This window comes from Oxyura jamaicensis, chromosome 4 (genome assembly GCF_011077185.1).
Source record: "Oxyura jamaicensis isolate SHBP4307 breed ruddy duck chromosome 4, BPBGC_Ojam_1.0, whole genome shotgun sequence".
Taxonomy (NCBI): domain Eukaryota; kingdom Metazoa; phylum Chordata; class Aves; order Anseriformes; family Anatidae; genus Oxyura; species Oxyura jamaicensis.
This window is the reverse complement of record NC_048896.1, coordinates 7,848,820-7,920,720: the sequence shown is the minus strand read 5'-3', so window position 1 is coordinate 7,920,720 and position 71,901 is coordinate 7,848,820. Positions and strand designations below refer to the sequence as shown.

At 40.8% G+C, this 71,901-nt stretch overlaps 1 protein-coding gene and 2 long non-coding RNA genes across 6 annotated transcripts; 2 read left to right on the top strand and 1 right to left on the bottom strand.

Annotated features, from left to right (window-relative positions):
- Nucleotides 1-7,157: 7,157 nt before the first annotated feature.
- On the bottom strand, nt 7,158-10,437 carry LOC118167114. Its single transcript, XR_004750949.1, has 2 exons — nt 10,319-10,437; nt 7,158-8,370 (listed from the first exon to the last, which is right to left on the bottom strand). It is a non-coding gene; the product is annotated as an uncharacterized LOC118167114 (long non-coding RNA).
- Nucleotides 10,438-11,025: 588 nt separating this feature from the next.
- On the top strand, nt 11,026-12,411 carry LOC118167115. Its single transcript, XR_004750950.1, has 2 exons — nt 11,026-11,221; nt 11,675-12,411. It is a non-coding gene; the product is annotated as an uncharacterized LOC118167115 (long non-coding RNA).
- Nucleotides 12,412-41,811: 29,400 nt separating this feature from the next.
- PHF6 (PHD finger protein 6) lies at nt 41,812-68,305 on the top strand. Of its 4 annotated transcripts, none has more exons than XM_035326474.1 (11): nt 41,812-42,082; nt 46,955-47,134; nt 47,336-47,437; nt 50,980-51,113; nt 51,412-51,455; nt 60,822-60,988; nt 61,167-61,310; nt 62,528-62,632; nt 63,422-63,555; nt 64,168-64,297; nt 65,902-68,302. In XM_035326474.1, exons 2-10 carry the CDS (start codon nt 46,997-46,999, stop codon nt 64,295-64,297), a joined length of 1,098 nt encoding a protein of 365 aa, XP_035182365.1. In that variant the 5' UTR covers nt 41,812-42,082; nt 46,955-46,996; the 3' UTR covers nt 65,902-68,302. The 4 variants fall into 4 exon arrangements, with proteins under 4 accessions (XP_035182365.1, XP_035182366.1, XP_035182364.1 ...); XM_035326475.1 differs by having other exon boundaries at nt 41,813-42,082; nt 67,552-68,305; XM_035326473.1 differs by having other exon boundaries at nt 41,819-42,082; nt 64,590-68,298.
- Nucleotides 68,306-71,901: the final 3,596 nt, after the last annotated feature.

The window sequence follows — 71,901 nt, the reverse complement described above, 5'->3', positions numbered from 1 at the left end:
TCTGTGCTGGAGGCAGCAACGAGCTGTTTGCAAAGGCACAAATATTTCACCTTCACACCCCTATCAAGTGAAGTTTTGAAAAACCTGCAAAAGGCAGAAGATTTATTTGTACCCTTGGCAAGCAGGATACATCCCTCTGAGGGAGTTTCACATCGTATCTCCTGGCTGAACTATTCCCAAGATAACTGATAGGGACGTGTTTTATTGCAGTCACTATGACATTTCTGGCACTTTGAAATTAATAACAACTGGTAGTCTTTTCCCCACCAGCAATCACATCACTCTGCCGCTGGGCTTGGGCTTTATCCTTATTTCTTGTTATTCTGCCACTTCTAATAATATGTTAACAGCTATTTGCTGCTCTAACACTGAATCATGAACAGGAAGATTTCCTCAGCCCCATAAATCGTTGTCTGTGAGAGTGAAGCACGTTGTTCATGCAAGTGAGGAAGGGTTTGGAGAGGACCCACGCAAAGGAGTTTCCTCACAGCCCCTCATGCTTTGTCTGCCCATGGCACTCACCACAAAGCCTCCAGCATCTCCCTTCAGCACCCCAAGCATCCTTCACAGCTTTAAGGCCGTGAATCTTAAAACTGTATGATTTGCTACACTGACAAACTTCCTCGAGCAGGGGTGATTGCAATGCTTGGATTGATTTTGCACACCCAGGCACCTTCTTCCCCGCCTGCTGCAGCAGCCTGGAGCTGAGAGAGCTGAAACCCAGATGGGGTGGAGGTGCCCGGCCCTCTCCAGGCAAGAGCGAAATGGGCTGGAGACGATCAGCTTTGCGAGCTGGAGAGGATTTCTCGCTGTATTTTATTTAGAAACAGCCTGCCCTCATGTGGCGAATGGAAAATGAGGAAACTGAAGATTTTGGAATAAAACTGCACAGCAAGCTGGACAGGGGACCCCAAGCACCAACCAGCCACGGGCAGCTGCCCTTTGGAGAAAGTCACAGTCCCATCACCTTCAGCACAAAGCTTTCCCTCGCTCATTTCTGTGCCTGTTTCCCCTCCCACCTGTGCAGCACCCTTCTCTCTAGCATCCCAGAAGAGCCCATGGGTGCCCAGCACAGCACTGGGGCCGTAGCACCCATCCCATCCCCACTGCAGGGCCGCAGCCCCAAAGCACCAGCCTGGGAAAGGCTGCACAGAGTCAAGGCAAGCCCCCAGAGGTGGCAGAGCACTGCGGCTCCGGCAGCTAAAAAGGGGGAAAGCCCCATTCACATTCAGTGTAAGGGCAGAACTTTAGGTATTTTTTTACCAGACACTTTTAATAACACTGTCCACGAGAGCGCAGGCTTGGCTCAGGAAAGCAGCCACACTCCTGTCACAGACAGAGGTTTCTGGGCAGACTCATGGAACAGACTTCACTTATCATGACAGGCGATAAAAGCTTTACCCAGAATCAACATGATCCAGGAGTAGCCAATGCAAGAAGCCTCCCACGGCAGCATAGTCCCCACCCAACCAAGTCCTTTTTCTGTCAGTGATTTGGACAAGTCTTTCAGAGCAGCGCGCAGAACAGCAGCAGCTGATGCAGCAGGACGGGGCCAGACAGGAGCAAGCACTGCAAAGCCAGGCTGCAGTATCGAGGAGCAGAGTGCACCAGCTGCATTTCAATACCTGGGACAGTAACTTGAAGATGCTGCAGGGCCAGGAGTGATACAGCCTGTAGCCAGCCCCAACATGAGCGCCAAGATGCTCAAACTCAATCCCTTGACACGTGAGCAGGGCACATCGCAGCAGCTCCCAGCCCTAGGAGCCCCTCGAGGTAACATGCCCACACATGGTACTGACAGCCTGTGCATCTGCACGGTGGGACCCCAGGCGTTGGGTGGAACATAAGCAAAGCAGGTCTGGTTCTGGTAGTGAAGAGCATCTTGGCCCTGTGGAAAAAACAGGACATGGCCCTGCAGCTAGAAAAAGAGGCGAGAAACCCAGGTGCAGAGCACCTAACCCCAGGACCAGCTGGCACAGGAGGGTCCCCACGCTGTCACACCAAGAGGAGCACTGACACAGAGCCGCAGAGGTGGCATCTTCCCACCCCTCCCAGATCCCCTCACTTTACCCTCCCGCTTGCGAAGCTCCTTGGTGGCAGTCGGCACAACCGAGCACCAACCACCCGTCCCATCTCCATCACGCTCTCACAGCTTTGGAGCATCCACTGAAACACCGAGTAATGACAGCCCACTAGAAAATGAGGGGGGAAATGCAATAGTGTGGGGGAATGCAATAGCATTAGTCCAGATGGCGCTCATGTATTTTTATTTTTATTTTTTTTTTACAGCCTGAAAATGCAGCAGCAGTGGAGTTTCACCCTAACACCCACCTTCCATCCTGGCAGCAGCAGGTCTGATGGGCAATGCTTCCTGGGGATGCCTCGGGAAGGCTGCCCAAGCAGCTGTCTGCAGGATGCTCACACAGGCCTAAATGCACACCAGAGAAGCTCAGGGGCCAGATAATCCCCGTCTCTGGCCAACAACCTTCCAGCAGCTGGAACAGCATCGCAACACAGAATGCCCAGGAAAAAAACTATTAAAGGCAGCACTGCAACCCTGCCTGCTCCCAAGCGGAGGCTCTAATTCCATTTTATCTGCCTGTCATCACCTCCTAAAACAAGCCAGGCCCGTGTTTTAGTTGGAGAGAGCGGCGCAACTGGGTAAAAGAGGGTTTTGGTGCATAAAAATAATTCCGAGCGGGGCTGTTTACCGCACTGCTGCCCTGGGAATGGCCCATCGGCTGAGCTGCGGCAGTGCGGTAGCAGGAGCTAGCGCGATGCTATTTTGAGGCATTTACTGCGTTAATAAAGTTGCACGGGCAGGTGGCAATGGCAAGCATTTAGTCCTTACCTTCCCCACTGCTTCCACACAGGCCTGTTGGTGGAAAAAACGCACTCTCCCGATACAGCCCCGACTCAACCAGCTTTATGTTTTATTTCTTCAGAGATAGGCAAGGCTCTTACTGCAGGTAACACACAGAACAAGACTTGTACTTTGGAGATAAACGTTTAACAATTTTTTTTTTCTAGGGGACTGAAATTAAATAATTGTGGAAGTACAAGCACATTTCCAGAAGCAGCAGTAAAACTACCTTTTTATTTTCAGATGAAATCTCCCCAAAACAGAGGGGGAGTATCCATCTCACACTCCTTTCAGCTATGTTCCATACGGAACATGATAAAGAGATTTTATATTTTTTTAATCAGTAAATTAAGCTCTTTCATATGTTACTCTTGATTGAATGCTAGTGTTCAGATGCAGCATCCTTCACCTGCAGGGCTGATTTACAAGGCTTTCACAGTCATAAACATCATGGTAAAAACTGCTCCTTTTTTGAGCAAAACAAGGACTGAGGGTTTTGCATAAGCCCAAATAAAGGGCAAAGACTAAATTATTTTCCTATTATTCTGTATCCTTTTTACTCCATATCAACACAAATCCAGATTTTTCATCAGTCAAACCAGAAAACTTCAATCAATACAAAAGACCCTTTTAATTAGAAGGAGAGAGGGAGGAAATAAAATTAAAAACGGAAAAGGAAAGGCTATTTTGTCCAGTCCCGCAGGCAGCTTCCCAAGCAGCAGACCGCAGTCAGCAAACCAAGGGGCGACCTTCCACCCTCACCAGCTGGCACCCCAAGGACCACTGCCACCCGTGTCCAGCCTCAGCACGGACACAGACTGCAACGTTCAGGCCACTTGCAGGGATTTAAGCGCCTGCTAAAAATGAAAACGAGTGGACGTTCTGTGAGCTGGTGCTATGTAGGAAACATGCTTTTGTTAACAAAGCACTGATGAGCATCAGCACCACTGCTGGGTGCTGGAAAGAGCAGGCACTGTGAGCGCTGCTAACAAACAAGGAGTTGTCCAGCTCCGGAGGGGGGAAGGGGGCTGGGTTTTTAGGGCAGGAAGATCCCAATTTCATCTTCATTGCTGCAATGAGGCTCCGAGCAGACAGGCGAGCCAACAAAGCGTGCCCTTTGAAGTCCCAAGAGATTTGTTACTTCTTTCAACTTTTCAATCCGCCCTGCCAGCCATTTGCTATTGCTCCAGGGGACGTGCTTGGGAGCCAGACTTGGTGCCTCCGCCAGCGGAGAACAGTGCAAGAATGGCACTTTGCACCAAAAAGCCTATTTCCATTAAAAATAAATAAATCACTTTACTCCAGCTCTGTATCACCAGAGTAACTAAATGGTGATTTCTTCTTCTGTATGACTTCTTTTTTTTACTATTACATGTAAAAGGAGCACTGGTGATTTCCTTTTTTTTCCTTTGGCTCTGTGCTGCCAGTCCCCAGATTTTATAAAATCCTTCAGTGAATGAAACATACCTTCACAATCAATGCTTCCAACGGGAAAGAGAATTAGCCAAATAACTGTCAACCAGCCGGAATACTGACCACAGAAGAACGGTAACTCAGATCAATAGGTGGATGCAAGAAGTCAGCAGGCGAAGCGTGTCGTTGCGGGGCACCACCGACTCGATACCGGAGAGAAGCGCAGCCGGGGAGGGGACCGAGGACGGAGGCAACGCAACCACTTTCTCAGCCAGATCCCCAGCTGCAGAAGATACTTTAAAAACAAATGATATTTCAGAGGTATTAAGAATGATTTCAATACGCTTCCTTTAAGAGAAACGACAAGTACCCACGGGATGCTCTGCTAGATAAACACTGATTAGAGCTGGGAATAACAGCTCACACATTAAATAACAGAAAATGTTGAGCGGCAGGAAGGAGACCGAAATAATATGAAATATTCCTACTTTGCAAAATAGAGCCAGCACTCGGATGTTAGGAGCCCTCTGAACTTTCCAGATCAAGAGTTGTCTCTTTCCACGAGAAGCCCTCCCTCACGCCTGCGCGTGCCCATGCCTATTTATAAACTTCCAGTAAAAAGCGACCGGTGCCAGCTCCTGTCTGACGTCCCGCTCCCAGAAATAGCCGCGGCAACAGCTCCTGGGCAGCCTTGGCCCTTCAGCACCGAAGCCCACGTGGCTGCAACATTTCTCATGGAGAAAAATAAGCAAACAAACTCATTCAAAAAGCAGCGCGGCAACCCTGCAGCAGCTCTGGGACAGCACCAGCACAAGCGTGGCCAGGGGAGGTTTCACCACTGTCCTCCTTTGCTGCAGCAAAGCATTTGGGTGATGCCCAAACGCGCACACCTGCAGCCCATTGCTGTGGCCACACTTGTCATATAAACCCTCTGCAGCCCTTGCTCACAGCATATTCTTCCCCACTGGCCTTAAAGATGCGCTGAGGTGATACCAGCAGCATGCATTTGGCTTCCAAACCTGCAATGCGGATGCCCTGCGGGTCAGCCCTCCTTGCCATCTCCCAAGCCAGCTTGCTGCCTTCGGGTGCCGGTGTGCAGGGGCTGCTCCCAGCAGAGCAGAGGATCCCACTCCCTCCCGGTGCCTGAGCCAGTGTACAGCTGTGGAAACATTCTGCTTGCTCCTTCTAAATTTCAGCGATTTGAGCAGTAAACTTCATACGAACCATGCAAATCACAATCTGCAGGCTTGTCATTCAGAACAGATTGTGTAGATGCTTGTCGAAAAAGCAAACACCTACGCTGTTAATAAATAGCTGTCACGAGCAGCATCAGGCAGCAACAACGAGCACCCCACCCCTCTTACCCAGGTAACTCACCGGCTGCTGCCGAAGCCATCAAAGACCCTGAGTTTTTTTTCAGTGCACATCTGGAGCTCTGGCACTGACACAGCACAAGACACCGTGCATGTCCCCCGCTGTCCTGCAGTCCCACACCAGCTCTGTTACCAAGCGCAGGCTGTACTGAGCGCACCGCATCCCCGCCAGTGTGAGCCCAGCTCACCCAAAAAGCACCCGAGTGTGCCCACGCAGGAGCTGGATCAGCACGCTGCAGCGCCGGGCACTGATCGGGCACAATACAAAGGCAGCGGCAGCGTGCCCTGGAGCACCTCCCAAGAGCGCATTAATGCACTAACAAACTTCAGTTTTGTTCCTTGCATGAGCACAGCCCGATGCTTTTCGCTGGGGCACGATGCGCTGGAGTGAATCACAGCACACGCTCCAAGCCACTTTCCCTTGCTGTCAACAAGTGGAGCAACCAGAACGGCTCTACACTCAGGGAACATCTTTTCCTTCTGTCTGCATGGGGATTTGAGGTCCAGATTACAGCTCTCTGAAAGCACAAGGAAGATTACAACTCGGCCTCAGATTAGATTCCGGCATATAAAATCACCCAGCACCACCAGCTGCAAGGAAACCCTCGCAGCTCTACAATGGCACCTACACTAAGCAGGGGCTGCTCTGCTCCAAATCTCCCCTCCACAGCCGCTTTCTTCTCCTGGAAGTTCAAGAGCTTCTGTGCTGCCAGGGCTTCCCAAATCCTGCAGCCAGTCCCTGCCACGTGCAACCAGCCCATCCATCCCCAAACTACCAGCTGCACTGGCCATAAAGCCAAGCCAGCAAAACGATCCCTTTAGACCAAGGTATTTCAGTAGGGAAGGAAGATGTTTCCAACTCACTGGTGCTGCCAGTTCTGAGGTTCCAGATCATCTCAAAAAACAAAAACACAACTCTCACATAATACATGTGAACAGTTATAACAAGGCAGAAAACCCAGCTTGGGGGCATTAACCCTCTCCCCAGGACACTCCAAGGTACCTCGTAGCAGAGGAACCCCCAAAACCATTCCACACACGACAGCACAGCCTTGATTTCAGCAGCACAGCCCTCCCCTCCCAAACACACCACCAGAGGACATACCCACCCCCAGCACCCCTCCTTGACCTGCCCGGATCAAGACCTCGCTGCTTGTCCCAGCAACAGCCCCACAGAGCAGCAAAGTTCCGGCTGCTACATCCAACCTGCTCTCCACAAGCAGCTCACGGCTTTTTGGCAGCCTCTGAAGCAGAGACAAACCAAAGTCTCCCCCTTCCCAGGGGGAGCACTTCGAGGCAAGCTGCAGCTCCACTCCTGGCTTCAAGGCTCACCCAGGCAAAGGCGAAGAGGAAAAAAAAAAAAAAGGGGGCTGGGGGGGCTAGAGTGTGACTATTGCTTCAGGGCAATTCACTTGAAGATGTCCTGAGAAGCCAGCAAAAAGCATATCCCATATCTTTGTTACTTGTCTACTGCAACCACGCTTGACTGAGACACATTATTATACAAGTTTTATTTAAAAATCTCTTTATTAAGTACACCACAGTAATTTACATGTTCTTACAAAAACACTCCCCAAACACCCTTCCCTGGACCACTGCAACTGTCCCAGGACTTCCCCCCCCCCCCCCCCCCCTTTTCAAATGATAGACAAACCTTAGTGTCTGGAGTCTCTTCCCATCCCTGTAAGCTGCGGAGTCACCAGCAAGCTGTTATGCACATTGCTACAGACTGCTGTGAGAATTGATTTCTGACAAAGGCTATGTTGTCAGCGATGAAGGTCTTGCGGTTTACAGATGGATACCGTGCAATTTTTCTCCTACTAAACTAATCAAAATTGCATCGTGATCCACCCGACAACAGCAAAACAAAGCTTACCAAACTGGCAAACGTTAAGCAGCGCAGCCTGAAGACAAGTCCTCCTTTCCTCCACAGGCCGGGACAAGTGCAATACTCTACACATAGCTACAAGTAATGCAACAAATCCCCACCCATGGAGAAACCAGCGCAAGGCATCTTCAGATCTTGACGGAAAAAAACAGAAAGCTTCAAAACCCATTATCCACCACAGATTCACCACCACCACAGTCAGTTTTGCATGGATTTGCACAGCAATTTTAGTAAGCTGGGATGCAAACCTGCAAAACTGACTGTAATCAGGACCATCTTCTCCAGAAACTGCCACTAGCTAGGATGCACTTTATCTAGCAGTACTGTAAGTGCCCACATTACAGTAGGTCCAATTCAAAGCTACCTGCACTATGAGCACTTTGATACTGCTAGGACAAAACTTATTTCCTGAGCAATTGCCTTCAATGAACAAAATGATTTACCTAAAATTGTAATTGCTGAGCTAAGCCAGATGGATGCGTGGTTTTGGACGTGCAGGCAGCAGCTTGTGCCAGAAGGAGCATTTAGGGCAGTAGATTCTACGCTACTTCACTAACTGCACTAGATGCACCTTAACACAAGAACCATTTGTAACGCAGCAAAACAACGGTCCCGGTCACGCCTGTGCCCTGCTACTGTCACTGAATCGCCACAGTCATGCCAGAAGTGCTTATACTGCAGTAGATCCTGAACTCTACCTGCACTGTAAGCACTTTTGCACAACTCAAGGCCCATCAACAGACAGAAACTCTTCCACTTAAAAGGTCTCCTCGTTTCAGGGCAGGTGAGGCATCGCAGAAGTATCTTGACTGAAGCACAGGAGCCAACGGTACCTGCCAAGAGAGAAGACCAATATTAATGTTGCATGACACGTATGGATTTGCTACTTAATTTAGTAGAGGCTTTCTCATGGAAGCACAGATGCAGACCAGTTCGAACTTTTGGGACTGCAGTTAGACAGTGAGCGTACCAGAGGTGGGAGTTTACAGCTAATTTCCACTTAAATTCTGGTGAAAATGGCTTCCTCCACCACTTCCAGCGGCAGCTGAGCAGCACAGCGGTAGGTATCAAAACACCAAAACACCCCAATCTCCTGCTCCCTGACCATCCTCCGGGGGCTTCACCCGAGGGCGCAGGGCGAGCTCTGCAGGGCCCGCGGGGGCCGCGTTCCGCACGATGCCGCCCGCGTGGGGCAGCACAAAGCGCCGGGCGCTGCTCGCGGGAGCGGGGGGGGCTGTTTCAAATCTCCCTCCGCAGCCACGCTGTCAAGCCCCAGGCTCGGAAGGGGCCGCCCAGGGATGCTCGGAGCCACCGCGCCCCCCGCCCCCCCCCCCGCAGCCCCAAACCCGGCTTCCTGCGGGGCTCCGGGGGTTTGTTCGGGGGGGCCCCCGGGCGGGCAGTCCCCGCCGGTACCAGCCCGGCGCTGCTCGGAGGAGGGGCGGGGGGGGACCGGCCGCCGCCACGTGCACGCCGCCCCCTTCCCCCGGAGCACCCGGGGGGGGCCGAGCCCCCCGCTCGCCCCCCCCCGCGCGGTTGGTGGGGGCTCGCCCCGCCACGTGCCGCCCGCCCCGTCCGGGGGCCGCGCGCGGCGATTAAAGCGCCGCCCGGAGCACTGTGGGAAATGCAGTCCTCCATTCAAAGCCCCAAAAACGCGCCAAGCCGCCCGCCCGCCGCCCCCCCCCCCCGCCGCCCCCCGGGCAGCGCCCCCCCGCAGCCCACCCCAATCCCAGGAACACCGGGAGAAAGGCCGGGGCCGGGGCCCGCCGGGAATTCGCCCCGACGGCTGCTCCGCGCGGCCGCCCGCGGCCCCTTTGTCCCGGCCCGACGGGGGCAGCCCGGCCGCCTCCCCGCCGCGGCTCCCTCCCGGCTCCGTTCCCCTGCCGGCCCCGCCGCCCCCGGTCTTGCCTGAGCGCGGCGGGCCGCCGCCGGCCGGGCGCGGAGCGGAGCCGAGCGGAGCGGAGCCGATCGCGGCGCCCCGACGGCGGCTGCACCGAGCCCGCGCTCCGCCTCCCGCCCGACCGCGCACTACAAACCCCAGCGCTCCCCGCGCCCCGCGCATGCGCCCCGCGGCCCCCTCCTGCCGCTACTACTCCTTGCCGCCATGTGCTCGCCGCGCGCGGCCCCCTCCCCCCACGCACCGGCCACGCGGGGGCGGCGCGCGCGCGCGCACCCCCCTCGGAACCGGGGCGCGGGAGAACGGCACCGGGGGGGGGGGGGCAAAGGGGGGAGGGGACACGACCCGCGCGGGGTGTCCGCCCCGTAACGCCGCAGCCCCCCCGGGGACCCCCCGAGTTTCGCACTCCTGTCGCGGCCCCGTCCATTGTTGGAGCACCGGGCACCGGGGCGGACGGACCGGGGTGGGGGCACCCGGCGGTACCGGCGGCCACGGGGAGCCGGGGGCGGGAGGCGCGGGCCCGGGCTGGCGGTGGGGAGAGCCCCGCGTACTCCTACAGGTGGGTGGCGGCCGTCCGCGCCCCCACCGGTGCTACCGCCGGGCCGGGGTCGGGGCCGGGATGGGGGTGGCTGGGCCCCGGTGCTTGCCCCCCACTGCGGGCACCCAGAGCGGCGCTGCCCCGGGCGCGGTAGTCGCGCGAGGGGGGGAAAAAAAAGAAGAAAAATGAAAAAAAAAAAAAAAAAAGGAAGAAAAAAAAAGGACTAAAAATAATAAAAGACAAAAGTGCGAACGCGGGGGGCACCTCCTGGTCCGCGCCGGGGTCCGTGGGGGGAGAGGAAAAAGAAAGGGAAGGAAAGGGGCGGAAAGTAGAAAGATAAACACGTTACCTTTTAGCCCGAGCAGAGCCCTGGAATAAAAAGGGTTTTACGAAAGTGGCGCGAAGACAATATCATGTGATCCCAGCCCAGGGCGGCTCCCTCCCGCACCGACCAGCCAAAAAAAGAGAGAGGAATAAAGGGGGAAAAAAGTACATCCGCTCCCCACGCCATTAGCATAATTAATTGTGTCCTGCAGCTGCAGCCGCGGCTCCCCGGCCAATGGCAGCCGGGCGGCCCCGGCCTCCTCTTCCTCCCGCCCCGGGGCCAGCGGGGCCGCGGGGCTCCGCGTCCCCCCCGCGCCCGGCCGGGCGGGGGCTGAAGCTCCGCGGCTCGGGGTCGCCCGCGGGGGCCGGGCCGGCCGTGCACGTGGCGCCGCTCTTTGGGGGAGCTCCGCCTGCGGCCGAGGGGTGCCCCTCGCCCCGCGGGGCCGCTCCCCCGGGGCTGCAGCGAGGGCTGCTCCCGTCCCTTCGCCTGGGCCCCCCCCCCCCCCACCCGCCGTCCCCCCGAGGCCGGGTGTCTGCCCCCGCGGCCGCGCGTGGCTCCCCGGCACCGAGGCCCCGCTCGGCCGTTTTGGGGCGAAAAGCCCCCAAGGCTGCGGCCCCAGGCCCGGCCCGGCCTAGCATGGCCTGCTCGGCGGCGGGCCCCGGGCCGTGGTAGCCCCCCGGAGGCGCCGCCCGCCCTGCCCGGCTCCCCCGCACCTCGCCCCGCCGGGGCGACCCCGAGGGGCCCGCTCGGGGATGGGGGGACCCGGGGGGGACCCCGGCTCTGAGGAGGGGGGGGACCCGCGCCCTGGCAGGCGGCCGCCGGGCTAGGGGAGAGGGGTCGGCCTGCCTTGGCGGGCGGCCCTCGCTGGAATGCTAAAAATGTGCTAATTGTGCCCGGCCAGCGGCCGCCGTGCCTCAGGGATTAGAGGTAACCATCTCTGGGGAAATAAAGGCGCCTAGCGATCGATAGCCAACGGCCCGGGCCCGCTCCTCGCCCCACCGCCGCCACCCCGGCCCTTGGGTTCGGCGGCGGCTCCTGAGGTGCCTCGCGTCGCCCTGATCGCTGCTACATGAAGTTAGAACAAAAAGGTCCCCATGGAAACCGGGGAGTAATCTATCGGCACCGCGTTCGGTACGCGGCGAGAGAGGGGCTTTTGTCCCGCCTGTATTTACTGCTGTTTAATTTATTTTTTACAAAAATCCCGCTGCCAAGTTCTTCCACGTTTTCGGGGAGAGTTGTGCCGAGCTGCCCGACCTCTCTCCCCGTGTGCGTGAGGCCTAAAACAAAGCGACCATGTCAAAGCGCTCCTCGACAAGATGGGAGGGCTCTCCGCAAGCACGAGTATTTCGGGGGCTACTTCGTTATTTCTTCCAGAAACAGCCACTCGTTCCTTCGTTATCAGTGGCAGCGCTCCGTTCGGATCGGTCTTGGCGAACTTTCCTGGTGTGATGTCTCCGGGTATCGAATTCACCGACTTCTGGTTTGGAACTGCGGGGACATTTTGTGTAATGGAGAGCTCAGGAAGATTCAAAATGTAAATTTTCTCCTCGTTAGCCAAAGTACCTTCCTGAGGTCCTGAGTCGAAAATGACAAAACAGGAAAAAAAGCTCAAGATTAAAGTCAATAATCTAGCATGGGTGTGTAAACTTGCTATCAATGCCTCAGCAGAAATAGTGTAGAGCGTTCACACGGTAATGAAAAATACAAATGTTCCAGAAACTCATCTATACACAACAGCACGGAAAGCATTCCCAAATAAAAGAGATTCCAGGTCTAACTCTGTAAAACAAAACTTTTTAAAAACTTGTAGCAAATAAGCATGAAACACATCACAGTACTAGGAAACTTCCTTTTATAAGAAAGGAATCGTATACTTTGGTATTTTTGATTGCTTAATATGCAAAGTTGGATCGTAACTATTACTCAAATGTTACATAAAGAATGAAGTTGTGTGTAAGTGTAGCAGCTTTTACTCAACACATGGTGCAAATTGATTATCTCTTTTCTCTTGGTGCAGAAATAGTCTTTCAACAAATAGAGTCTGAAGATGGTGAAATAAGTCTTCATGAAGTGTTACACAGATAAGATTAAATGGTATTTTTACATCCTCCTGCTGACCTTTGACTTGTATTTTTGTGTATCTTGGAAGGGAGTCTTGGGGTCTGCAAATACACCAGTTGCTAAAAAAAGCAATAGTCAAAAGAAAAAAAGTGCTGGAACATTTCTTTATATTTTAAAGGATATTGTCTAACTAAAGTATTCATCTGCAGAAAGTTCTGCACTTTGTTGATGGTCTTTTCAAATGCACGTGATTTACAGCTTATAAGGTAGTGCTTGCATAACGCGTTACTTCTTGGGGTAAGATTTTGTTCCAGTTTAGGAGGAATATTACAAAGACTAAGTGAGGTATTTCTATATAGGGACAGAGAGGATAAATGTTTTCTTGAAAATCACTTTAAAAATTTATGGTGGAATGATGTTGCTCGCTCTTTTACTCTACTTATATGCAAAAATTTGAATTTTTTTTTTCTCTAATTGAATCACATACACGAATACTTGCCGAGAAGATATTTCTGTTTCCTTCATTGCACTTCTCTTCTCAGTGTTGCCGATAACTCTGTTCTATCTCATTATGGTTACTGATTCATTCATACTCCTTAACAGCTATGGCCAGGGATTGCCTTGGACTGCCTCTTCCACTTCTGTTTCCTTCAAGAATTAGAACTATTGTCTGACTTTTTTTCATGCAGAGGAAAGCTCAGTGAGTTGTGCAGAGCTATCTGGATGCATAAAAGAAAAGAAATGAAAATGAGAAACAAGAGGGATGCATCTTTGTGAAACAGAAAATTATTTTTCAGAACAAACTATTCAAAGATACATATGAGTTGATGTATGGAGAGACTTCTAACAGATTGAGAAAATCTAAGTTATTTTTCAAAACTCTAGGAATATTTGAAAGTCTTAAGAAGGAATTCCACTCAAGTTGCAAAACAACAGGATGAGATCAGTACCCAGAAATCACTTTACAGCCAAGTCTGGAGTCTCTCAGATGTAATATTTCATAATTTTGGAAGAGAATGTTCACACAGAACAGGTCATCGTAGAAAGAAAGAAAGAAACAAACAAACAAAAGGAATATTTAAGGGAAAGTACTTTAATCATTAGCCACAGAGTTATTCTCCTGATCCTACAGAGACAGCTAACTTTTTCTTAAAATGCTCACACTGTCACAAGTTTGGTAAATCTTTGCAGGAGTAGAGTTCCTTAAAGATTTGTCTTAATTTTGTGTTCTGCACACTTTGGATTGTTCATATAACTGTGGATTACATGTCATTTCCTGCTAACCTGTCTTTGTTTTAAAGCATTCAGCTGAAAAATAGGTTGAATGAAAATTATTCTTCTGGGGACAGACGAAAAAGAAATACTTTGAGGTTATGATTCAAATTTTTCCTCAGTGTCAACGAAGAATTTAACTCAAGTTTATTTTCTGAATAATCTCTATGTATTTGCACTTCTGTATGAAAAATAACTGATAATAGAAAAAAATTTATTGGAAAAGATTTCACACCTTTGCCATTGTCTTAGTGAAACAAATTTGAAATTGACATTCAGCTTTCTATTTATTGTACTTCATCTGTGAACCTTTAAAATAGAAATATAAGCTATGGCTAACCTAAGTTATCTGCGTTCTTGTTATGTGAAACATGTTTATAAAACCACTAAACCCACTCCTAAATAAGGCCAATCTACACATAAAATGACAAATTATTTGCATTGAGAAACAAATATATAGAAATGACATGGAGTTTGTCTAATTCTATTATTCTTTATTTTGCAGTATTGATTGCTGTGATAAATAATGTATTTTATGTATATCTGATATGCTTTAAAGGATTGCCGCATACTAATGTCTCAAAGCTGTCTTTTTAAGAGCTCTTTGACAACTCATTATAGACATGTTTATTAAATGAAAATGTAAATATAAAGAATAAAAGCTCTGTCTGATATTTATTTTCATAGTTCAGTAGATATGTAAATATGTTAAATTCTGCATTTAGCTTTCCAATCCAGGCTGAAATTCAATTTCTCTGCAATTCTTTTATGCAATTTCTATAGATTTTGATTCTGTGAGTTGCTCCCACTTTCATTGAGATCAGGGGAAGTTAAAGAAACACATCCTTTTACAGTACTGAGTTCTTCATGTATTATTTCTGGTTTCACATGGCTTAAAGCCTGAAATCTGGATATAAGTTGTCTACTGGAAAGGTAGTTATTGCATGAGTAAATGACCCACGTTGTGTTCACAGGATAGGGCCCAATATAATATTGAACTGCTATATTGAAAATGCTCCTCAGTGACAGGTTTTGCTCTTTTTTTTTTTTTTTACATCAAAATCAATTCTTTGAAGACAAGAGTTTTGAATTCACAGCCAAACTGGCCATGTATTTTCTCTTTCAGATTCTCAATAGATAGGCTTAGTCTTGTTAAACACATACATCCCCAGATACATATCCTTCTGCCATTTTGGTAAGATCATGGATTATACCTTCCCATATTATTTTATTAAACTCTGTGGTTTGAGACTCACCTTTCTCATCAAAAGGTTTTTGTTGTATTACTGTTTCTTTACTTTGTTTCACTCCAAATGTACACATTCTTCCCAGACAGCTTCCCAATTTTGCCAAATATCACTGATATTTTGATTATTTGCACCTATAATGACATTTTATGCCATGCGCATATCCCTGCGTATTAATTACAAAGTACAGTTTTCTATTTTGTAACAGTGCACAACTTCCCCTTTTGTAAATTGCTTAATATATTTTATTTCTCCACAGCTGGCAATCAGAATATATTGTGAGCTGTGTAGATTTTGTATAAATCTTAATTTTCCTAAGAATTAATATTGACATTAGAGAGAGAAAATGTTACCCATGATGAGCCACATTTCTCAGTAAGTGCTCAGGCCCTTAGAACTCTGTAAATAGCTTAAATGGGAGCTGTATAAATCTGCAGTCCATGAAAACACTGTCTTGATGAGCAATCATCTTTCCATCAAAATGAGTTACAAAGGCAGGTTACACTAAGAGTGATGTGACAGGCAGTTTATCCGTGCACTGGGCAGCTCACAGACATGAGCAGTCCTACTGATTATTCAGCCTAGTCCAAGGCTAGTGGGCAAGGTCAGGGAAGACTTTGGTCCCAGTCCTGCACAGAATTCTGTGTACACGCTTAACTCCTCCTTCGAGTCAGTGGAGCAGAAGAGTACATGTTTAAACTTCTTCACAGTGTGCAAACATAAAAGTATGCTCAAGTCATTTCTAGATGAGACATGTACTTCCAAAATATACTTCCTTTATGCCACGTGACATTTTAGAAATGAGTCAATAAATTACTGTTTGACTACAGGTTCCACATAGAATTTATATATATATATTTGAGCTTTGTTACTCTGTTACTGTAGGATGTGATGTGATATTGGCTATGTTTTTATTTGCTATCTACATATGTTATCAATGTTTGATGTAAGGACCCGACGAGAAGACCCAAAGCCCCAAAGCTTGTCTTCCTGCTCCCACTGTGTCATGATGTCTAAATGTTCCTCTCTATCCAGAAGTTCCTTCTTAGGTAAAGGGAACACATCTACCTTTCCCCAGTTGGTCAGCTTATATACACTCTAGGAGGTCAAGTTAATGCCAGATTCTGAGAACTGTTTCTGACAGACAGCCTCTAAAAGAAGGCAGAGGTATAGATATTTGAACATGTGAGAAAACTGGCAGCATGCACACACATTGTATAATCACGCACAGTCAAAAAACAGCTGGTACTTTTTTCCGACGTTGAATTCCTATAGTTGTGTGCAACATGCCCTGCTAAGATTCTTCTTTCTCTTTCTTCTCTCTCTCTCTCTCCCTCTGAATAAATATTAGCACATTGCAGACAGAAGCTCTCAGGTTGTCTGTTTAATGTACAAAACTTCCATTGGTGCTGGGCAGCCTTTATAAACATCTGAAACTGCCAGGTGCACCTGCTTCGCGTGGCACCATCGGCACCCAGAGCATCCCCAAGGCCCTGTTGTTCTGTGCAAGATCAGAGCCCGTCATTCTTCAAGTGCCCTGACAATCAGCATGTCTTCAGGAGCACTGACTGCACGACAGCAGACATCCTCGACAGAGATCAGTGTATGTAGCCATTACATCCCAAATCCTGTCAATTAGGCTGAGCTCCTCAGAGCAGGGTGGTGCAGAGTACTTTTTACATCCATTTGGGAGAGGCATTTCATTATGTAGCTTGTCAAAGTTTCCCTTAAGTGATTTTCCTTCCAAACGTTTGTGCAGGAGTGGAGCAGCACTCGAAGTTGTAGCTCAGAGAGCCTGTTGCCTCTTGCAATAGCACTGTGGAAATTCAGGGAAGAGCCTAGCTCACAGCGTAGCTAAGACATGTTGGTTGAGACCTCAGGCTGGCTAAATAATGCTAGGGTCTACTCCAGCCTGCAGAGCAGCTCAGGATTAGAAGGGCATAAAACCAGCTTAAACCTGCTGTATGTTCCCAGAGCTATGGCTAGAGGCATAACAACCTCACCTCTCATCCTGAGGCAAGGCTTTTTGTCAGGGAATGTGTTGTGCATGCTCGAGGTCCTTACTGAGAATGTATTGACAGTAGTGGAACACGTTTTTGGATGTGCATACTTAAAGGATGATCCTGTTACTCCATGCCCCAAGTTTTCTGCTATAAAGGAAAAACATGATAGGAGGTAAAGGAGCCCTAGCACAAGGCAGAATGTGCAGTCTAGCTGAGCACAGTGAGAAAAGGTGCTTTCTTGAGGAATGAAGTACACAGATTCAGCCAGCCTGGAAATGAGACTAAGGGATAAATACTGGAGTTCACAAACTAGCATTTGAGATGGTCTCGAATAATAATAATAATGTTAATAATAATAATAATAAACTTTCTAGGAGGGGAGCTCTTTACCAGAATGCAGTGACAAAACGTCTAGGCGAGGAGAGGAGGCTGGAATTCCCCCGCAAGAAACGGTCTCAGCTGCGAGAAACTCCAGCAAGCAGCTTTTCCCCGCTGCCAGCACCAGCCTGGCTCTGCCCCCAAGCTGCAAACAGGTCGAAGTACATCGCTGAGCAACAAGCGGAAAGGATCTCCGAACCCCGCTTTAAATAACAGAGGGGGAGAGGGGGACGTTTGGGGCGAAGGCAGAAGCTGCAGAGTCCCCAGCCGGGGGTGCGGGCTGCCACAGGAGCCCAGGTGCCGGGGAAGGGGATGGAGTTTTGCCTCCGGCTTGGCAGCGAGGGCGCGCAGCATCTTGCGGTGCGGTGGCACTCCGGGATCCGGCACCGCAGCAAAAGCTCCTCTGCATAGCTAACAAGCTTGGCTGCCAGCCACCGCGATAGGCGAGCAGAGACAGTGCCCTCTGTGCTGGCAGCGCGATCTCCCCGCTGCCCTTCCAGCATGGGGTACAAAACCAATTCCTGCTCCAGCAGATTTGCGGAACTCCTCCACGAAAAAAAAAAAAAAAAAAAAAAAAAAAAAAAAAAAAAAAAAGACAGCCCCTTCCCTATGTTTGCATGACTTTTCCCTCTGTATAAATGAAAACTATTAACTTTTTATTCTGATTCAATTTCATTAATCAGAATAGGACAGAGTACATGGAACTGATGTGGAGAAGGCAGTTTTTCATGTAAATTATGTATCTCAGGACACCAAATTCTGTTAGTGTTCGAGAACAGTTTACTGTGCGCCTAATTACATTAAATTATCGTCTGGTTAAACATGAGCCATATGCAACTAGTTGAGGCAAAATTGCAGTTTACATTTCAGAGTTGTCAGCTTTGCAAAAATAAGTGAAAACATTCAAATTCTTGTGATTGAGCCCATGAAACAGACTCATTACACCATCCCTTTAATAATGTTCCCAATGTTGTTTGCAAGGATAAAAGTTAAAATTACAGCCAATGTACAGAAATTCTTGGAGGCCATAACTCTTGAGAATTTACACTTAAACTGAGTTAATAAATAAGTCACCTAGTTCCCAAGTCCTCCTATTACATATGCCCTTTAGTTAAATCTTACAGAAAAATTATACATTATTTTCCTCAGATTGTCATGGAAACTCTAGGCAAATTCTGCAAGCACCTAAGCATGCAAGTAGCTTTATTTACGTGGGTAAAGTTACTTGTGCAAGTAAATATTGGCAGGATGAGACTTTAAAAGTATTTATCAACTAAAAATATTGGTAGTTGTAACTTTCCCTGTTCAATTAATTCTTGCCAGTACTGATTAGCAAAGACATGGCATTCAGTAACAAAAATGCCTTCATGCCATGTAAGATAGCGAGAGATTTGTTGACTTCTGCCTCCTACAGGATTGAGGTAGAAAAAGAGGAAGTTACTACTACAAGCATGGCTCAAGATCAAACCAGACATTCTTCAAACATCATCGCAGCTACATTTAATTTTCACAAAATACAACATTCTGACATTTGAATTTGTCACAAATATTCTTCTCCCATACAATCACTAGAAAAAACTGAAGAGAATTCAAGCAAAAAAAAAAAAAAAAAAGTAATTGAAGGATTAAGGGTTTGTATTAAATATATCAAAATGCATTAGCTACTGTAAAGCTTCAAAATGGATTAATTGAAAAACCTGAGGAAAAACAAAAATGCACAAAATTTAAGGGCAGACAGCAAGAAAGCAACTAGCATGATAGGGTTTCATTCAGATCAGCATGTGGTCTCACGTAAACCAAAATTCTTAAAAGATAATGGCAGCAACAATTATTAGCACTGAAATCATATTTGTCATCCAGAAGATATCTGTAGCAGTTTTAAGAACTCTGCACAGGAGTGAAACTCTGAAATATATATTATGCAAAACCAGCTCCATGCAATTTCAGCTAAGAAATGCATTTGAGGTACCTTGTGACACGGCGCTAGGTCATGACCTAGGTCTTGAGAAGCCTGAGTTAGTAGATGTTAGTTTTCGTTGGGGCTTTGTTTACCATGGACTTAGACATTTTGTATTATTAAGAATCTGTGGCTTATGAGGACATTCTATTTATCTTACCAGTCTTTTTTGATGGAAATGCCTGAATTTTCTTGGAAACAGGGATTTTATTGTGGATTCTTGGTGCCCCTTGGAGAGGCTTATTTTTCTGGACAATAGTTTTCCTCAGTGTCACTACCCTTTTGATTTCCCAATGGTCACAGGCTCTCAAGGTCGTGCAAAGTGCATCCTTTTGTTATAATGGACCCAGAATTTTGTATAAAAAGGCAGCAAAAAGATCTCTGTTTAGTGATTTAAAGTATATTTTTCTGCCATGTACTTCTCCAGTAGATTTTGGCTGTTCTGCTTAAAAACTGTTAAACTGAAAAAGTTTAAAGACAAATTATAAGAGTACACTCAGTACATATATATATGTAATTTACCATGCATTTCCATGTAAAACAGAAATGCAGATTCTACAGCAAGATTTTGCACATGAACCTCTGTATAATTTAAACATTGATTGTATCAGTGATATTGCATCTTACCCACACTGTAAAGTATAGCATTAAAAAATATGCCTTTCTGTTTTGTTTATTTGGATTTAAGTAGACATTTCCTTTCCTTTCTAAATGACTCATTTTGATGGGTCCTATTCTTTTACATTCCTCCCGAGGAGTGCTGCATTAAAAAATGTTGATCACCACTACTGGCTCACTGAATTTTTTGATGGTGCTTGGCTTGCCTAGAAGATAATTCGTTCTTCTCAGCATTAACCAGAAAGAACAAAACTTGATGAAGGCTAAACATTAATTGAGAATAAAATGAATTATAATGTGATTTTTTCCCTTGAGATTTGTTTGTCTTTAAAATCCCTTTTGGACATTTGTAACATCAAGTCTTGATTAAATGTGCAAAAATACATCAACCTTTAAGACAGTTTCGATTCTTAAACTTTTCTTTACTGTTGTTACAACATTACACAAAATCCTATATAAAATTATTTTCTACTTTTTTGGATATATTAAATCACTTCACAAATTGTTCAAAAACATGACTAGGAATAAGTACAGTTTGTCTCCAAAATGTTGTAGTCTGCATGATGTGCCTCAGGGCTCAAGAGGTCACTTGTAGGTTTGGGCTTTTTTCTAAGTTTTTGGAATGCCTATTAGACTGCAGTCCCTTATTGTGCTGCTTGTTCCAGCTTTTGCATAATCAGTTTTAGAAGCATTGTATAATGTATTCTTACTATAAAATCTACAACGAAATATGATAGTTAAAAAGATCACGTGCATCAGCAATTCAGAAATGACTGCTTTCAAGACAGTTTAATTGCCTTTTATTAAAATTATTATTTTACATATGTCTGTAAATATGACCACCATAAAATTTATCAGTCCTTTTGGCATTATACACCAGAAAGAAATTTTCACAATCGTTTTGATTACTAATTTATACAATTTGAAAAAAATATTTTTTTAAAAAAAGTTACTCCTCCATTTTCTTTATATAAATGTAGACTGTTAAAATTCCTGCCATTTGAACGGTATTTTTTTTTTTCAAAATATGCTTTTGCTTATGCTTTTTCTTCAAGTCTCTAAGAAGAAATGAGAAAAATCAGTTGATTTCACTTTTGCTTACAAATAGTATTTGACCATTTTCATTGTCTGAAGTTGCTCTGCAAGCACAGCACTTTAATTTTGCTGTGCAAACCTCTGAGTTATATTTATACACAAACAAGTGTCCTAACTGCATATTTTCCCTTTACACATTTAAATTAAAAGATTTTTTTAAGAAAAAAAAATAATTGTTTTGCATAAATTACCAGGCAATGCTCTGATACAAAGTCTAATAAAGTCAATGGATTTTTTTCTCTCCACTAATTTCAAATTGAATTAGAAAAAGTCTTTGAAAAAGACTTTTAACAACAATAGCATTTTTTTATTATTTTGTATAACAATATATGACATAATAGTTTATTTTGAGAGACTATCTTGCAAAACTCACACATAGTTTTATTTGTCTTTATTTTTTGTTTGCAAGGTATGGCTATTTTTCCACGTTTTGCAGTCCTGAAGGGAAAAAAAGGCTACTAGCTTCAATAGCAGCTTTGCTTAATTAAGAATTTAGGACCAGTCTTTTTTTTTTTTTTCCTTTTTTTTTTTTTTTTTGTGTTGTTCTTTTTGCTTGAAATATTTTCAGGTCAAAATAGATTTTACTAGATCTCTAATTAAACTCTTACATACTCCTATTTTCTAGTAAAGATAGAGTTAGAAGGCAACAAAATCTCTAAATCCTCCAGTCCTGACAAATCAGGTTATTTTCCCATCTGCTCCTATTTGCTATAATAACTTTTTAAATCTCCCACTCTGATTCCCAAAGAGCAGGCAAAAGGATTTTCTTTGCCTCAGAGTTACATATTTAATATGTGAAAAGATGAATTCTTAAAAGATTCTTTTTCACATATATTTTTTTGTGGACAATATGGATTTTTCTTAGAAACCCAGATTCCTTTTTAGTTTAGATCTTTTATTGAGCTTTTGGATGATGCAAGACATAGGCATAAACAGCTACACAAAGGAAACTGGGATTTTATTGTGCGTTCCTGGTGCCCCTTGAAGAGCTTATTTTTGTGGACAATAGTTTTCCTTCGTGTCACCACCCTTTTGATTTCCCAGTGGTCACAGGGTTCCAGGGTCGTGAAAAGTGCATCCTTTTGTTCCTCCCAGCCTAAAATTCTGTATAAAAAGGCAGTTAAAGGACCCTAAAGTTTGTTAAGGCATGGAGGGTGTTTTGTGCAGCAGAACTTAAGTTGCATGCTTTGTTAAAATATAGTTAAGATTAAAGTTGAGGAAAGAAGATATCATTAAATAAATTGTTAGAATATCCAAACATTAACAAATATCTGCTCATAAAGTCACAGAATTAATCCTGGAATAGCTCTTAGCATTGAAATAATTAAGGAGCACTAAACAACAAAAATCGAACATTATTTTAATATCTAGCTATAGTTAGATATTTTTTTAAATTAATTCACTAGTGTCTTTTTAAAAGGGCTTTACTGCTTTACTAGGCATTTGCAATTTTATTAAGAAACACTAGAAATTATTATATTTTCTTCCAGTTAAATCATAGCTCTTAGGGACCCTTTACTCTTTCAAAAAGACTAATGAAAACTGAATATCTGTTAGGAAACTTAATAGTTTCCCGAAGTCAATCTCTGGAATTTTTCAAGAAGGAAATACGCACATTTCTTATAAATGTGTATCTCATTCATAAAATAAATTATTTATACTAAGTATTGTTGGCTTTAATACTATATCTTTTTAATATTCCTTCATTGTTGTTCCATTTTTATACCTTTCTATTACAAGATGACTCTTTAAAGAGAAAATACAGTCCAGTGTCTAATTGTTGGAATTTGTAGCTTTATTTTATCATGCCCTGAATAAAATCAGTACTGTAACGGAAGAAAGCTGGAGGTTGATCTCCCCTCCTGCCTCCAAGCTGAAGTAGTCTAAAGTAGTTTAAAAGGTCCTAGTGAGAGCAATAGCATCTACTGGGTGAAAAACTGCACGAAGCTGCAGAAGTCTTGGAGTGGGGTGGTAGGAGATGGGGAAGTGATCAAACATGAGATTGTACTGGGAGTGAGATGGGCTGGAATGGAGGAGAGTCATTCAGGGGTACTGGAGGCTGAGATAAGACACCTGACTTGTTTATCGATGCTAAGCGCTGGACCCTGTGGTGCAGCATCAGTTTTCTGTGCTTTAGGAGTAAGACTGATTACATCCTATAAAGACAGAAAATTAGGTATTTCCCAATGTAAAATGTTCTATTAAAAGTGTATTATCTCTAACAAGTGTTGGAGTTCTGTTTAGTTTCCTATTGAAAAAAAAATAAATTGGTTTGTGAAACTTAAAAAAAACTGATTCAGAAAAGCTTCTATGAAGCACTTGTCAGGGGATTGCCTCATGTTCTCATTTTCCCTTTTTAGCCAAATTCTCATGAGGCAGGCAGAAGCATCTGTGATGCTTTCTCTCTCTTTCTCTTAAAGTGTGCATCAGAATAAAGACATTTTGCTTACAGAAGACAAGAGCAGGGTGTGTTTCCCAACATAAATATTGCAGTTTGCAATTGAATGTTTTTTTGTACTGAAGTGTATACCACAGCTGTCTAAATCTTCCCTGGAAAACAAGACAGAGTATTTTAAAGGTATTTTATGGTTCCCATATACTCCCTCCCCTTCAAAGAATTCAACCCTCTATTCTCCAGTTGCAATGCTGATTTTTCCAAGACCAAAAGGAAGGCACCTGGAAACAGAAAAAATAACCCTTGAGAAGTGTTCCATGTCCAAAAGACACCTTTGTTCTTATTGTTCAGATTTCTTGTTACCTTGGAAATGGAAAGTGTTTCTAATTTACCAGAACTAAATTAAACCAATTTCTCTATCAGCCGCTGGAATGCTGAAATACTGGCTGCATGTAACGCCAGGGTGGTGAGTCACCACTAGACCAGCAAAATCAAAATGAAAAATGAACTTTGGGGCTAACTATGGTTAATTTCTGTTTCATTCAGTGCTCCCATTTAACACAATAAAAGAAAGCTGAGAGGGAAGGATTATTTCAGTAAATATTTGTAGGTTTGGCCTTTGCTCAACACAGAACAATCACTCACTACTTGATGCAAGTTGGAGGTCCTTCATTCTATCAAGCTGTTAATTCCATCCTTGACTAAGTAAATGTTGAGGCTGAAACAGAAAATAATAGCATATCTGTCACACATTTCCATGACATATTATATATGCACAGGACAAAACACCATCACACACAAAAAAGGCACATATAAAATACATTTTTAAAAAATTAGATTGTAAATATTAAATTGAAATTTTAATATTTTAAATATTAATTCCATATTCTCATATTTAAATCCTTGTATTACATAAACTAACATTATTTATTGCATGTCTCAGAAATATATTTTATATTAGTTGATCTGATTAAAATCAAAATAAATTTAAGCTACTAGTACGAAGAGCTGTAATTGCTTTCCTGTGCAATTCATACACCTGTGGAAGTGCAACAGAAGACATTTCCTCTTCCATCAACCCTGTCAAAAGCTTTGGCTTGGCTTTTCTGCAGGAGCATGGAGTACAGCTATCTCCACTGCTCCTTTGGACACCCATGTCAAACAACCAGTACAACCCCTTCATAACATACAGGACCAAACCTCTCTCTGTACTGGGAAGCCTGGAAACCTGCACAACAGTCTGCAGGTTCACAACTCATTTGACAGTGTCAGGTGGAGGATGCCTTCCCATTCAAAACTACTTCTCCAGCCCATTTCCAGTTAAAAAAATGGGTGGGTTTGTGGACAAAAATATATCTGAGTTTTAATGTAACTTCTGATAGGACTGAAAAGTGTTGGGTTAAGTCCAGACAAAAAAAAAAAAAAAAAAAAAAAAAAAAAAAAAAAACTCGTAATTTATGAAACATTGATTAGCAGCAGGAATTGCCAGAGTGAACAGTTGGTTTTCAGAAAGGGTCTGAATCATGTTTTAGTAGAAGAATACAATGGGCTGTTACATGGATGCATTTAGAGGAGAATGAGAGTTTAACCAGCTGGTAGTAGAGCAGCGTGTGGTACAACACCCCAGTGCCAATCCCAAAGCCAGAGTAACCTGTCTCATAAACCCACACTGGTTTTGTTTTCAAGTATTTGAAAATCTGACAGGATGGCACAGTACAATGGAAAGCTCAAGCTGATTTCCTAGGTGTCGGGGAAAGGTGCGCAAGAAAACTCATCCACCTTGTAAAAAGTTTTTAGGGCCACCATAACTCTAGGAAAGGTGCTTGTCCCGTGGTTGCATTTGTTTTTCATGTGATATGCAAAACATAATTCTCCAAGCAGCTCCCTCAGGGAAGCTGCAGTAGGTACAACCACACAGTGAGCTTAGGCTCTTGTGGACTGGAAGACCTAGAGATGAATGGTGTTCATCCATAAGCGTAGCTCCCTGACCTTCAGAGCATTTGTCCAAACATCTGCAGTAATCAAATTAAGAACAGCAACAGTGTGCAGTAAAATAATATATTTATTTTCTGTATCTTATCTTCCTATCCAACATTCTGCTTTCCTAAATACTTTTTCAGATGTAATTAAGATATCCTAGCTCAGGTAAGCGCGGCTTTGAATCTCAAGGGTAGTCATGGTAAGGTGATGTAAACATATGCATTATAATGCAAGTTATTTGAGATGTTTTTGAATTCCATTTAATTATTTTACAATATTACCCCAAACAGGCTTTTTGTTTTGTTTGTTTCTGCTGGTGTCTAATATCCACACTGAAATTCACCATTATGCACTGTTTAGTATTCATATATGTTTGGTCTCAAATGGAATTTCAATAAAAGCAGTTATGTTATAATGTTTCAAAAAGCTTCCTAACTATGTCTCAAAAAAGGTAACTTGATAATTCAGAATCTCTTGCATTTTATCCAGCATAGACTTGTGCCATGTGCTACCTAAAGCTTCAGGAGAAATTGGTTGTGATTCAAGCAATTTTTATTAGTTATACTAAAAGCTTTAATTTTCCCTTCTTTTCTTGGCAGTAACTCTCAATGCATCATTTTATAGCCACAAACCTGAGAAGATTCTTGCTGAATGTTCAGTTCAGAACTTGGAAAAGCTAACAAGTCACTCAGTAGACTTAGTGAGTGGGCCTAATTTCTGAGGAAATTTAGCAGCAGACAATCTTCATGCCATCTATATCACTTGTAATGTCTGAGCACCTTCCACTGAGTACATTAAGCAAAATGACTAGCATATCTCATATGCCGTTCATGGTGCAGATAGACTGTGAATTAAGGAAGAGTTAATAAAAGGAAAATTAAAGCAATTGGAAACTTTCTCTGTCTTCATGCAGTCCTAAACTGTTCCTCCTCCTCCTGCTATATGATTTTGGTCTGTGGATTTGGAGGTTTATGGAGTTTTTTGTTGTTGTTGTTGTTTGGTTTTTTTTGTTTGTTTGTTTTTTGTTTTTCTGGATATAAATGCCTAAGACAATGTCACACTTAAATTAAAGACATAATTCCTCTAATGCTTTAGAATTAAATTGCCAATTTCTTGCAAATGCCATTTACCTGACAGGTTTCTTTGTCCCTGAAAAGTACTACCACCTCTGTGGCTGCTAAGGCTGCTAAGAACTGGTTTCAGAAGGACTTTGTGTGCAAAAGAGAAGGGAATGCCACCTTGCTTAGTGAGGATTCATTTTTTTTTAACCCCTGTGAATGTCCCAGTGGCTGTGTGTGACAGGAATGCAATACTGTTCGCGTGCTCTGCATCCTTCAGAACACTCCAGCTCATGCTCCAGCTGCACCTGCGAGTTGAGAAGCCACCAGGACACTAGTGTTTTTAAGATACTGGGACCAAGGTTGGTCTGGATTGCAAGGCTGATTACAGAGGTAGTTTGCAGTATTCTGAAAAGTTGTTTAATACACATTTTTTTCCAGAAGAACAAGCTGATGATTTGCTTTGAAGTTTTTAAGACCACACGACTTCAGTCCAGGTGCTAACTGACTTGAGGAATGACAGCCAAGCTCCTCCTGGGGCATCTGATGGCTTGAGTCTTGAGGCCCCTTGTGCCTGCTAACCCCATTGCCTTCTTCTAGTCACTTGGAAACAGAGCTATTGTACTCCTCAAATTGTAACATGAGATATTTATTTTTACTGTGTGTTTAGACATCTCCTGCTGTTTACAAATACTCTCTTCCAGAGCCAGCAAGGGCAGTTGAAGGTATTGCTGCCTCCAGTTTATTATCTTAGCCCTTTGCCAAAGACTACTGACCCCATTGATCTAAAGATAGAGTAACTCATACTGTCCTCATTAAGAAAAGTCATTTAATTAATTACTGTGCATATATGTGCTCAGCTGATCTGATCCAGATGAAAGCAGGGGAGATAAGGGGTTTATCTGAAATTGGTGTACAAGAAGAAATGGTGCCTGTGCCTGGTGGAAGAGGCACGCTGGGGCATGCCATCAGCCAGCATCGACACTTGCATGGTGGTGCAGTCCAAGGGTAATAGCAAAGACAGACACAGCAGGGAAAACAGTACCAGAGTGATGGGCAGTGCCAGCAGTGGGTCGAGGGAACACCTGTTTTTTCAGCAGTTTAGATGCTGATCCATCAGTATAGTGGATTTATTTTTATTTTAGTTCTTGTCTCAAATATTTCTGGCTCACCCATGTTTCCAAAGAGCATTTCCACTAGAGAATGATGAATGTCCCAGCCAAGCAACACAAAAATATCTTTCTTTCTCTTCAGTCTTGCATTGTTAGAGCTTTGAAGCAGTGCAACCAATTACAAAAACAGGTGATTAAACACAACGTATTAAAATGTCCATATTCACGGTTTGCCATCCATTCTATTTTGCAGCTTGTTTACTTGTTCAAAGTGTTTGTGTTCCTCTTGGTAAAGTTTTGCTCTGTTCAGTGCTGTCAGACTGGAGTAACTTTGATGACAGCAGCATTCCCTTAAAGGCGCTGTAGCTAACACTGATTCAGCTAAAGCACTTTTGCTGTGTTACAAAGCACTCTGCAAAGAGCTTCTACAGTGTGCTGTGTGCTCTCCTGCACATGGCAAACTGTGGCCTCATTTCAATTTCCAATGATCGCTTACCAGTCTCCAAGTGTAATTTGTTATAGTTGGAATTTTTAATCCGTTGCTGGAAAAGTTGCCTAACCAAAGAAAGCGTGTAGTTTGGAATGATCTTAATGCCAAAATATAACAGCCACTTCAGAAAGTGATCTCCTTGCTCCATGCCTGGAGACATTTGGAAAGGACACTTTTAGGAAAAGAGGAAATATTGAGGTAAAGAAAGTATGGGAGGAGAATGAAAAAAAAAATAAAAATACAGTAAGAAAAAGACAAATACACCTACCTGAGTGCTTCTCTCCTCTTTTGTTATGCCTAGGTTAAACTTATCTAGGTCACAGTCACCTCTTATCAGAGAGGTCTAGACCTCCTCTGTTCCCTTCTGCAACGTGTTTGTCATTAGATGAGGAGACTCCACAAACACAGGGCTGGACTGTGGATACACCATGTTCTTGCAAGGTGGTGATGGGATTATCTGGCATGAGAGTAGACACACAAATACCGCTACATAGCACTGGCAGATCTGGCAGCTCCTGATGCAGTGGTAGGACTGGTAGTGTTCTTTACAGCCATGTTCAGTAATGCTCTTTGCTCAGTCATACCCAGCTTTTGGCTTATCTAAATAGATCGCTGTCTTGAAGCAGTTATGCAGCTGCTTTGTACTGTTCCCCTACCCAAGCTGCAGGAAACAATGACTTCCTCTGAGACCAGGCTGAAGCAGGAAACCATGAATTTCTCCTTCCCTCCTCTCCTGCCCCTCTACTTACCAGTTTAGCTCAGAGGTATTGTATATATAAGGTAAGAAAGTCAATTTTTAGTGCAAGCCCGGGAGGATAGGCTGCCAGTCCCAGAGATGAAGACTGTGACCAATGCAGTTGCAGTAACAGAGTTAGGGACATTGACATCTTGCTGGAGAGCTGTTGGAAAATTGGTGGAGCAATGGCCAGGTGGGTCCTGCATCAACCATACAGGACTTGCACCACCTCGGGAGCCAATTTAACTTAACTGGCAGAAACTTTAGGTTTTGATGGTAGGACTCAAAACTGTAGATCATGCTGCATATTCAGTCTCACACTGAGCATGAGAGTGATTTATTTTACAGTTATCCAGGATTTGGAGATCAACAGTTAATTTCCTGTTGAGGTCCCTCTGGCATATCAGGTTGGCAGAATCAGGTTGGTGCTTAGGGCAGTTCCCCTTCTGCCCAGTTCAGTGCTGAAGCAGGATGGCAATACAAAGGCTGGTTCTGTCACTCTCCTTCAGTCTCTTTTCATCTTGCAGCTGCTTATTCCTGCCCCGAGTGCTCACACAGGTACAGGGTGAGCTGGTTCCCATTGCTGACCTGTTAGAAAACAACACACCTCCAAAGGTAATTTTAGATCAGTGAGCTGAACTGGCTGACTTTAGCATCAAGCAATGCCTGGAGTGTGAACAAGGAAGGATACTGAAAGGTTCAGCTGACGGTGGTGTTTGGAAATCAGAAGTACTCCTTTTCCTTATACAATACTGCATCCTCAGCGTGTTTGAAAATTCAGCCTTCAGTGTTTAGTTAAATGCAAATTTATTGTTTGGTGTTGGTTTATTTGATGCATTGGAAGTCAGCATACTTTTATTATGAAACAACCGTGTCATGGCTTATTGTATTTATTGGTAATGTAGTCAGAAATTCTAAGTTTCCAAAGTTTGGAGTTGAGTTTTGAGGTATACAATTGGAGTGATTCAAAGCTTAACATTATAATGGACAAATAAATAGCATTTACATTTCCTTTTTCCTTCCACACTTCCTTTCTTGTCTTTTTTTCTTCTTTCTTCCTTTTGCTTTTTTTTCTTTATATGACTGCATATTTTTTTCTCACTTGTTACATGAGTGCACCACTCTTTCAAATTCCCTTCTAGTAGCCCTGAAGATGACGGCTCCTCACTCTAGACAGCCTGCAAATTTCTGTTACACACAGTCTTTGTGCACATCAGTCTTGTTCTAGAAGGATGACTTCAGGTGAAGTTGTCATTTTCTTATGATCAGTAAGATCTTTGCCTGTATGTCTTCAAGCTCCTTTCTAGGTTAGCTCAGTTGCTGACCCCAGCATAGTGACAAGCTCTAAGATACCTGTTCACTGGAATCCGGACTGAAACAACTGCACTCTGTCTAGCAGCAGCTAGATCAGGAAGATCAAAACCACATGGTAGGGGAAAACACGTTCCATGATTATTAATCCTCACTCAATGGGGACAGAAGCTTAGGACTTCAAACTTCCTTCAGTTTACACTGACCCTCATCTAATGTCAGTGGAAAGTTTACATGGAAACCAAAGTAGAAGACATCCTCTCTGCAGCATTTGTTTTTCATTTCATTTGTACTCATAACATATTCTCTTCATCCTTGACATATAATAAAGCATCTCTGAACTCATTACTGCACAATTGCTTGATTTCAGTAAAATGAAATATTACAGCTTTTCTTATCATTTAGTAATTACCTTTCCTCATCTACAAACATAAACCCTGTGTCAAAGATCTTGTTCACATCTATTTTACACTAATTATAAAATTTTAAATGATGCTTAGATTATCCAGTTTTGAGAACAAACTTTTACCATCATCCTTTGTCAACATATTTCACCCCATGCTGTTGTTCTTATGGGACTTTATTGCAGATCCAGATAAAATTTGCTATATTTTTAACAGCAAGTAAACTGGGTTTCATCTTCTCGATTCAGAAGTTATGATGCAATGAAACATAGCTGAACAAGTGGTCCTGAGTAAATGAGGTACTTTAAATTTTCCACTCCTACAGATTTTGACTCATGTTCTGATTTTGGTTTTAGTGATATGCATTTGGAGATACCATCGAAGTTCCCACAGACACTTGCTTCTCTTGGAAAACTTACATGATTCTGCATAACTGTGTGTCTGCTCAGTTTGTATGCAAAGAAAGGACTCTGACTGGAATATCAGGAATCTTGTAGGTCAGCATTAAAGGGCAATTGTCAGAGTTACCAGAAGCAGTATATATTGCCTACTTATACTACGTGTAGCTTTTTAGTAATGCACCATAATAAGGTCTGACACCTTCACAGTTCTTAAATAACGTTGAGCACCTATATCACAGCAGAGTTTCCGATAGTCAGATCCCAGCACAAATGTTAAAACAAAGAACCTTTTGAAGAAAAGAACCAAAGAGATTGAGTGGTGATGAGATTACATGAAGAAGTGAGTTTAGAGCAAACGTAGTTTGTAGTCCTCTGTCCATAAATGTAAATATTTTAAATAAAGTTTGTATAAAGCTTACTTTATTTAAAAACTAATTTTGCTTAATGCATGACTTAAATACATTTTTTTTTGTTTAAAAACATATAATTCTAAAATGTTTCCTCCAACAAACTAATAACATACCAACAGCTTTAATATCACACCAACAGCTAAAATACAGCTAAGCTCCTGTCTAGTTTAGTTAGTATGAGGTAACATTGCTAATACACTTACTAAGGTTGAATTCAACCACTTTGGCGGTGTGAGTTTCCTACTGCAGGCTTATATGAGAACTGCAAAGAAAGGTATTCAAATATAATAAAAATAATTATTCAAATTAAAGTGTAAAAATATTGGGATTTTGTTTTGTTTTCATTTGATAGGAAACAAAATCTAGGAATGGACAGAAAACACAGGGAGGAGTTATTTTCTCCTAATTGCTATGAACTGGACTTTTTTAGTCAAGCCAATCAATCTGAATCACTGATGTTGAAAAATTGGCTTTAGAGAGAGCAAAGAGAGGAGGGGAAATCTACAATATGGCAATTACAAGAATTCTAGAAGAAAAAAAAAAAAAAAAAAAAAAAGGAAAGAAGGAAAGAATGGTTTCCCAAACTCATTGTTCAAGAATATGAACCTAAGTTAGTAGGTGCAAAGATAAACATTTCAAAGGAGGAAACAGACGGGGATTCTGCCTGCTGTGGAGCTGGTAATTTAGATGTTGGAGCTGAAGAAAGCTTAAAAGAAACAGAGGGTCATTGTGCCTGGAATGCAAGGGAATTAGCAACAAGAAACGCAGCAGACCGGCTGGGAAGAAGTCTCTGAAACTCCTCCGGTACTGCTCAGTAGAGCGCTGGTGAAACTCAAAACTATGCGTCAAAACCTACAAATAGGCTTTGAAAATGCTGAGCAGTAACAGCTAATTGCCAAAAAAAAAAAAAAAAAAAAAAAAAAAAAAGAAGAAAGGTTCACTGCAAAACTGCCCAGTTAAAGCAGGGTCAAAGGACAAGCTTTGAAAAAGATCTCAAGCTTCAAGGCTGAAAACAAGACTTACGTGAAAAATCAGGAAACTTAAGAAGATTTAATGAAAAGTTGCTCCAGGCAAAAGGAGAAACTATTCATTTAAATCCAAAGAGCAAAAGATTTACAACAAGACTCTAGGTAAAGTTAAAGCAGCAACATGAGCTTGGAAATAAGACTCGCGCAGAAAAGGCGAAAACCCAGGAAAATAAGGAGCGAGGTGGAAATCGTTACAAGCAAACTAAATGTCGCAAAGGTCCTGCATGCTTGGAATACTACAGCCTTAGAACTGCTCGGAAAACATCTGCTGGCCCCGCCGCGGGGCGATGCACTCGGTGCCTTCGGGGTAAATATTTTCGGAAGCGAGCGGCTGGAAGGGACCCTCAGGGGCAGCAGCCACCGGGCCGCGCCGCTCACGGCCCTGCCGAGGTGGCGGCCCCGCGGTGCTGCGGCCGGCAGGGGGCGCTGGGGGCGCGGAGCAGGGCCGGGCCGGGCCGGGCCAGGCCGAGCGGAGCGGAGCAGCAGCGCCCCGCGGCCCCAGCTCCGAGGTTTTTTTTTTTTCGTGCCACAAAGGCTCGTCCATGACGGGGGGAAAGTTTAGTTGTGGCTGCCCTCATGTCCAGCAGTTTGTGCATCCCCTTTGTGCATGCGGGTGTCAAATGGAGACGCGAGGTTTTTGCAGCTTCCCTCCCCGGGCCCTTACTCTCCCAGGGCTGACAGCACCAGCAGGACAGCCGGGGAAGCAGCGAGCCTGGGGGCTTACTGTCTGTAACCACCCCAAGTTTAATCGTCGGGGAGTGCTTGAACCGCCTGTGCTTCCCCGGGCCTTGTGCTCTGTGATGAGTGCTTTAAAACCCGCCAGGGCACCCCGAGCCCCAGCAATTCATATTTACATGGGAGGGGGGGCAACGAGGGGTGGGATACATTTAAAAATTACTCACTTCAAAGGTATTGGCTAGTCTTTGCCTGTCTGTCAGGTCTGAGTGAGTGAATTTTCATGGAGGAATTTCATGGAAATTAAATCTCTACTGGAGCAATCCATTCAACTCCTAAAGCTTCATCCCAGTTTTGTATCCTGGCTGAATACCCTGCTGAATAGCTTAGTGGGGATGCAAAAAGCCACCTTAAACTAGGGATTTTTTTTTCTGCTAAATTGACTTCAAAGTAGTAATTAAACAATAGCTAGCTTAAAGAAAATCAAGTTATAAGAAGTTATAGGACCAAACCACGTTATACACTGAGGGTATGTTTTAGGAGAGGGGGGCGGGGGATGTGATGTTCAGACTTGCAAAGCAACTGGGAAGAGTCAAACTGAGAGAACCAAAAATGGGTACAAGAAAGTAAAATGAATCGCATAAATTCAAACATTTGTTTCCAGCTGTACTACAGTCAAGTCCTGAGTAAATGCCTGCACAAGGAGACTGCAGAATGGTTTGGGATACTTCAAGCAAAAGCATCCAGTTCAGATGCCAAAGCAGCTTTCTGTGGCCTTTGTCCTGTCCTGTGTTTGAGGCTCGTCTTCATGCTGCTCTCTGCATGGAGCTGAGCGCCGCGCTGCTCAGTATTCATCACTTCTTTTGTAAAGCAAAACTGTATTTGTGGCTAAGAGCATCCTTGCAGCCAGTCTTCTCCCTTTTCCTCTGCCTCCCAAAAACGCAGTCACAACTGCAGTCATGCCTGTGTATTGTACTGATGATTTAGAAGCAGATTTGACTTGAAGCTAAAACAAATGGAAACTAACCTTCTGTCTGACTTCTTTGGTAAATACCGCTGAATTCTCTCTTCCCTCTGCGCTGAAACTATTTAACTTGCCTCCTTTGCTTGGCCATTTACTCATTTCAGTCCTTGGGGTCCTTGTTACCACATGCAGAATTTTTCCTGTGCTTTATGTTCTTCCATCAAGCCTGTTCTGGAAGGAGAAACCTGCAGTATTGTAACCTAATTTCATTTTAAACCTCTTTGGAGTGATTGATTTGAGGGCTTTCCTTGGTTGCTTAAATGCTTTTGTGGCTTTATTTCCAGCCACGTAGAGGTTGTCACCGAAATAGCTAAGAGAAAAAAGGTGAGATAAACACATATTTGGCACTATCCAGCTGCTAGATTTTTAGTGAAAGCTTACTATTTTAAAGTTAAATGTCCAATATCGCACTTAATCTAATAAACATGGGTTTTTCATACTTTCAGGGAATTTTCGATAATCTGTGGTCAGGTTCAGTCCCTGTAAGGACGGCAGTGTGCACTAGCAGAGAATCTGATCCATGGCTTATTAAAATAATGTCCATCTTTGAGTTGTGTCAAATGACACCATGTTAAATGGCACTTGAGATAATGACTTTATAGTCTTACGAACACTTACTGCAGTCCTTAGGCTAAACTATCAAATAATCCCAGTGTCCCAGATGTCATACTGTTACTGCGATAGTTACTGCTAGAAGAAAGCTCATAAAATATAATATGTGATTGTTACATTGCTTTTCAACTATATGTCACCGTTTATTTGCACTGACAATTGCTTTTCATTTTTTAAACCTGAATTTAATAGGCTGCTGAGAATTACAGCATAGCATCCCTATGAAATGATAAACTAAAAACTGGCCAAAACTGTTTGATGCCAACTGTAAAATCCTGGTGAGATTTAGCCCCCCCACAGACACTCATTGTTACAGGCCTTTGCTATACCTCTGTCAGAAGGCTGGTTCCTGCCACGCAGTAGTTCATGTGATAATTAAGTTTTATCCTAAGATGATACAAGAATATGAAGGCAATGCATTAGCATTTGACAACTCTTCCTAAGTACTGAAATGGGAAAGCACTTTGGACAATACTTAGGTGCTTCCATGCTGTTGGCCATGTGTTTAATGGCAACACATAATGACTATTCAGTAGTGCTAGTGCAATTCATAGAAAGTCCACAATTTCAATCAGAAAAACATAGATGCTACAATAAAACACAATAGCAGAGCATGTGTTTTGTTTACGGATTTTCTGTCTAGCTGTTACACATCATTCAAACAGACAATGTTGCTGGAGTGTAAAGTAACTGAGAGCTATGCAGGGTGATTTATATCAGCTGAGCTCGAAGCCAGCAACATCTGTGACAAGATCTGGCAACAAGTCAGTCACATCTCGTTGTGTGGGATACTATCATGTTGATCACTGATACTTTCTGAATAATCAGGCATCTCATCTTTCTCAAGGGAATACCTTCGGGATCTCAGAATGCTACTTTGTACGGCCAGGTGGGTTTCCAAGAAACAGACTGTCCTGGTTTGTCAACCAAAATTTTCTTAGTGCACTTCAAAAAATAGCCTGAAAAAGTGCCCTCCTGCACTTGTGTCACACCCAGCTAGGACTGGCTGCCGGTTCTCTCTGCCGTTCTCTCCTGGCAGCATGCTCATCTTTCCCTGGCTCTGGCAGTAGTGGCTGTTCTGAAATGAGTCAGATCAGGTTGCTGATCTGGTTGAAAACTAAAAACTACATCTCCCTCCCCTCTAGTTAATAAAGACACAGGTGATGGTGCAACTGCACTTCCTCTGGCAGTCAGAAGGACATAAATTCTTTGTAGGAAAGGACATTAACTATGCACATGCAAGAGACATCTCCCAGCCCTTATACACAATCTATCTACCTTTTTGGACCAAGCTTGACCAAAACTGTGGACTGTTCTCTGACTGCCATAACTCTGAATGTCATTCTAACACCCACATTTTACATAAATTTTGCAGTTTTACTTGCCTAGTGCCGGTATTCCCAGAAGACAATCTTGAAAGCTGTTGCTGGTACTCACAAGCCAGTGCTTCTAGCTACCAGATGAACAGCAGCTCCTAATGTGGAGACAAAATTATCAATACTTAAAATTTGAGATAGGTAAAATAGATAACAAGCGTAGGCTAACCAAAAGAACCTTCCTTTCAACCAAAAGCTAACAGTCTGCAATTGCCTCTAACTCCCCACCTCTGAGCCAAGGTAACACTGGGTGTCCCACTTCTATAGACTGCACTGGGAGCCATCTCTCCATGTAGTCACACTATCTACTGTTTGATTCCTTCTTGGAATTGTGGCAGTTAGCAAGTTCCTTAAGGAGTCCATTCCTAGGATTCCTAGCAGGGATGGATACCTGATTTTGTTAACATTGTCATTGTTTTTTCTCAACTCTTTTTTTTTTTTTTTTTTTTCTTCCTGGCTGGCTCTCTGCAATCACTTGGCAGCCAACAGGGGAGCAGAGGGGTGGCTGCTCTCTGAATGTTCTTTCACTAGGATCACAGATGATGATGCTTCTGCCTGACCTGTCCTGAACGGTACCTGCATTACTACACACTTGGAGACACCAGATCTCTGACACTAAGAGGTGAACTGTATTTGTTTGTCCAAAAAGTTTTGGAAGGTGTGGGCTGTTATCTTTATTGTCCAGCTGTAAAGAACATATTCTGGACAGTTCTAGCACTTCGAAAAACACTAGAGCATATTAAATCCATAGCTGCAAAATCCCCCTGTAGATGGAAAACTGAAGTCTACAATCTAAGATTTATTTATTTTTAGGAAGCGATGATGGTTTTAACAATATATTGAATACAAAAAAGGAGAAGATATTTTCCGTCAGCCACAGATGGCTTGAAACAATAGCTCTGACAATAGCTCCAAGATTCATCCAGTGAACTTTACCGGTTTAATTCATAAACTTAAAGATGGTTATTTAAATGAGAGTATCATTAGCTATTTCAATGTTAGTGTGTTTTTCACATTAAAAAAAATCTAGTTAAAATACTAGAACATAAGTGCTTCTAATGTCTTTCACTGATCATTAAATTTATCTTACCTCTAGCCTCAACAGCTTGTATGTTCCAGTTAATGATTGTAATCACAAATATCTTTTGTGTATTTAAAACACGAGTGCAGTCTGAATTAACTACACCATAAATCAAAACAAGTATGATTTGTATTAATCCTCTTCAGATGTATTTTGTTTGAAATTTTTCTATTACTTTTGGAAATAAAAACAGAGAAAATCCAGCGTTCTAGATATTAGAACCAAAGTCCACCTTGCTAATCCACATACAGGGTATTTAAGTTTAATGCAGTCCTCTCCTCTAAAAGAAGAATCTGAACAATGATTTATTGATTTACTATTTCACACTTCATAAATTATGTAAAACCTTTACTACTTGATGGCATTTTATCTTTTTAGTTGCAACATAACTGCTCATCTCCTTTCAAGAATCAGTTTGTGAATTCTATGAGAGCAGGAATAAGTTGGTTGTTTGTATAATCCCCAAGGCACCGTAACACAGGTAAGAAGTCTGGTAGTTAGTATGTAAAAATATTTTCTCTTAAATACTTGTATAATGTAGCAGCTACAGGCCCTGGAAAATATCAGGATGCCATTATAATAGGCACTGTACAAACATATGGAAAGAAATTGCTCCAGCTGTTAAGCCTTTGCCATCTGTATGGACAAGACAGAGACAAGCAGGGAGATGAAGGGACATTCTTCTTGAAGAGATGTTTGGCAGTGACTTGCAGCATGAGATTCCAAATACAGGTACAACACTATGTGAAACCTCAAGATACAAAACGTTTTTTTGATCCCCACAAAGACAGACCTGGACTTAGGTCAGTAGGAAGCCCCTGTTTATGTCTGAAGAGAGCACTTGCCACTATTTTGTCCCAGAATCACCGGAGAGCAGTACAAATGTGGCACAGAGAAAATACATATATGGAGGTGACTGAACACAAAAATGACATCCTTATGGATACACACCGTAGCGCACACCTCTTAGAGCTCTAATACCTCTTGGAGCTAACATGCTGCTGCACGGGAGTGCTGTGTAAAGCTGTGTGCTTTTAACTCAATTAATATAAATTGAGTAAGGAACCCCTATATTTTGTAATCCCGGAAGATGGAAGAGCTAGTTCAGGATTGTGGACACACTACCTTATACCTATCTTTACACTAAAAGAACGAGTGGGAAAATGATTAAGGCCTTAGTCACTATTGGCAACATTTGTTCTTTTGAAGGGAATTTATGGGGGCTTGTTTTGTTTCACTTTAAGTTTACAGCCTGGAACCTTTGTGGCTTCTTAGAGAATGAGAGAATATAAGATTAACAACCTTGTACAAAACAAACAAACAAAAAACACATAAATGCAGTGAAATATCTAAGATATATTGGCTAAGACATATTCCAGAGTTTAAAATTGAGCTGCTGTTTAATAGTAAAAGCACAGAGACCTGTCTGCCTGTGGTGTTTTGGGGTAGATCTCAAAGCCAGTTAGACACCAGTTCAGGTGTCTAACAAGACACCTGTGTCTTATCACAGGTCTTTGAAGTCCATATTTGGCTACCAGCTAGGGTGTATGGTCAACATTACTCATCATTTTTAAACTATATTTTAATAGCCTTTAATTGAATGACTTTTTTTTCCTTTTTTTTTTTTTTTTTTTTTTTCTTTTTTTCCTGGTAAGCTAGAAATGGTGGTATCTGCAGGATGGCTAAGCAGTTCGGTATTCTCTTCTACCAGGACATCTTCCATTCATTATCTTTATGCTTTATTTTGATTTCTCTCCTGAATCCTTGCAATCATTTTTTGTGGATCTGCTAAAGCAAAGCTGGCAGCGTTTATCTTGAAATCTTGTCCTGGAAACACAGTGCCTTTGTAATAAGGTTTAAACTACTGTCCAAGTACAAAGAATATGAGGGTTCTATGGACAAGTGGCTGGGGTTTTGGTTGAACTCTTGGAAGAGTTGAAGAGCATTGAAGGGATGATATGGGTCTTACCTTGTTTTATTTTCATTACACCTTGTACATAAAGCCAGATGCAGAAAGAGGTAAGATTTGACTTACTGCACTTGTTCGGACTATACTTAAATCACAGAGCAGAAATCCAACAGCTCAAGACATTTTTTTTTAGAGGATTCAACATGTTTCTAAAACAGCTTTTCTAAAATAGCTCCCTCCGGTATTTTCTTACAGAGCTCATACAATGTTTGGGTTTTGTTTTAATCAGGCGCTGCTCTGTGGGAAATAAATGAGGTTTTATTTCCTATCATTTTACCTAAAAAAAATTAGCTGCACACACTGAAGTCACTGTAAAATGTACTCTACTACAGCTGGGCTATAGAAAATCGAAAAAACTGATCATGTCTTTGATGAAAGATGAATGGTTTCTGTATGTCTGAGGTCTACAAAGCAACTGGATTAATGCTGTATCTGTGAACAAATGACAAACTCTGTTCTGTAATTTCAGTCTTTTTAGATTCTTGATTATGACATTTCTTGTTCTCTTGAAACGGAAGAAAGTAAATTGAGTTCCTGGTGATGAGCTTGCCAAACACAAGGCAGTAAGAAGTTCTATAAGCCCCTGTAGTGGTTAATGCCTGCTGGGCTCCTTGCCAACATGGTCAAAATATTTTAACATAAAGTTAGAATCTCCTTATGCTGTCATTTGGCCACTGCCAGCGATTGGCTGGCGACAACCTGGCATTAGTAATTAAAACCACAACTGCTACACGTGCAATACTGCTACACGTGACCATTATTCACGGAATCTCTGGCTGTAAAAAATCACAATGATAAAACATTAAGTCAGCTGGATACACGGTTTCTAAAACTCATTAATTCATTTGCCTTGCTGAGCCTCTCAGTGAAACTAAGTATGTCAGAATTCAGTATTCATGTGAGGTACAGCAACCCTAGAGTGCTTTTAAATGCTGTGCTATAAGAGAATAAAGCAACTGGCTATGTTAATTTTAAGTCCCTCCAGAAAGAAAATAGACCAGTGCTTGGAAAACCAGAAATAACATTTGATTAAACATCTTTATCTGAGAATGCCCACAAAATAGAGCCTTTTCTTCCCTCATGCACACCACACCTTTGGTTCTCAGCCTTTTACTGAAGCACGAAATCAGTAGGGTCCTCCACAGAAAGCTTTTCTACTTAGCTCTGTAGGTGCTGAAGCTATACAGCAACATGCTGCATTGCATACATTTCAACAGGAGCGAAATCAAAACATGATCACAGTTGTCTTTATTATTGGATGTATATTTAAGTTTCACCCTCTAAAACTCCTTCACTTAAAGAAAGACAAAAAATAATGCCAGAGGGAAACAAAAACAATTGGCCTGGGAAGGAAGTACTCACTGAAAAAATGTTTTTTTTTTTCACCAAAAAAAAAAAAAAAATAAAACATTTTTTTTTTCCCAATAGCTGATTTCCAATAAACATTCACTGAAAAGTAAAAAACAAAGAACACCAAAGAGAGAAGGCGGCTTTTCCTCAAGACCTGCCATGCCTCTGTTTTCTGGAACTCAATGAAGAGACAACTCCTCAAAGTGCAAAATAGTGAGAACAAAATAAGATGGCAGAATAGTTTCTGTAATATTATGAGTGTAAATCTTCTACGTATAACGATGTAAAATGGCAGTACCTTGAATATTTAAATGTGTGTCAGTATTTGAGTCTCTCACCACCGTGTGATGCTCATTGGGTCAACACATTCAATATGACGATCGATTCATGGGGAAAAGGTACAATTTTTGTTACTTATTTGGGAAAATAGGTAATCTCCTGCCTCATATTTTTCTATTTATTATAAAAACGATTAGCTTTAAAAAAAAACAAACTAAAAAACTTTCAATGTTTTAGCAACAGTAAAAGTGCGTTATCAGTTTTTACTCTTACACAAGAATATTCTTGGAGCAGCTGCAACTTTTCTAGTAACACTCAGCACAATATTGGTGCTTTAAGACCACTGCTCCAAAAGCACAACAAATCATACTGGAGAGGCAGTTTTGCTGATACAACCACCTACAAGGTTTTTTTCCACACAGAAGTTATCATTACCACAAATTATGGTTCTCTACCTGTTGTGAAAGGTGTACGTGTATGCAGTTTGAATGTTACGCTGCAGCATGCACTTACAGCTCAGATCTTTTAATTACCAGTGATTTTTTTTCACCTCTCACCAGCTCAAAGCCAAGCCCCACTTTCTGCAAGCACGCTGCACGACTGGCTACCAAAGCTGGGAGTCTGTCCGACTGAGCGGCTGGAGGCGCCCACCTAACGCTTTCGGCCCATCTTCCCCAGGTCCTGTGAGCAGGCACAGACTCGAGCGGGGACGCTGGGCTCGTAGCGTTATCTAACGGCGTCCCTGCCGCGGGTTATGACTAAAAGGTGGGACAGAGGGCGGGATGGAGCCAACCAGGGCCCGCCAGCCCCTTACCGGGCACCCCTCCCAGCCCCGCACCGCGCTGACCGCCGCCCTCACGGCGCCTCCGCCTCAGCCTCCTCAGAACCCCCCCGCCCCCGGAGCCTGTGCGCATGAGCCAATCCCCCGCGCGCGCTGCGGGCCCGCCGCTCTGCGCACGCGCCAGCCGCTTGCCGCGCGCCCGCGGCGCCCCTCCGCCTCCCAACGGCTGCGGGTGAGCTCTGCGCACGCGCGGAGCGCCCCGCCCCCTGCCGCCCGCCGGCTCGCTCGGCCCCGGGCCTGGCGCGAGAGCGGGCCGCGGGAGGAAGCGGGGAAGGGAGGGGGGGAGAGCGGGCGCGCGGCGCCGCGCATGCTCAGGAGGCCCGGCGGAGCCGGCGTGCTCCCGCCACGCGCGCCAATCGGGCGCCGCCCCGCAGCGTCGCGCCGTCGCAGCACCAGCGCGCAGTGCGTGCGTGCGTGCGTGCGTGCGTGCGTCCTCCCGCTCGTGCGTGCGTGCGTGCGTGCTTGCGCTCGGCGGCGGCGGCGGCGGCGGCGGCGGCGGCGCAGCGTCCCCTGCCCCGAATGAAAGGGCCGGTCCCGGCGAGCCAGCGGCCCTGAGCGACCGGCGGCCGCGGGGGGCGGGCCGCGCCCAGCCTCTCCTCTCCCCGCCGCCACACCCGCCGTACGGGTGAGTGACTGACTGAGGGACTGACTGAGGGACTGCCCGCCCGCCTTCCTGCCCGCCCTGCCGCCGCTTTGCCGCGCTCCCGGGGCAGGCGCGGCGCCCCCCCGGCCCGCCTCGCCCTGCCCTGCCCTGCCCCGCCGTGCCCTCCCTCCCGCTGGGCCCCAGCAGCTCGCCAGTCCCCGCGGGGTCCCGCCGCCGCCCCTTCTCGGGGGTGCCCCCGGGGCCGTTCCCCCGCCCCAACCGGCGGCAGCCCCCCGGCCCGTCCCCGCGCCCTCCTTCCCCGGGATCCGCCCTCCCGGGCCGCGAGTCCCGTTTCCCCCAAATTTTAGGGAGGAAGGGCGGGGGGCGCCCCCCTCCCGGAGGGCCGGGTCCCGCCGAGCCCCCCCGGCAGGCCCCCGGGCGCAGGGCAGGCCCCACGGGGCAATGGGGCCGGCGTTGCCCAGAGCGGAGCGGGGCCCCTCGGGACTCGAGCTCCGGCGGTGCCCGGTGGGAGCAGCTCCCGCTCCCCGCGGCGCTGCACAAACTTTCCTGGAGCTCTCTCGGTGCTGTCTGCCAGGTCTCCCTCAGCCCTGGCTGTCTGCGTAACTTTGGGTTCCCGGTGCTGTTGGTGTATCGGCTTTCCAGTGTTGGGCCTTCCACACCCCTGCCTCTTGGTACCCTTTTTTGAGGAAGTTTCAGGGATAAGTTCTTAGCCTGCTTCTGGTAGTGTCTGTAGGATGCTATGGGAACGTAACTTTTGCCTAAAGATTTCCATGGGACTCGTGACTTTTGGTTCTCAACTACAGACGCCTCCAGGATGCCTCCATCCTCCCCACTTTCATTCCTGGCCACAAAATAACGCCCCCAGGGATGAGTGATTGACCCTAGAAAGTAGAAAGCACTTGAAAGTTCCTTGAACAGAGAATCTGGTATCCAGTGAGCATCTTGCAAAACCCTGTATCAGTGTTCCCTGCAGGTTTTCCTGGCAGACAAAATTGCTTTATTGTGTCTAATGATTTTTTTAAGCCTATGTATTTCTCTTGTAGGTTTGCACTGGATGTCTGATATTTTTTGACATAAAAATTCAAATCCTAAATATTTTTCTTATTTTGTAGTCGTACAGGCTGTGCAGCAAAGCAAAATTTATATGAGAAAGTATAGCACGGAGATCACTGTCCTTTGTTGGAAGTACAAACGGGGGCTTGATTTCTGAAAACGTGCAGTAGCTCTTGAAGCGTATTCAGGCAATAAATAGAAATCGGAATCCAGGTTACTTTCTGTTCTTCGGTATTGAGCAACGTCTTGTACATCGAGAAGCCTCCTCCTTTGCCTGAGCCGTTGAACTTGCACTTTTATGCTCTAAAACCTGTTGTCTGCAAGAACTCAGTAAAACAATACGTGAGCTGTAAGAGCTTGTGAGACTTGCTGCTTTAAAGATAAAATAAAGATGCTATCGGGAGAAGCAGCGTGTTGAATACATTAAGAAACACGAATGCAAATGAAGCAAAATTTTTGAGTGAAAAAATCAGTGAATGGGCTTCTTTTTTGGTGATTTTCGAGGAGGTGTAATGTTTTGTTTTTAGACCAAGTCTGTGGACAGCATACCTATATGGAATAATCGATGTTCTGTGGTACTTGTCCCATTTTGGTAGAGTTAATGCATAATCTTCCCAGGCAGTGACTCCGTAGTGCACCGCTTTCTGCGAGCCAGCCTACAAAACTTTCTCTGACAAAGCTGACAGCCACCATTACTGTCAGGAGTATGCTTAAGCACTGTTCCAAGTCTTATTCACTAGTTTTTTGTTTTTTTTTTTTTTTTTTTAAACATAGAAAATAGAAATATTGAGGTGTCTTACAGTTGCATTTTTTTTCACGTTCCCATGAAATGCAGCTTGATGCTTGACAAACTGGAGTAGTTGTTTGTGGCTGATTTAACTCAGGAGATGAAAACAAAATTTTGGGTGCTTGCTTTCAGAATTCTTGGTCTGTGGTATAGCTGTGTAACTTTTGAATCTTTATCAGGTATTTTTTTTAATGGACAAGATAAGTGCATTTTGGCACAAAGGAAGGTAATCCCAGGAGTAGTGTTTTCTGATGTTTATGAAAAAGCCCATAAATAAGCCCATAAATTAGGGAGAGATCTACAAATAAAACACTTCTGAAAAATTTCTCATACTCATTTTTTTTCTGCGGTCTTTCTGAAGATCATGTTAAAGTCTAGTGATCCAGAAAATACAAGTGCAAATAATGCAGTATTGTAAAGAAAACTCGTAGATACCTTTGTAAAATGCTTTCAGGTTGCTGCAATCTGGTGGTGAAAAGAATGTGTGTTTCCTTTTTGGCCTATCCCGCTGCTTGTCGGTCTGCTTGTGTTTTGAAAAATTTCCAAGTGTTATTTGTAATTGAATTGTTATTTCAAAACATAACATTTGCTAATTAACAAGTAAATCTTAGCATTATTTTTAACTTCACTGTGAGCCTTAAAAGCCTAATTTTGCACAAGTACTTGAAGTTTGGCTGTGTCAGGTTGTGGCAGTGCTGTGAAGACGTGTCGTCCCGCGTCTGCTACTCACTGCAAGGCGTGAAGCTGGGGGCAGTTGGTTGCAGTCAGCCCTGAGAAGCTTCTTTATAATCTCGCTTCATGGGAAGTTACTATTCTTATGAATTAAAGATGATGAGAGCAACTTGGCATTTTTAAATTTGTTTTATAAATTATTCCCATTTTCTAAAATGTCAATTAGTCAAGTGGAAGGATCGCTATTATTTCTAGTAGGAATTCTTATTAGAAGAGAAAGTTTCTGTTAGTCAGTAGAAGCTGTACATGTGATCAAGGAAATTTCTCATCTTCCTGCTAAGAACTACTACCGTTGCTGTCAACATAGCGTTAATATAATCCAAATATAAAGCGAAACAAATAGTTGTTTGGGTCTATCAAGTTATTTATATCAAAGCAGAACTTGCATTTTAAATTACTTGAATATATTTCTGCAATCATCACTGCATGATTTATATAGAGTTATTGAATGTGACCAGAAAACAAACATTTTTTTGGAGATATTATTTCATCCTCATCTTTTGTAGGTCTTTTTCCTGCTTCCAAGTAGTTTTTTTTAAGGTTTAAAAAAAAAAAAAAAAACGTTCTGAAGCCTGTGTTGCCTTCCTTCAGAAACCATTCCTCCTTTCTGCTCAAAAAGGGATTACGGAATTGTCTTGTCTTGTTTTTTTCTTTAGAAGAATACAGTATAGTAATTCTTTTGTGTTAACAGTTAAGGACTCTCTATTGCCACTGCAAAAGGGTGTGACTAGTTTATCCAGATTGGCACATTTTTTGTGCAAATCAGCAAGATCTGAAATCTATGTGTTCTTCTTAGGAGTATGCGTCACCAGCTAGTAAACTGCTTTCCAATTATAAAAGAAAGCGAATGAAGCTGTTGATAAAGCAAAGGAACAGACCCTGCCCAGCCACTGCCTTTTGATGTATGAATTTTGTAGTAAACATTGCTTGGCAAGCACTTAAAATTCAGTCTCTGAAAATTGATGAAAATGGAAGAATGAGACTCTAAAATGATAGTCTGTTACCAATACTACGTGCCAACAGAAACTTAATAATATTCCTCTGCTTTCAGTTGAAGTGGTGAGCGGTACTTGCGTTATGAGCGTCTGACAGCACTGCGAAGCTGGCAGGTTTGGCTATGCAAATTGCAAAAAAAAAAAGTTGCACGTTTTCATGCAGATAGCCGTGATAGCATTGTCCAGATGTATTGAAAATCTGCTCTTCTGGCTAGCTTTTCTTTTCCCCCCCCCCAAAAAAAATACCAAACTGTGGTGGCTTTTCTTATTAAGATGAGAGGGATGTAGACAAAAGCTGAGGAGGAAACCTTTGCTGCAGTTGTGCTGATTCTGACAGTAAGTCTCCAATCTCCGAAGTAAAGGGTTGCAAACGAGTCTATTTGAAGAGGACAGTTTTATTTCTAGAAAGATGTAAAAACAAATGAAACTAATTAATTCCAGGCCAAGAAGCACGTACATTTGTTAGGTGTTTTCACTTCTGAACTTGCAGTGCCTGCCTCCGGGGAGTGGGACCGTGATGATATATTTCAAAGTATGTTGCTGGTAGTGTTGTGAGAAGTTTGAGGTTCGTGTTGAATTTAATCTTAAGTTGCTTTTCTTAGATGATGATAACAACTCTCATGTGGTTACTGAGAACTAGTATGATGCTGCTAATTTAACTACGGGTCTTGAAAAGGTTTCCATTGCAGCCTGTTAGTCATAGATCCTCTAAAATTTTGCCCTTAATGCTGTTTGACTAGCCACAACGTGATCTATGTAATACCTAAAATGGTAACGGTTTATCATCTCATCACTACCCTCCCCTAAGGGTAGGTGCTACACTGTTTCGTGAGCTTTTAAACCTAAAACCAGTTCTGGGTGCTAAGCTGACTCTTGAGCTTTATTTTGGTTCGGTGTTTGTTCAGTGGCATGAATTTTATTGCATGCGCAGGTAGTAAGTATGTTTTCTACAAATGGCTTTACTGTAATAAATAAAAGAAGGGGATTAAAAAGTTGTGGTTACTTTTTCCACCCCGAGTCCTTAGGATTGCTCTTCTTGTTATATTTTCCATTTATCTCATCCTCCCCTAAGTTTTTTACATGTCCAGAATTTTATACTGATGTTCAAACTTTTTTGCTTAAAGGACTAATTCTGCTTCCTGACACAATTTTATAAAAAGTAGCTGACTACTGCCTCTGCTGGGTGCATGTTTGATTATATTGTAGTAAACTGAGAGGTAAGGCAGGAAAGATCATTTTCAAGCAACCAATATTGTGTTTATGAAGCTGTAAGCTAAATTGCCCTTTGCTGATGTTAACATGTTGATTGCACTCTTTTTTCTCTAGCATTGATAGGAGTGAAGTGGCATTCTAAGGTCATTTAAAATCATGACAAGCTCGGTTGGACAGAAAAAAGTCTCTTCAAGACAAAGGAAGTGTGGTTTTTGTAGATCTAATAAAGATAATGAATGTGGACAATTATTGATGTCAGAAAACCAGAAGGTGGCAGCACATCACAAATGTATGGTAAGTAACCCATAGGAAAAGGGGAAATGAATGTAGTGAGCTAGTGGAAGATGACAAACAAATTTAAAAAGAAAAAAAAAATCACCTGTGGCATTGGTAAAATTATTAATTGCTCTAATTTGAAGTTTCTGTGGTTTTCAAATGTATAAATGTTCTATATCGTATAAATTTTAAAATTAAGGTTTGGTTTTATAATTTTAGCTGTTTTCATCTGCACTGGTATCTTCACACACTGATAATGAGAGTCTGGGTGGATTCTCTATTGAGGATATTCAGAAAGAAATAAAGAGAGGCACTAAATTGGTAAGTCTCTGTTTTTAGACCTTGGAAATGAAAGACTGCTTTCTTACCTTCCAGAAAGTTTATTGTGAAATTGTTCAGTGTAATATATTTTTTGTTTCTAAAGTGCTCCGTTTGGGTGAGCCCTGAAGTAAGGGACAGAAGATAATGATGATGAAAAGTCAAGTCTTAGTTTAGAAAAAAATATAATTAGATGTGATTATAGTCATATTGAAATGAAATTTAAATGTCAGTTAACCAACCCTTGAAGCATCTTTATGAAACAATTAAAAGTAGTTTATTGCAGTGAAGTCCTGCTTTCATCTAAACTTTCTTTTAAAGAATTCTTAAGCATGGAATTATTCAAAAATAAATCCAGAATTACTATTTTTACAATCACTTTTCTTATTGGCAAATGTAGATGGTTGTAGCAGATGTGCATTTTTTTCTAAGCTAATTTGAAAACTTTCTTTCAGGGTATGCCTGATTTTCCTTTTAATGGGCTGCATATAAAAATAGCATTTACTAAATCTATGCTTCTAATCCAGTAATTGCTATTTATATTTTCTTCTAGATTTCAGAATGAAACCTACACTCTAGGGATGTGGCAAGGCTAATACAGTACCTTTACCAGTATTTGGCTTTGCTACCAAAATATGATTTTAACTGCCAAAGAGGCTATTGCTTCCTTTTGTATTGATTTAAAAGTGGGGCCTGTGGATATTGACATCCTATGAGGTACATGGGTACAATAGTGATTACAGCTCTACCAAATTGATGAGAAATGGGCAGAAATTGCTCTTGTTATTCCCCAGAATCTAAGCTAATTCATTACTTGTTTTTCATTTTCTATTTTCAGTATGGCGGAGGCCTTTTCAAAATATTTTTTTAACAGATTATCAATTCACTCCTCAAGTTTATTATTTTCAGCTTAATTATTTGTTAGTCCTACGTATTTTCTAGTTTTTTGACTGAAAGCAGTCATAAGTATTTCTATGGAATTACAATTATATAACAGCAGTCCGATATTTCATCCATTATATCATTTATATCTTTTCCAGCACCTAGAACTTTATTTGCTCTACTTAGGTGAAGCATAAAGAAATAACTGTTCACAGATAATTTGCTTCATGATTAGGGACTTTGAACGAATATGGTAATAAATGGAAGTACAAATCACGAAGAAACTTTTTGATTCTTGGGTCTTTTAAATGTTTTTTTTTTTTTTTTTTTTAAGGTTATTTATTTTAATGTCATTGGTGATTTCTTTCTATGTGCTTCTGAGTCTCTCTATGTTCTTTCACTGATGTGACGTCTGAATAAGTTCTTTGAGTTCACTTGTGTGTATCAGGCACTTTAACCAGATCCAGGTTTTCTGCAAAAAGCTGAAAAACTTAAATTCATAGTCCCAAGATGTTCCCTATTCGGAGGGAATTTACAGGATGATTTTGTATATTAACATGGGTGTTGAAGTAACTGTGCCTTGTCTCTGTCTGTAGCCATCAGTAAACTACTGCTCTGATACCCCCTCTACGCCTACCCGCCCCACGCTTTGACTTGTATAGGAAGCTTAAAAAGCTAATTGTGTATAGCTAGCCTAAATATGCTGCTACAGTCTGCTTGCTGTTCTAGACTTTTTGTGTTTGTATGGGGAACTCATTGAGCAAAAATAGCTCAGTGTGTTGCACTGATTTATATTACTGATTTATATTGTTAGCTTGCACTAAATTCGTCTGCAGGCAGATTTTACGTAGTTGCCCTCCTTCAGTAGATGCTGCTGCTGACCAGGTACACACTGAAAATTGAGGCCTGTTCATTATTGAAGTGATAATGACTGATACATAGAGTTTCTATGGTAATAAATTTGTCTGAGGAAAAAATTGTAGGCTCAAACCTTAATAAGCCAGTCTTACAAACTCGTTAAATCTAAACATTGGGGAATACAATCCACTGATGGTTTTATTATTTCTGCTAGCTGTGCCTAGATAGATTTTTTTAAAAGAGATTGTCTATTTTGCAGCTTGTCAAACTTCACATACACCTGATATAACTTGGGAATTAATTAATCCGTTGACATTGACCATTTGGACAGATGGACTTGTACCAATGCAATAAATATTTTATTACTCCCAGGCAATATATAAATCAATATAAAAATTCCTGTGGTCTGTTTTGCTCTTACAGATACATCTTGGCATTCTTGAAAAGGAAGTTCAATTTTTGTCAATTTTCTGTTTAAAAATACTGCACTACTGACTAAAATTGATTGCATCAGTGTTATTTGAACCTGGGCTTTTTTAAAAAAAGTTTTGATCAACCGTTATATATTACATTTATAAGATAAAATCAAAGTTATAAGATAAAATCAAGATAAAACCCATCCAAATTAGATAAGAACTGGGGAGCAGTGTACAACTACACAATTTAAGAGCTTGGAGAGGAGTAAATGCAGATAACCCAAGGCTTTGACGTATTTATTGTTAAGTTAACTTTGTTAAAATTGAAAAATAGAGTGGTGATACATACCTTTGATATATTTATTTTACATATTTTAGACTAACAAGAACTTAGCTAGTGTGATGGACAGAAACCACCTTCTACAAAAGTATACGGTGGGAGTATCTTACACTGTACATTTATGCTTAAGGATTTGGAATTAGTTGTAATCTTATGGGACGGAATGGGAGAATATGTAGGATACAAGCACAAAGCTCCACTTGTCTAGGGAGAGGAGTTCAATGGGAAATTCTGACATTTTGGAGCAATATTATGTCAGTAGAAAATAAGAGAAAAAAATACAATAATATAAATTATTTCTATTCCTAACGTAATATGAGGAAGTCAGTGAACAATTTAGATGACGTATTCTCAATAGTAATGCAAGTCTACTGTGAGAATTGATGACTGGGAAAGAAGAGTAAAGTATCAGCCTTCCATTTAACCCTTTTTGCAATAAAAATAGAGCAAAAATTAGTATAAATGAAAGTTTTGTTGTATTTAACATTTTACTAAATTTAATGCTTTAGAAATAATATAAAGAAATAACTACGGAAATCTAAGGAAAAGTTAGCTGCTGCATCAGTATTTCTTAGTCTGCAAAGTTCATTGCTAAATGTTTCCTCTTTCTACCGTTTTTCTATGCTACCTTGAGAAGGTATTTCAGAATTAAACAGGTAGCATTTGTGATTTTTACCTTTTCTGAAATGGTTGGTACAGACATTGGGGTGGAATATTTAGGTGACTAACTGTCACTTCTGTGGAACACACCACATTCTACAAATCATTTTTTTCCTCATTGAATTGGCAATTAATGTATTTTGGTTACTGTACTGTTGGGTAATTGCAACAAATTTCTCCTTGATTTTAAAATAAATGAAGAAAAACACCAGGGAGCAGGAGGAGTGGCAAGAACAGTTCATTACTCAGCAGTTTGCATAGCAGTATTCCTGTCCGTAACCCCCTTTGTTTTTTCATTGGGAGTGACCCTGGAAGTATCTATATTATTTTTAAATTCAGACATACCAAGTCAACAGTAACATGAATTTTGCTTTGTTTTTTCTTTACAGATGTGTTCTTTATGCCATTGTCCTGGAGCAACCATTGGTTGTGATGTGAAAACATGTCACAAGACATATCACTACTACTGTGCTTTGCATGACAAAGCTCAGATAAGAGAGAAACCCTCACAAGGCATTTACATGTAACTATTATTTATTTACTGTTTACTTTTGTATTTATATTTCATGTTCTTTGTTTTTTTAAAAAGAAAACACAATACCCTTTGAATCTAACCAAAACTGTTACAAAAGATTCTAATGATGATTGTGGCATTCAAAATAGTGATGTGCTAAAAAAAAAGGCACATTTTCACTGCAAGTTTTGTGTATCAGTGAGTCTTACAAGTGGGAGAAAAATGTACTGGCATTTAAATTTAAAAGATGAGTAAATAATCTGTGAATCGTAACTGACTTGACAGTTTTCAACTACTTTGTTTATAGGATTTTATGTCGAAAACACAAGAAAACTACGCATAACTCTGAAGGTAAAATTATTCAATATAAATTTTTCCCATTGTAGAAAGATATTTTGGTTAAATTTAATATTTCTGGAGAATATAAATGTTTTCAGTAAAAATTAGAACTATATATTTTTGAGAAATAGAGTTTGGAAGCCCGTCTGATTTCTGTATTTTCTCTAATAAATAGGTAGAGAAAAACCCTAAAACTAAATTTTAGGCTGTTCTAAAGATATGATGTGCTGTCAAAATATAGTATGGGTAGAAGTAATGCATTCCTTTCTGGGAAGAAGCTGGCTTATATTTTTAGCTAAATATTCACAATATTTACATCTAAAATTCATGACATTTGTCAGGTAGCAGTTGACTCTCACCACTTCTGCCATTCCTAAGTGTACACCATTTTGTTGAACTATTAAATACAATTTAACTCTTCAAATAAGAAGGATCCAATATTAAATAAATGGGCGTACGATTGGATCGCTTACAGATATTGCTGAGTGATTTTGATAAACAAAAAAAGCTGTATGCGTACATTAATAAAAGCTGTGCATCTCTGCAGAGGAGAGTAGTGAAATGCATGAGGGATGATATGCCACAAAAGTAGATAAATTGTGTGGTCTGACAAAATTCCAAACTAATTTTTAATTTTGTGTTTATGTATTTTTTTTTTCCTTTTTACTTGTTTACTACCGTATCTGAATCTGGGTAAGCAAGCATTTGTTAGTTTACTTTTGCATTGCTTTCCGTTTAAATGTTGCAGATATAGCTAGTGAGGACTGCATTTAGTGATCATAAAATTTCATAAATTATCTCTTGCTGCAACTACATCCTTATGGGTAGTGTTAATGGTAAGGTTTGGGTGTTACTTCAGTGTTCAAAGGGATATTGAAGGCAGTAGAAAATCCCAAAGTAAATCCTTTTTTTTAGTCTATTTAAATATTGTAGTGTGCTTTGTATAAAACATTCTGTTCTGATCTTGCTGTTAGTAGATTGAAGCAAGGAAAGCAGTTTATATGTTAATGTGGTCCTATCTCTTTGAAGAATTATCTTGTAGTCTGGGACTTTGATAACAAGCAAAACAAAACCAAAAACAGAAACAAAAGACATTTGAGTCCAAAGACAGAGACACTGATCTCTTAAGCTGATACTTAAACGTAATACTTTATACTTACTGAGGAACGGCTTATACTGGCATCTATTGAAAAATGCCACCATTTCTACATGGAGTCCAATGCCAACAGATTTTTTTTTTCCTGCTTGGAACTCCTTGCAGGATCTGAACTTGTGCTTTTCTTTAAGAGTTTTCAGAAATTATATCTTATTGTACAATAACAGTACAATAACAGTAGGGACTCTAACAGTCCCCTCTAACAGTAGGGACTTTTAAATTTTATATGGATATATTTGTATGAGAAGACATGGGGAAAATTGCTACAGTAGGATAGTGTTTTTTTTCTTAAACGTTGATGATTGTAGTTTTTTAAGCATTAAATAAGGTTCATCCAAAGAAACTCAGACTGGGAGGAGAAGGAGGAAAAACATCATTCAGATGAGGCCAGAAAACCCAATAGTATCTTACTTAGAATTCAACTTCGCACTCCACTCATTTTTTTTTTGCTTAAAATATCTAGTTCTGTTATGCTTTATGCTTCTAGAAATATATGTAGCTATACAGTATGTTTTTAAGTTCTGGTTTTGTTTAGTATTTGTCTGAGATTGTAGCCCGGTGCTCTTTCCCGAAGAGTAAGCTCTCTTTTTAGACAATACAATTTCAGGTACTTACTATACTACACCTGTAAAATATTATAACTTACGATCTGAGGTTTGATAATGCCAGTATCAGGGGCTCTTTTATGCTGGACCACCTTTAAATCACAGGAAATACAAATACATGTTGTATCTGTCTTAAGGAAATGACTTACGGAATAGTATTGCAATGGTATTGTGCTGTGACTGATCACCTTTAGAAGACAGAGAAATCTACAGGATGGTTTTCAGAGCTCAAGAAGAGACTTGAGAGGTTTTGTTTCTCCATAATGAAATACTGAAGTTTGTTCAGTGAAGTGGTAACTGGAAGATGCTGGATGGTGAGAGCAGTCAGATGAGCTCTGTGTATGTATTTTGTTGGGTTGTTTCTTGAGGGAAATGTGCATCTCAAAGAGGAATTTAAATGTGAAAGAATGGTGGTTCGTGAAACCAGAGAAGACTTGCAGAGAAGAAACTAGCCAAGGATGCTGGATGCTAACATAGCACCTTTGTTTCATTTTCAGTAATCCTTCCTACAACAGTGTTGTTGTAACAGAGTAGTTAAAGCAAATCAGTGGTTATGTCACTCAGTGTAGATGCACGGGGGCACTGGAATTATGAGTCTCCTTTAATGGAAACTTATTGCTTCTGCTCTGGAATGTTTGTAACTTTTTTGTTGGTCAGTGCAGAATGTCTGGATTTGTGTCCTCTGTATCTAGACTTAATTGTTGCAGTCCAAGTATTTTTTTCTTATGTCACTTGTGTTAGTGGATGTCAGTAGAGTTTTCAGGAGGGTTTGATGTCCTCTAGAACAGTATTGGCTTTGGATTTTTTTTCCTGTAGGTAGTACTGCTGCCTAATAGTGGGATTTTTCCTTCCCTTCTCTCAAAAACAGGTGCTTTTTTAGCATCCTTGCTCAAGTCTGAGATGTGGTTAATGTAAGTTTTTTTTTTTTTTTTTTTAGAAGCTCTAGTTCTTTTCAATAAACTAATAAAAATCTGCTAACAATTCAATACCAGTTAAAGAAAACTTGGTTGAAGAATTTGGTTGAAGGACCTATGTAGGAATTAAAAGTTACCAACATAAAACCTAAATGAAAAAAGACCTCTTAAATGTTACTTATTGCTGTCATGAAATTCAAGTGGCACAAGAATTTGTCAGATCAAGTATCTTCTGACTCATCAAGACAAAATTAATGAGCAATGGGAGTTCATTTTCCTTTAATTGACAGGAGTTGAACTACCTTCTGTTTTGTTTGAATAGGAAAATAGGAAACACGACAACAAAGTAATCTGCTCTTAGATTCATTATCTGTCTTGACAGATTGTTGGTTTTGTCTCATTTATTTGAATGGCCTAGCAGTCAGGTGACGTAGAACAGGAAAAATATATATCACCTATTCATTATATTTCAGTGTAATTCATTTGTGCTTTGTTCCCTTAGCTGGTAAGAAGAACAGTAAAATCAAGGTACTCACACTTCGTTCTTGGCTTTGGTTATGATGCTGACAAATTTGAAGACACCTGCTCAGAGGAGCAGACCAAGTTGCTGAAGTTTCATGTCTGCCTTTTTGTCTTGCTGCTTATAAATGTAACTGTTTCGACCTGAACTTCAAGGAATAGTTTAAATCTTAATCTCAGCAAGCCCTCTTGAGTTTTCAGTACCTTACAAGTTACAGAAGTTGGCACCAGTGCTTTCAGACTAGCACAGTTAACTATTAGTTAGTTGAGTTACTATTCAGTTTGATACAATTGGATTTATTCTTTTTGAAGAGTAAAGTATTGTTGAACGAAGGCTTTGGACCTGTTTATTGGAATTTATTTTTATGTAGTAGAAATAATCATTGAAAACTTAAAAAATCGTTGTCTTTAATTCAGTTCCCTACAGGTGGGCCTGCCCTGGCCCTTCTGTATTTAAAACAAATTCAGCTGATCCATAATAGTTCATTATAAACTAAGATAGGAATATTTCATTGTTACATCTGCTACATAGTAATAATAAAATGAAGAATAAAGATGACTGCCATGTGACTACTTAATGTTTAAAACAGAAGATGCTTGGAACTGTTGAGTCAGAAAATAGTGTGTGTGTACATAATTCCTATTGTATCTGTACCCAAGCCTTGGGAATTATGTTTCCACAATAGAAATAAGGACACTTAGCGTCTCAGTATCCTTTTTTCTTATTCTAAAGATCAAACTTGAAATCTGTGCTTTTTTCTTTGCTCAGTAAGTGGAGTCAGGATAATATTCCTTTATGAGACCTAATTACAGACTGCAATCTGTAACAAACAGATTACTTTTTCAAAGCATTGTTTAAGCCAGAAGGTGATAGCAAAAACTTCCCAAACTCTTTGGCATTATGACTAGTTAAGATTCTGATTCATTTTAAGGTGCTTTAATCAGTCTTTCTTCATAGTTATGTTTTCTTTAACAATGTTCACTGCATAAGCTTGCCTACTGTTGTATGTGCTAATGCAGTCAGGTGTAAAAGTTTCTGTAGTGTTGTGGTTCAGTCATTTCAGTTTTGCTGGTGGATGGTTTCAAATTCCTTGTAAGCTCTGCTAACTCAGCCTTCTTGTTGTCTGTATTATGGAGAAAGCTGCTCTGAGCATGACATCAAATGTATGTGTAGTGTTACAACAAGAACGATTGCTCCAGGTAAAAGTAGAAAATCTAAAAGTAATGTGGTGAATAGTATGTACCATCTGGGAAGCTGTCCTGTGATATTTACATCTTAATTCTGTTTCTTATCTTGGCAAGACCGTAATCAAATAGGAACTTGGTCAGTTAACTAATATTTAAAAGGTTTATCAGACCAGTTGTCGTAAGCCTTCTGATTATGCAGATAAGCTAAATATATTGTCTGTCTTTAGTATCTGCCAACAATAGGTTGCTTGAAAAAGTGTTTAGACTGTGTGATTAAGAAAGACTGTTTCTTCAATTAAGTACATTTAACATAAAAATGAATAAAATAATCTCAAGTATTTAATAACAGATACTATTTGGTCAAAAATATTTTTTGGACAAGAAGCATCAATTCCTTGAGGGTATCTGGTACTTTTGAAAACAAATTAGTGACTAGACTTAAGGGATAATTTGGCTTTTTCCCCTCCACTCTTGTTTTCTCCAATTTAGATACATGTAATCTAGTCTTTTTCCATTTTCAAAAAGAAAATAGTTAAGAATTATATTCAGCATTTTGATGCTTAATTTCACATCATTTTCTGATGTAAGCTACAGCTATTTCAGAACCGGTTCACTTGAACCTGTATTTGCTTGCAAATGTTTTTAAGCAAATCTGTTTTTTATTAATACTTAAAAATGCATTCACACTTTCATTATTAACTACTAGGACATAAGGTTTTTAGATTTTTTTTGACAATTAATTTTAAAATAATTATGTTGTCACATGAGGTTCATTGTTTTCAGCCATATTTTTAAGGACATCTTACTTTAATATGCTGCGTTACTCTTTTTCTGGTATTCTATTTCTCTTCTAAAATTCTGTAAAGTTGATTTTTGTTCTTTGTAATTTTAAGAGCTTTTGTTCTAAGTGCACTATGAAACTTAAAAAGCATATGCCTGTTTTCAGATTTACATAACGGCATGTCTAAGACAGTTCTGTATTCTACATTTTGGCTTCTTTTTCTGTACAGTCCTACTTGCAAATGTATATTCCCCATCAGTTTTGTTTATCTTTCTTGTACAGATGTAGACCTTTTGTTTCTGTCATATTTAGTCATTGTTTAAGATAATATAGCAGGTAGATAGGGTAATATTAGCTTTTACTGAACACATCCTCCTTTTATTTGTTGTTTCACAACCATTAAATCACTTAATTTTTTGTATTAGTTTGCTTTAACATAGCTTTTGAAAAAGGGTGATTCCTGGTGTATTTCAAGCTCAAGCAATAAAGAATAGATCAGTGATATCTGAACTGTGTCAAGTTTTATGTTAAGTGGCAAAACATCTTGATCCTTTTTCCTTCTAGTCATGATCAAAAGAGAATTCATAGAATTCTCTTTGAAGCTGTCTTCGTGTTACCAGTTCATAAAATACAAAATTTTGCTTGTCTTCTCTTTGTGGTACTTTGTACTGCTCATAGATTTCTAAAATGCAAATGTGGGGGCTCGTTGTTGCTCATCTTTCTCCTCATCCAAATTTACAATATCATTTTCTTAGGTACTTTTGAAAATGTAGAATGTTTCCTCTTAATAACGCTCCCCCTCCCCCCCCCCCTTCTGAGATCATATTGCATATTAAGTTTGTTTATTCAGGTATATTGTTTAGGGACTTCTGCAGAAAGCTCATAAGATACCTCCTTCGAAGAGTTCAGATACGGTTGTATTGAGAATATTGTGATGGTTTTAAAAATCAAAGCAGTAGTGGGATATGGGATGGGGGCAGCTGAAGGTATATTCAGGGAGTCTCAGGGGATTCAGAGTATGGGTGATATCCATGATAAAACTTAATCTGGTCAGGGAGGAGTTGAACAACTTTTTGTGTTTTCCTTAGTTCAAGCTGACATGAGAAGTTGGAAACACCCAACCATCAGATGCCAGGGAAACAGGGTAAGCTGGCAGTGGGCTTGAGGGGAGGGATAGGGCACGAACCAAACTGTGTATTAAACAGTAAAGACCATCCAAGGCAGGTTTATTTTAAAGCTGGTTACAATTCTTTCTCCTTGAACTGTTGCACTTGTTCATAGTGCTGTTAAAATAGATGGAAACTTCAATGTTTTGAGGTATACATCTTGCAGGTAGATGTGGTAGTGCAGGTCCTCACATTTTGGACGTGTTAATCCATAGGTTCATGTCACTTGTAGTGTGGAGACCTAAATCTGCAAGGAATCTTATTTACTTTAATGGAGGGGTCATGTAGTGTCTAGATTTCAGTGAACTCTGAACTTTTTTGGAAGTACAAGCTTTGAGGGCAGGAAAGGGGTTCTCCTTTGAAGAAAGCTGTGCGATCTTGATGCTGTTTTATGTTATACAAGAAACAGTGCAGAAGAAATGCAAGGTTTATGTTTCAAATCTTAAATATTCTAATTGTAGATTAAAAATAGCACTTAATAACTTACTCTATAAGGAAGCTGTAACAAAAAATGGGCTTTGGTGTGTGCTTGGTTTTTGTAGTTAAGCTCCATTTCCAGCTTTGAGAGTATGACTGCAGAGGGTTTGGGATATGCTTAATGCTTAGGAAAGGAGGGTGGATAAAGGTGGAAAGCAGTATGGTTGACAGGATAGATAATGAATTGGGGGGGAATGGAGAATGTTGGTGAATGGACTACATTCTGCCTTATGAAATACAGCAGGAAAATCCGTGGAGTTATTTTGGAAGGAGTATTTGTCTTATGCACTGTTATTTAAAGGGTCACCGATTTAATGGTCACTTTTTCTACAACTTTTTCTTTTTAGTAGAAGAGCCATCTATGGCTTCTTTAAATGTAGAAGTATTTATGAAGACTGACGGTTTTTTTAATATATTAGGGGGAAGTTCATGTATATGATTGAGGGACAAGATAAAATGTAATTATTTTATTTGAAAGAGCTTTTCAGGTTGTAATAAAATTTTCTATATGCAGTCTGAGAGGTATGATATCTAAATTGCATAATCTTGCTTTCGGAATTTAGCAACTAATGTTAAATGAAAAACAAATTTAGATAGTAAATTATGAAAAGGAAATGTAAAATGTTTTGTTTCATTAGATTGCATATTGCAATCTAATGTCATTGTGTGTTTTATTATACTCTATTTTGAGTAGAGTAAATGGTGGTACTCTTGTCATCTCACTAGAAGAGAATAGGATGCATACTGAAGCATAAGAAAGTTGTGGTAGATAGACTAATTTAGTTTAGTAGTGACTTGGGAATATGTGTATATAGCTATCTGTCAATTTAAGTGAAAATAATTTGCAGGTTTGTATGAATTTCTTTTCAAATTTTTGCCACCTTACCACACATCCGTGTAGAGCTTTGGGGGGAATTAAATTTCAGTATACTATGTTGTGATACATTTGGATTAGCTTTTTCTTTATTAATAAATGTGCAAGAAGCTGAAGTTATTTCGGAGATTAGCAGCAGATGTGATAGACTGACTTTAATGAGGTACACCTGTATGCAAGGCCTTCAGGCCTCCAGTTCACTTTTCTGCAACTAAACGTTTGTGGCTGTGGAATATATTCAGGGCTTTGATTTCAAACTTCTGTGCAGTTGATTCATTGTTAATCGTGAGATAGAATGAATGATTTGATTTGTATGCAATAATGGATAGGAAAGATGAGCTCTGTTGAAACAGCTCTTAGTCTCAAAGTAAGATGTCCTGTCTGAGTTTGAGACCAAAATACAATGGTGATAAGTGCCCTAGTGGTATTTAATAATACCACAATGGTTAAGTGTCCCGTTAATGTGTAAGCATAGTTGTTCTGGATTGACTACTAGGATTTTGTTCTGTTTTGGGGCTCATATTGATGGTTATAGCTTGGATTTTGAGATTTATGGAGCAGTATGCATGCATGTTTCTTTAAACAAGTCTGCTGAAATAACTTTGCAGTTTGAGCAGGGGTGGATATTGCATATGAAAAGAAAAAAGACTGCTCCTGTGAGCTTTTGATGATCAGGAAAGTTGTTAGCAATCAAATAGAGCTGGTTATTCAATATTTATATTCGTAGTGAAAATAACCTCAAGAAATTTGCAGAATCTTTATCTGTATGCTTTTGATTAATCAAAAGAACACTCTGCTATAGTCACAGAATATTTAAGGTTGGAAGGGACCTCTGGAGATCATCTAGTCCAACCCCCCTGCTCAGGCAGGATCATCTAGAATGCGTTGCTCAGGACCACCTACTTCCAGGCAGTGTTGAATATCTCCATAGGAGGGGATAGTACTGGATTACAGTTCTGTGTAGCAAATCAACAGCTAGCCTGGCATTTCCAAAGGAAATTGTCAGACCTCTTTAGTATATTTGTATTAAAAATATTTGTTCTTATATTCCTAATGGTCTATAAATGCTCCATTTGAGATTTTGTCAGTGTGGATGCTTTTCTGTAAACTGGCTCCCTGCTTTGAGCTGTAGATGTAAAAATAGGCTGTAACTAAAATGAAATTTTAGATTTGTTCCATGGAAGCAGAATACATTTCGTTTGTTTTAAAACTTCTTAATATTATAGCCAAAATGAGTGATTTCTTTTTTTAAAGTCAAAAAAAACATCAATAAAGCAAGGTGAGAGGAGTTACTTAGAAACACTGGCATAATATCAAATGCAATTTACACTGGATGCATGTATCTTAAAAAAAAAAAAAGTTTGTGGTTGAAAAACATCTTTTGGTTGTATTTTCAGTAAAGGTGAATATATTTATTTGAGGCCATATTTTGTCCCTAAAACGGGGAGCTGTAAGAAAGGTTAAACCTTCATATATTATGTTATAAAGATGCAAAGCTGTGTGATGTGTATAAAGAAGTAAATAATGTTTTCAGGTACTTGCATGTTTGTAATAAACATGAAAAAGTTACTATTTTCATTTCTGACTATTTTTATTTCTGGAAAATACAGAAAATACAGGTTGTTTTTTCTTGTCTGTTTTTGGTTTTGTGTAAAATTTTTGAGAATGTTATTTGATGATGTTTTCTAACTCCTAAAGCAGATTTAGAAGAAAGTATCAATGAACATGAGTTGGAGCCTTCACCTCCCAAAGGAAAAAGGAGGGGTCGTAAGGGAAAGCCAAGAAAAACAAATTTAAAAGGGCAATCAGAAGACACTAGATCAACGTCCTCACATGGCACAGACGAAATAGAAAGCAGTTCCTATGTAAGCAGTAAATATGCTAAACTTCTTAGAAGACAGAATTGCATATTTCTTCTCTGCAAATACATTTTTTATTAAAATGTGTGTTTGTCTGAGCCTCCAGCTGGTGGCCACAGGCTTTTAAAATTGCAATCTTATTTGTAACCCAGCAGTATATTTTAGTAAAATGTTTTTCTTTCAGAGAGACAGGTCTCCCCACAGAAGCAGCCCCAGTGATACAAAACCTAAATGTGGATTCTGTCATGCAGGTGAAGAAGAAAATGAAGCTAGAGGAAAGCTTCATATATTTAATGCCAAAAAGGCTGCAGCACACTATAAGTGCATGGTGAGTTAACAGTATTGTTGTTACTCAGTTTATTATTAATTTTGTCTGGATTACTATTTTAGGTTTTAATAGGATACCCTTATATGTAATTATGCATGAATATCGTCTTTGTGTTGATGATCTCTTTAAGTGCTGAAGTGTTGTGAAGTGAGCAATCCATCGATTTTTTTTCACTGCAGGCAATATGTGCATAAAAGTTGGCTACGTGCTAAGAGATGGGATTAGCTCAGGGAGACTCTTCAGCATTTTAAAAAAGCTCCCTTATGCTTTTAGATGCATACACAGTGTTTAAAAATGAGTGAGAAAATAATTTTAACTAAAAGAATCCACTCCAAAAAATAAAATATAAGTACCTTTACTCCACAAGCATTGAGACAGAATCCTGGAAGAATCAATGAACTTCATTAATTTTCTGACCAGTGGATTCAGGTTGTGACACAATTAGAGTGTGGGACATGCAAGGGTTTTCTAGAACTTCCAACTGTCAGCTTGCAAAGAATCTGCTGATTTCAATGAACTTATGCAAATAGTACTGTCTTTCATGTAACCAATTCTATGAATGAAGTAGTGCTCTGAATAACAGCCACGGTATTTTCTGTTGTACCTCGAAAGGAATAAGTAGTCCAGACAGTCTATGGAGTATTAACGGCCCTACTACAGCTGGCCTAACTAGAAGATCTGATGTGTGCCAGCAGCCTTGAGCATTAGAGTATTCTTTGCTGTTTTGTGTACCTGAGCTTTAGTTTTAAGACAGTTCAAGTTGACTATACAAGAATGGTGATAGTAGGGATGATGCTTATGTATTCCATTGTCATGCCTCAAGATTTTTGGGCACGTTGACATTGTCTGTGCCATGAATGTGCTGATTTACCTATGTGGCACAGAGAAAGAACTGGAATATTCCTGAGAAGTTCACTGCTATAATCAATAATATTGGTCATTTATTACTTTGTATTTTCAGCATTGTAGTCATTCTCTGTCCTTTTTTCATTTAAAATGCCTCTCTCCAAGATAGGAAATGTAATTAAAGCAGTCAGGTGGGTATCAGAAAGAACACTCATCATACTGGTATCTACGCAGCATGGTATTTCATCCTCATTTGTTGGTAGAGCACAGTCTGAGACAACTGAATAATGAACATCCCTTTCTGTGGTTCCTGTACATAATTTCTGATCACCAACATTAAAGAAGTTATTTTGTATTTGCTTGTTTTACAGTTGTTCTCTTCTGGCACTGTCCAGCTAACAACAACATCAAGGGCAGAGTTTGGTGATTTTGATATCAAAACTGTTCTTCAAGAAATCAAGAGAGGAAAAAGAATGGTATGTATCTGCAGAATGTAATGAATGTGTTACTAAATCTACTAAAGAGTATATAGGTCTGTCTGTTTGCTTCTGTGAAACAATCTTTTCCATCTACTTACGACAAAATTTGAATGTGTTGCTACTTTGGAGATAGCTAGGCAGATAGGAGTCACCTTTAAACTACCACGTGCCCAACCACCACTAATTTATTTTTATGATGGTGTACGTTGTAGATGATAACTAGCCTTCCTGTAACTGTAAAAGGTTTGTATCCTGTGTGTTACTAAAAGTACAGTGTGTAAAACTACAAATAAACTTAGAGAATACATTTTTGCAGTGACTTCTTTCCAACCAGTTTTAAGCTTTAATATGGAAAAAGTGTTAAGGCCTCACAGATGGAGATGTTGGTAAAATGTCACACTGCAGTTTATTAAAATTATACTTTTTTAAAAGCAGTGAAAACTTTGTAGGGATCAAAAAACAACTAACTATGTTGTTGCTTGAAAAAAAAATAAGATTTTTAGTATATCAAAATTTTAACTTGAGTGTAATCAAATAATACTTGGCAGTGCAATAATACATGCTACAGCAGATTTCAGTGCAAAGGATAGGTAAAGCTGGGTGTTCATGTTTTTAATGGGTTTGTGTTAAATGGTTTGTTTTACAGTATTGTTGATTAACTTTTTTTGGAAGGATGATGTGCCAGAGAGATTACTGTATTCCAGAAAGATAGCCATAAACATGGGGAACACTAAACTGAACAGAGACCGAAAGGCTGAACAGTGCTACTCTTCTTTCTCTTAACAGAAATGCACGCTTTGCAGCCAGCCTGGTGCTACTATTGGGTGTGAAATTAAAGCCTGCATAAAAACATACCATTACCACTGTGGAGTAGAAGACAAAGCTAAATACATTGAGAATATGTCACGAGGAATTTATAAGTAAGGACCTATGTACATCTTGAGTCTATAATGCAAGTGAAGATAGAACATTTTTTCTGGCAAGCTTGGCAAATCAAGTTAACAAATATTCCATTTAAAAATATTTTAAGCAACAATTGCAAAATATTTCAGTTACTCAAACTTCAAATTTCTGTACAACAATATGTGAATGGAGAAAAACAATTATTTTACTCCCTATATTTTCCTCTTTGATTAATGTGTTTTTTTTTTCTATTGCGAAATCCCTGGATAATTTATGATTGCTCCGTATGGATAAGTTTTGTAGCTTATTCTGGTTCTTTTGGACCCTGCAGCTTTTCCTTGCTTGCTTGCTGAACTGCAGCTGTTGTTGAGTTTCCAGTGTTGTTGTGCCCACAAGAGGGCATGCTGTGAGCAGTGTATCAGCAGTTTTTTAAAACTAGAATTGATCAAATCGTGTTGGCTCGTCTTTGCCTTAGCCTTGTTTTCTTCCCGTTTAATTGCTGCTTGACTGAAAAACATGAATGAGTTGTTAACAATTTTCCTGTAGCACTTAACCAAAACTAATTGAGAAGAGATTCTTTTTTTTATTCTTTTAGTAAAAAATCATATCTGTTTCTTTTATTATGTTAGACTCTATTGTAAAAACCATAGTGGAAATGATGAAAGAGATGAAGAGGATGAAGAAAGAGAAAGCAAAAGCCGTGGGAAATCAGGCACTGACCATAATGACATTCCTCAGCAGCAGCTCAATGGAAACTAGGTATGGAAGTTACTCCTGACAGATCTGTTACCAAGACTGAAACGCAATATACATTTAATGTAGTTTATTGCAGTGAAGTATTTAAATCTAGTGTATGCGGATAAGTAGTTTTTATTGGCATACTGTAGAAAAATTGGGAGGATACGTTGGTTTTTAAATCTGGCTGACTTTGTAACAGTATAAGAAGGGAGGCCCTCATTTCTATCGCTAAATATAGATGTGATGTCAGAGCTGCAAAATGCTTTTCTGTATGACTTTAAATTTACCATTGTTTTCATCATTTTTTAAACAGGTTCAAGGGACAGAGTTATAGAACTGGGAATGGCTAAGACATCATAACTACTAATTCTTTTAAATTGTTTTCTAAATTCAAAAAAGGGTTAGTAATTTTTTACTACCCAACTCTGTTAGAAATTTCATTGAACTGCCTGAAACGTTCATGTGTGTGAGCCTTCAGTAAGTGGCAGAGTTTTACATGTCAATATTAATGTAGTTTGTAGTCTGCAGTGTCTGGAAAAAATGAAACACTATATAAATGATATGTAATATGTACAGTGTCTAAAGTTAAGGCAGACATTGAAATGAAGCAAGATCTATATTTCTGGACTGAATAAAAACCTTAAGATTTGGAACGTGTAAGTTGTTTAGTGGATTCATGCAAAGAAGGAAGGTCTTAGCTAGTTTAATTAACAACATAGACAAATTCATGGTGGCAACAAGCTGGTACTTTGTGAATTTTGCATTTTCTTCATATACAAGTTATGGAGGCCATACATGGGAAAGCCGCTCTCTGTTTTTGCTTGCAAAGCACACAGTAAAAAAGGACTCAGTGTACACCGAAGCACGCTTGAACATTTCAGGTTGTTCCTGTTGTGATTGCTCATTCCGCCCAGCATTGTTTGCGGGAGATTTACTTGAGCAGCTGTTGGTTCTGAGCTGTGAGCTTTAGAACTCATGCCAAAGGGCTGTAGTTCATTCTTTCCCCAGCGATCCACTTCTTTCGTCCCTGATTTACAAATAACACTTTACTAAGTGTGATTTAAACATTACTGTATAAATGCTCGGACTCTGCAGCCCGATCTTTCTCTTCAGAGAGTTACAACTCTTAACTCACTATGGAATTTAGCCACCATATCTGATATCCATACCTCAAGTGTTCTACGTTGTGTGGAACACTTCATGTTTTGTCCAGAATATGCGTAGAGGTCCCATATTCTGTAAGAAGAATGAGGAAACAACCTTTTTTTCTAGATTGGTATTTATTTTTTAATCTTATGACCACTATATGAGAAACTTTGCTTATCATCCTTATTGCTTTAGTGATTTTTTTTTTCCCCCCTCTTCTTTCTGTTAAGTCAACAAATCACATCATGGAATTCTACTTGCTGGAGCTTGATGTTCCTTTAGGGAATAATCAGATCTAAGTTATACCAAACCTAACAGATCAGTCCTCTGACTGCTTTCAAAACACCTTGTCATTTCTAATGGCTACTAGTTTCTTCAATTGGTCTGTTAAAGCACATTCTCAGACTTAAATAAAACCAAAAAGCTAAATCTAGTACACGTTTGTCTGTTGCTATCATATCACTGTATTGTTTGTTTAGGGTTTTGACTTGTTTCACTCTGAACTCCCAACAAAACTTCCAGATTTGAAGGAAGGAAACAAGCAAAATACACTGATTTGACTATAAACTGCTACAGTTCCGTGACTGGTATTGCAAAAACAGTTCAATTGTAACATGAGTTTCTGTAGCATTTTTTACTTGTATTTTTAAAAGATTTAATGTGTGTCGTTGTCTTCTTATGCATTCCCTTAATGTCTCAAGGGACTCAATTACTGTATATTAGAGTTTCTAACATCTTACCTGTTAGAATTCAATCAACTCTGTTTGCTTTCCTGGAGAATAATGCAGTTTTGGAAAGAAATATTGCTGTGTACAGAAGATATTCAGTTACTGCTCTAAACATGATGCCATTGATCATTTTTATTTTGTATTTGTAACTTTCAAAATTAAAAGCGTGACTTGAATTGCAATGACAGATCGATTATTGAAATTGTCTATCAAGGTGTTTTGTTTCTTCTAGAACATGAACATTTTTCAGCCACTCAGAACAGTTTCAGAATGCGATATAACATCCTTCAATGTCTAAATTACTTCTAGATTTGTGCCTCAGACATGGCCCTCCCATGGAATAAAGGCACTTTGTTTGCAGCTACTGTATTTTTAACTAAGGCTGGATGACAGGTGCATGGGGTAGATCTGCCAGCATACTGATTGTACTTGAGACTAAGCTCTAATTTATATTGTGTCAGTTGCTTAGTATAAAGTATAATATTCAGTCCAGTAATTCATCTGTTGTGAAATAAATTATCCCATTCCATGCTTCTGAGAACCAGAACAGCACTTTACCTGTGGGTAGCAGAAAAGTAAGTGGCTGGTTACCTGTTACCTCCTTGTGCTGAGATGGCCTGACTAAACTGTCATTAATTCAGAATTCATGGAAACAATATCAAAAGCAAAAATCTTTTTTCTTATGAGCCTCAGATTTGTCATAACTTGACTTCAATTTATGTATGCTGGGTAAAAGTGCCTTACAATGTAAAAATTGTATTTATATGTTCCCAAGTAGCACTACCTGCTGGGGAGTAATTCTGTTGTGGTGTTAATATTTAGAAGAAATGTACCTCAGCAGTGTATTTACTGTACATCTCCTATGTCCTTAATTGTAGTTTTAAAAGGCATGACAATGTATGATAGTATACAACATTTACATATTTTTTTTTAAAGACAAAATACTGCCATTACTGTCTTTTTATGTGTATTTTAGCTTGGAATTTCAGACAGTCTGTCTGAGGGGGGTTTTGTTTGTTTGTTTTTGGTAAAGCAATGTAATCTTTGCAAGCATTTATTGGAAGATTATTCTGGAGCATCTACTGCCTTCCCAGAAATGTTAGAAATAATGCAAGTGCTCTGTAGGTGGGATAGGTATGTTTAAATTAGCTAGGTAAATTAATGCAGTCTATTTTTTTCTGAGACAATTTTTTTTTTGATAGGCACCTTCTGTTTTCATCTCACAATCGGAGAACTCTTAACAAAACTTGTCTTATGAAACTGGTGTCATTATTTTATTTTTTATTTTTTGGCCTTTGGGTATTTCTTTTGCTCACAAGAGTAATGTCTGCTGTTTAAAGTCTCCTGGAATCCTCTGGAATGGAGGTTTCTCCCCAACTCACTGTATCTCTGTATTAACAGATCTGCGATCGTGCTATACCAAGAAAGGACTGTACCAAGGAAGGACAGGCATCAGAAGGGTATTGTTCAAATTACTTGAGGATACAGCTGGTGTAATGCCAGAGTCCCAAGGCATGATCAAACACCATAGCAGTAAGCTGTGCTATCACTCCATTTCAAGGAAGGGCAAAAGGCCGGTTCAATACCAACATCTGTGTAGCTACGTAGGATGAAATAGATTAGGTGACCAAAATACCTGCTTATTCAGCAGGTGTTGATCCACAGGAGGTTCTATGATAAAGCTCCAGTAGGAGTTGTACCAGCATAACTCCTGGAGGGCAGCAATAAATCCATCATCTACACTCCACAAAGTGTGATCTTTAGGTACAAAGAGCTGTGCTGATCTAGAATGATGTGATTAGACTGAATCTGGCTCTAAACTTCTGCTAATTAGTATACAAGAAACGTAATATTAAGTAAGAGGCCTTGCTTCTTACTGCTGCCTAAATGAAGATTAACTTTACACTGAAGCAGAGTGAGAGATGAAGGGGTGATAATGTATTTGAAATATCAGACTTATCTGGCAGGTAATAATCAGTTCATTCCAAAAACGTTAATGTGCTGAATCAGATTGACAAGAAAATGAATCCTAATTAGTTGAAATTAATCCGAAGAGAACTGAAAGTACATCATAGCAAATAGTAACTCTTCTTCCACATCACAAGGAACAGATTGCACTGTATTAGTGATGGAGGTTTATAAAAAAAACAAACAACACAGCTCTTAATTTATATACTTACTGAAGCAGATTCTATATATGCATATGTATGCACATTCATTAATCAGCAGTACATCTCAACCCTTAAGATCCTGGAGAACTGTTGCTTGTCAAAAAGCACTCAGGTTAGGCTAACATTTGCAGCTTTTGCTCTAGCATACATTTACATTAGGTGTAAAGACAAGGAATGTGTAAAAGAGGGTAAATGCATTCCTATCTACAATGTTATGTATATTTTGTTCCTGTTATATTGGCTTTACTTCCAAAGTTGTAGTTTGCAGTATTAGTTTCTTTTTATTGGTATCCTTGCATATATATATTCAATAAATGAGTTATGAATTTCATATTTGCATATCTGTCCTTTTTCTGAAAGTAGAACTTTAAAGCTGACATTTTAATGCATAAAAGCAGTATTCCCCATTGGTGTTAATGTATCATGGAAGTTTTACCAGAAGAAAAGTGAGAGTGCATACTTAGGGTATGCTACTTACTCAGTGGTGACTCTGCATATTTGTTCTGAACTTTGTGTAATGGGTAAGCTGCTTTGTATTTACCACTTGTTAATAATGTGAAGTGGCTGGTTCACTAAAGGTTCCCATTCTCACCTTTCAAGGACTTCGTGAAGGCTATATCATATTAATTTAGAGTAAGATAGATACTGAGAGAGCAGAGTGTAACATAGTTACGTCACAGAAGAGCAGATAGACTCAGGACTCAGGTTAGAACCACATAAATCACCACATAAAAGAGCAGCAAAATGAAGGATTGCTTGGAAGATGCTTGGTTTTGTCCAAAGAAATAGCTGCCGAGAGTGAGAGAGAGTAATATTCAGTATTTTTAAAGTGTCAAGAAATGTAATGAGGAAAACTTTAAAATAAATGTTTTTGTTTGTTTTAAAAGGAGCTGTGTGCTTTTATGTTGAGATGTTGATTTAATTCCTGTGGTAGGTATTTACTGTGCCCAGGGAAACAGTATCCCCAGTCATCACAGACTTATTTGTCAGGAAAAAAATTGTTAGTCTTCAAATAAGAGTTGCCAAATAAATCAGATCTTGTTGATGGAGTGTAATTATTAATACTGTGATTACATATCCATCTTTGCAAAGGTTTCCTGAAGAGGTTAAATTTAAGTCTCATTGTCAAATTTGATGTTTGGAGTAGTTCACTACGTGGTGTTTGATGCCATGTAAATAGTTACCGGATAGATGTTTATTTCATGTGCTGTATGTTTTTGTTTTTCATTCAGTCAGCTGGAATCATTGAGAGAGGCTCAGGATATTGTTGAGGAGCCTTCTCTGTTTTGTGGATGTGTCTTCATTGTAATAGCTGGTCTCTGAAATCTTGGAATAATGACAGAGAAATCCATAGGCACAGGAGCAAACGACTTTTGTTGTCCTCGTATAGCGTGATGTTAGGGCAGAGTGGTGAGTATGTCAGTGGCTCCTGTGGCCCCACTTACATGAGCTCTACTTAATCTACCATATGTAAGAGACTTGCAACATAGGCAAAACAAGAGTACTTATCTTTGTGCCTAGATCATGTACCACATATGGTAAATGATTTCAAGCCTTAAAGACAAAAGAAGGATGCTGTAAAGTCTCAAGTCTCGGCTTGTGTCTCTGTTTCCACCTTTCTGTTGAGACCTCTGGGGCAGTAATTTAAACTGGCAAATTAATGGAACAGAGAAACTGTCTGTGAGCCTATAAAAGAAAGATCAAATTGTGTCAGACTAATGTTGCTTCTTCTACACCCAGATAACAAACTTTTTTAGCAGGGGAGAAGCAGTAAACACAGCTTTACTTCCATGACTTCATAAGAAAACATGGGAATGTGGTCCAAGACCAATTTAAACATAAAGGTTTTGAAAACTTGTTTGGAAAACAAAACTCGCTTGGAAAACCCTACTCAGAGTTGTGAATCATTCACAGACTGCAAGGATATACTGAATGGGATTCTCTACGCTTCTGCTCTGACTAGGTAATGTTTGCTATTTCCATTAGTGACTCAAATGGCATATGCTGGTTAAATTGTAGGAAAGACTATAATGTAAGCTATCAGTTTTTAACTAACTACTGACCTTGGAAAATACAACTACAATTCAAAATGAACTTGGTAAATTCCAAAGAGTATGATTCAGTAAACCCAAAAATGTATTCTACATACGTAATTTTTTTGCACTTCCAAAGCAATAATCAGCTGAACAAAGAGAATGGGAGAGGACAGGCTACTAGAGTAGCAGTGGTACAGAAGAGTACTCTTAGGGTTATAGCCAGTCACCAGCTGAATATGATTCAACAATGTGCTGGAAAAAAGGAAAAAAAAATAAAAACAAAACACAAACATGGTGGAATATATGAACAGGAACGTAGTCTGTAAGATGCATGTCTTGGTCCTTCTTCCTTAGGTGACAGTGGAACGCCTTTCTGGGAACAAGGTATCCAGCTCTAGGCATTGCACTCCATGGACAGTGTGAAGAAAGTGGAGATAATCCAGAGAAAAGCAATGAGAGGGATGACAGGATAGAAAAATGAGCCTTGTTTTAAGGTGATGAGAGAAAAATGTTTTTCAAATCTGTAAGAGAGCCGCAGAGAAGAAAGAAAGAAACAGTTCTCACCACTGCAGGTAGGACAAGAAAAATAGATTTGAGTTGCTGCAGAAAGCATTTAGCTTAGACATCAGAGTGGGTAATTGTCCTTGACAGTAGGAAGAATTAAGCTCTAGCATACACTACCTGAGATAGTGAAACCTCTGGAATTAGATTCTACAGGGAATATTTGTAGGCATCTTTTGGGGCTGGTGCAATTGTAGGTTGGAGGTGCTGGGGGTAAGGCTAATGAAAATCCATACCAGCTTTTTTTTTTTTTTTTCTCCCCTCCACTCTAAGGCCTTCTGCAAGGGAGTTAGAACCATTTTTCTGAAGTAAAACTCTACTGGCAGAGGTGCTGAGCTTGACCTTAAGGCTCACAGCCATGCATTTCCTCTTTCATCTTTCCATTTAAAATGGTACTTGTGGTAGTAATAACATGATCTTGCAGAGTGGCACAGATCTGCATGGTTATGAACTTTCCGACACCACCCAGCAAAAGGCATTATCCACTCTTCTGGTTCAGATTTCTGGGAGTATGTCATCACTCCCAAATTCCTTATTGAATATGTCCAAAAACTTCAATACACATTTCTAGTGCACAAAGTGTACTTTATACAAATGTGCAGGATTTTTGTACGCAACTTACTGATTTTCTTCTTCATTGTGTGCACGTGTGCTCTGTGGTGATACAGAATTTGGGGTGACTGATCTGTTATCTGATCTTTACACAGTTAGGGCAGCAATCTTGAACCTTCATCTGAACTTTTATTAGAGATGATCTTTTATTTTGTTTAAACAGAGTTCTCTGGTTGCTTGCATTTGTTCTACGACAACATACTGGATGAGAAGAGACCAACCAGGGCTGGTGGTGCCCTGCCTTTTATTCCCTGGATACACACACAGATTACTTGGCACACATGTAATACCCTTTTTTTTCACACTGGTACCCAAAGAAAATACGTGCTCCTACACAGACTCCAGTCAAGTTCCTGCCTGCCAGTAGAGGG

Coding starts and splice junctions, on each gene's coding strand:
- PHF6 (XM_035326475.1), top strand. CDS start 46,997: ATGACAAGCTCGGTTGGACAGAAAAAAGTCTCTTCAAGACAAAGGAAG. Junction 51,114..51,411: donor CCCTCACAAGGCATTTACAT/GTAACTATTATT, acceptor CTTTGTTTATAG/GATTTTATGTCGAAAACACA. Junction 51,456..60,821: donor AACTACGCATAACTCTGAAG/GTAAAATTATTC, acceptor TAACTCCTAAAG/CAGATTTAGAAGAAAGTATC.